Source organism: Pinus tabuliformis, chromosome X, assembly GCF_031772625.1.
Source record: "Pinus tabuliformis cultivar Carrire ecotype Pingquan chromosome X, CPIR1, whole genome shotgun sequence".
Lineage (NCBI taxonomy): Eukaryota > Viridiplantae > Streptophyta > Pinopsida > Pinales > Pinaceae > Pinus > Pinus tabuliformis.
Window position 1 is genome coordinate 287,050,686 of NC_142308.1, and position 72,089 is coordinate 287,122,774.

Genomic DNA, 72,089 nt, shown 5'->3' on the forward strand with positions numbered 1-72,089 from the left:
GAGTTTTTGAGATGGTGGAATTCGAATTTGCAGCAGTGTTTTCTTGGTGTCAAAGTTGAAATGTCTTTCAACGGATTGCGATTGGAGTATGCTCTTGAAGGCAACTCGAACTATATTGCATGGAAAGACAGGATGGAGGCAGTGTTAGATGACAATGGGTTGAAGGAGTTCATAGATGCTAAGGTCCCAAAGCCTACTAATGCTGCTCACGTTGAGGTTTGGCAAAAGAAGACAACAAAGTGTCGAAGGATTTTGTTGGAGGGTGTGAAGGATCACATTGTATCCAACCTGCATGGAAAGGCTTCTCCATACTTGATGTGGAAAGCATTGACAGATTTATTCCAAAGCAAGAGCGACCAGAGGAAGTTGGCGCTCAAGGATAAACTCAGAAACATTAAGTGTGAGAATGGAGACAGTATGCCCAAGTATCTCACGAGGTTCACCCAATGCAGGGATGAGCTGGGAAGTGTGGGGGTGACTGTCGATGATGAGGACTTGGTGAGATTGGCTCTCCTTGGTCTTTTGAAGAGTTGGAATTCCTATCAGGACTCTGTCAGTGGTCGAGAGAAATTGCCAGGATGGAAGAGACTTTGGTCGGATCTTGTGCAAGAGGAGATCAGGCGGAATACTAGGGACGGATCTTCATCAAAGGCATCTGATGAAGAAAATTGCGCTTTGGCTGCCAAAGCAAAGAAGGGGAAGGAGAAGGGTTCTCTTTCCGAATCTAGTTCTTCCAATGATGGGAAGAAGGTTGACAAATCGAAAGTGCGATGCTTTCGTTGTCATGAGGTGGGCCATTATGCTGTAAATTGTCCACGGAGGAAATCCAAGAAGGGATTCGGGGAAGGATCTAAAGGTGAGGCACTTGCTTCACAGTTTGAGTTGGATTTCACACTCTTCGCATGCATGGTTTCATCCATGGTGGGAAGTGGTTGGTTTCTTGACAGTGGAGCTTCTTTCCACATGACCGGTGACAAGAGTTTGTTCAGTACTTTGGAGGAGAAAGATCTCCAGATACTCATAGCAATGGGTAATGATGAGAAGTATAGTGTCTCAGGTGTAGGCACGGTTATTTTTCAGAGGGAGCATGGAGCTCACCTTACCTTGACCGATGTCAAGTATGTACCAGGACAGAAGAGAAACTTGGTGTCGATTGCGATGCTGGAAGACAGAGGCTGTGATGTAGTCTTCAGTAAGGGAAAGGTTTTCCTTAGACACATCATCACTAGACAGGTGAAGCAGATTGGTTCATGGGTCAAGAACCTGTATGCTCTTGAGGTTCAAGATGCATGCAAAGCCTTGAGCAGCAAGGCAATTGATGGAGACTTGGTGGTTGAGAGGGAGAATATATTACCTCTCAACATGCAGAGCCAGAAGAAGTCTCAGATGATTGTGGAGGAGCCACGATTGGTGCAGCAGCTTCAGGAGGTTGTGGAGCAGTCACAACAAGGGAAGCTGAGAGGAGATCGAGTAGAGACATCTACTCATGCAGAGACCTCCAGTAGGGGGAAACTTCGAGCCAGGTGGGCTGAGGGATCGCATGCAGCCATACCTCCAGGTAGGAGGTGGGGTGATGTGGATTGATCGTCCCAAGGAGGAGGGGCAGGATCCTTGAGGTACCCAACCTCTTGGATGAGACCTTGCTACGGGAGCCCCGATGTGGAGTAGCAGGAACTGATTGATTGGGTAGAGACAGATGCGGATGGAGCAGCAGAGAGAGCGATAGTGTAGGGAATCCCAGGACAGCGCATAGCTAGCAGGCTGCAGCAATGCGAGAGGCACAAGTGTTTTGCACAATGCTAGGTGGCACAGAGAAGTGTGCAATGGTGCGAGATGCATGGAGATGTTGCAGTAGCGCAGATGTCAGAGAGGGAGCACTTGTCAGCAGTAGGTAGAGCTTCAACATCAGAGTATGTTCCTAGCCCAACAGAGTGGTCAGTTGAGAGTGTTTTTTGTTCCAAGTGTTGTTGGAGCAAGTGGACCGAGCAAATGTGTTGCATGCAGAACATTCCAGAGTTGCAGGATAAGGGTTGCAGATAATCCATATCTTGTTGAGAGGGAGTGTTGAAAATGCAACAAGATGATGGAGCTTAGTGGAAAGGAGTCGCCTTCACTAAGTGGGCCCGTAGGCTATTTTTGGCGCAAAGTCTATTTTTAGACTATGTCTATTTTTAGACATATGGATCATGGTCTATGAGTTGCAGGATGCTATTTGTGGATGATTGGTCATGTTGGTAAAAATAGATGGACTTATATTTTTAGACATATGGGTGGAGCCTATTTTTAGACTGCCAGGCTAAAAATAGAACAGTCGAATATTATTAGCTCTTAATAATATTTGGACTATAAACATTATCTTATCCTCTTGGAGCACTTTAGTTCGAGCTACGGATGTGGCACATGCAATTGTCAATAGGAAATATGCTTTTCTTATGGGTCAGTTGAGCTATTGCATGATGGACTTCAGTTAGAACTCAAGTGATTGAGTTTGGTGGAGTTGATTGAGGAGTTGATGGAGTTGTGTTCAGTTTGACTTGGTTGAACTAGTTGTATTTAGTCTAACTGCAGAATACACTAGTGATGAGTGATGTGAATTAATTATTAATTAATTCACTAATTATTAACTCATAAAGCAACTAAATAATACATCAGTTAACTCAGTGCATGGACAGTTCAGTGGAGACAGGTGTTAGAGGTTGAGATTGCTATCAGTTGTGACTATAGTTGTGCATGAGATTTGCACAATCAATGGATTGAGTATTGCCAATGAGGATTGCGTGGTTCAGCCAAGGAAATACGAGTTTGCTTCAACCATTCTCATCTATTCTCATGCAGGATTGCGCAGTGGAGGCAGGCAAGCAGCAGAGGAGATTTGAACCTGTGATTGATTCAGATCTGAGCTAGTTTGTATGTAACAGGTGGAGATAGTACTGAGTACTTGTGAGGAGTATTGTACTATGTATTGTTACATGTTCTCAATCAATATAATATACAGATAGTTAGGGGTTTTCAGCTGTATGCTTTCCTCGGTTACATATTGTGTTAATGTGCGCATGCGATTGATGTTTCATTGTTTTTAATTCCGCAAAAATTGATGATCAACATAGAGGAGGTTATGTATTATGCATGCATTCCGCAATAGTGTATAATCAGGATAATCTCTTTGAATAAGTTTCATATTATTCAAAATTTCTACAGAATCATTTCAAAAGTAATATGGAAAATTACAGTGTGACAGGTCTATTAAGAGGTAACAGGGAATTGGTATAGAAGAACAAGAACATGGAACTAAGGTCTACTGATCAGAATAAAGAAGGTAAAGGAAGATGTTGATGTAAAGTAGCTTAAGAAGTATACGCAGGTCCACTTAGTCAAAACAATGTATACACGCTGGTCCACAAAACAAAAAGTGCGTATACGTATACACGCAGTTTCACAGAAGGAAAAACGTGTATGGGATGGAAAATCAAGGGTTTGGTCCAAGGTATTGGTTTGAGGTATATGGCCTAAGGTGTTTGGTCCGAGGTATTTGGTCCAAGGGATTGGTCCTAAGTGGTTTTGGTCCAAGGTATTGAAAGAGGCCTAAAACTATATAAGGAGGAGAAGATCATTAGGCCAAACGTGCAAGTAATGAATATCTTATGAAGAGTGAGATCAAAAGAAAATATGCATGTTATGGGTTTATGGTGTTTTGCTTGATCTGAACTAAGGATGAACCTTAGCGGTTGATGGGGATGAGATCTAATGATGGATTAGGATCATGAGACCTAAAATGAATTATTATTATATGGTTTGATCATGGATAGTCTAGATCTGAATGCTAACCAATGATTTACACTGTAAATGTTTTGATCCAGGGGTATGTCCAAAGTCCGAAGGTGCAACGGAGTTATGAATTAAGTATTTGCAGATCTGTACGCTGGTTCGCTCTGGTGAAGGTGCGTATACACATTGGTTCAGCTCTTCCAAGTAGTGTATGCAAAAGAAAAGCTTGATGTTCAAGGATGATTGATCTATCAGATCAGTGCTGCTGTTTTACTGCTATCTGTCAATGAAGTCTTCTTAGATCTGAATGTAAAACTGAATGAATAAGGAGTTTGATATTTGATAGATTGATTGTATAAGTGAGAAGAAGTGATCTCTGTTGTTTCCTGTGTAAATATCTGTAATTTGACAGTAGATGTTCAGTATATTGCTGGTTGGTACAGACTTGATTCAAAAATTTATGTTTGCAGTAGATTTGGAGGTATACGCAGGTTTGATTAATGGAAGTAGTGTATACACACAGTTTGGGTTCAGCCAAGTAGTGTATTCAGTCTGATGCATGGTTTTTGAGGTTAAAACTGGGTTATGAATGATGATGCAGGTTTATGGGTTCAGCGCAATGTTCTAGTGACAATGATCTGATTGTTTCAGATTAACTACATGTCAGTTGATGAAGTTTGAGTTTCTAAATTTCTGATGGGTTATTGATGAGTCAAGGTCTTCATATGTCTTGATATGTGCCAGGAGCATCCATTCTAAAAATTCATGAAACGTGGTCCCTGGAGGAAGGGTGGATTTTTCTGTATGCTGGCACCTACGTACTAGTAAACATATTGGCTAGTACAAGAGCTACGGGGTTGTAGCTCCCTTCCAGTAGAAGCTGGAGAACGAGAAGGTTGTAACCTTCTACAGGTAGAAGCCTGCGTACTGGTATGAGTCGGCACCAGTACAAGAATGTAAATATATTTTCTTATTATTAAAAGAAGACAGAGACGACAACAATAGGTGGTTTTCACCCACATTGGGTTTCCACCTTAAATCTTGGTGTTCATGTGTGCTGCTTATGTGTGATGTTTTATTCTGCTTTTAATGCACTTTCTAATAAGTTACTGATGTACTGGTTTAAGATCAACACATGATAAATTGTCTAAATCACAAGTTCTCTGGATATACGCTGGTTTCTCTAATCACAGTTGCATGTACACGCTAGTTCACTTCACTGGAGTAGCGTATATAAATTTGTTTGAGAAATAAAATTATTGATATGATAATACTGATTCACCCTCCTTTTAGTATTATTTCCAACAATTGGTATCAGAGCAGGTCCTTCAGAAGAAGCTTGATCGCTTGAAGGAAGATCCATCAAGATGAATAATCATGAAAGCATAGGATCCATCAGACGACCAATCTTCGATGGGAGAAACTTTGTCTATTGGAAAATAAAAACCACAGCCTATTTACAATCTCTTGGAACAGATGTCTGGGAAATTGTGGAAGGAGGATATAAATTTCCAACAAAAATTCCTACAGACATGGCAGGTAAAAAGCAATATGAAACCGATGCCAAAGCTATCAATACTTTATTTGGAAGTTTGTCACAATCAGATTTTGTCAAAGTCATGTAGCTCAAATCAGCCAAAAGGATATGGGACAAAATCGTTCAGAGCTACGAAGGAGACTCTCAGGTAAAACGTGCTAAGCTTCAAACTCTCAGAATTCAGTATGAAACTCTTAAGATGCATAGTGATGAGAATATAGCTAGTTAGTTCTTACATATAGATGAGGTTGTTAATTGTATGAAGAATCTGGGTGAAGAAATAAAGGAAGTTACCTTAGTTGAGAAAATTTTGAAATCCTTGTCCGCTAAATTTGAATCAAAAGTGTCTGCCAAAGAAGAAAAACGGGATCTACAGAATATCACTATGAAACAGCTTCATGGAATATCAACTACTTTTGAGATTAGAAAAGGAGGTCCATCAGATATGAGAGAACTCGCATTTAAAGCTTCAGCAAAAGGAAAAGAAAAGGAAGAACACAATGAATCAGGACACATTTCAGATGAAGAAGATGAGGTAAATTTTGTCAAGAAGCTTCAATGGGGTTCTGGAAGGTTCAGAGGTAAGCTACCTTTCAAATGCTTTGCTTGTGGTAGAGTCGATCATTATGCTGCCAGATGTCCTCATAAAGATAAATATGAAAAAGGAAAGGAATATGCAAAAGGGAATAGGAAACAAGTTGTGAATAGGAGGAGTTACTATACTCATGAAGATAGCGATGGTTTATCTAATAGTGATGAAGATGAAACTGGTCAAGATTACAGACTTCTCATGGCTTATGATAGCGATGATTTTTGGGATAGTTTAGAATATGATAGTGACAGTTTATCTAATAGTGATGATTATAGACTTCTCATGGCTTATGGCAATGATGATTTTTGGGATGCTTTAGAAGAGGAAAACTTTCATGAAGAAATCTCTAAACTCAAAATCTGTTTAGAAGAAGAGAATATGATCATAGATACCTTGAGATACCAACTTGCTGAAAAAGATAAACACAATGAAAAACTAGAATGTGAAATTGTGGGTCTAAGAAAAGATCTTGAGAAAATAAAATCTCTCAATCTTAGATTTTCTAAAGGATCAGAAACTTTATATGAAATTATCAAAGTTCAGCATTCTCCTCTGATAAAGACAGGTCTTGGATATATTGAAGAAGCATCTCAATCACAGAAGCCGTCAACCTCCACCAAAAGCTATCTTGATGCAACAAAGATTAGTAAACAATATGACAATCATCAGCAAAGGCATAAAGCTGATCACCAGGTAAATCATACTCAATTTGCTCCAAGGATGAATATCACTAGAAGCCACAATCAACCTCAAGCAAATCATACTCAATTTTCTCCAAAGATGAATATCAATAGAAACTACAATCAACAGGTAAATAGATTCGATAGTCGCAAAAAATTCTTTAATGGGCAATGTTTTTCATGTCATAATTTTGGGCACAAAACTGCTCAATGCATTTCTTACAAAACCATCATGACTAGAGAAGCACGAAATCAAAGGAATATAACAGGGATCAAGAGAAGTTCCTATAATAACTTTTATCCTCTTGAAAATGAAATAGAATGCTCAATTTGTAACAACTTTGGTCATGAAGAATCTAAATGCAGGAGCAAATTTCGGCAAACACCTCAAAAGAAGAAAACGCCATTAAATCCCAAGATATGGAGAAGGAAAGAATCTCAAACAAAAAGGTGTGGTATAGCCTTGTATGTAGAAGGACAAGAAAATAAGTGGGACATCAACAATGGATGCTCCAAACATATGAAATGTGACAAAGAGAAACTTCACTCATATAATGCCTTAGAAAAAGAAAAGAATTTCTCATTTGGAAATGACACTCTAGCTGTCATAAAAGGTAAAGGTTCTATTTTCTTGAAAGAAAAGGTTAAAGCTGGAAATGTTATGTATGTAGATGGTTTAAAGCATAACCTGTTGAGTGTCAGTCAAATGTGTGATCAAGGAAATGAAGTGGTGTTTCGATCAAACGGATGTGTTGTTCACGAGCTTGATACAAGAGAGACCGTGATCAACTGTACAAGAACTCCAAACAACTTATACAAACTCAAAGGAGGACAACAACAGTGCTATCTAAGCAAAAATGATGAAAACTGGCTGTGGCATAGAAGATTGGGACATCTAAGCTTTTCTCAAATAAGAAAAGCATGCAGACTCAAGGTTGTTCGTGATCTTCCAGATATCAGCATCCCAGAAAATACAATATGCAAACCATGTCAAATTGGTAAGAAAAGTAGAGTTCACTTCATGGAAAGAGAAGGGTCAGCTAGTAAGCCTCTTGAACTTATCCATACTGATTTATGTGGACCAACAAGGAAAAAGTCACCTCGTGGAAAATAATACTTTATTTTGTTCATTGATGATTTTTCCAGAATGTGTTGGATAGGTCTTCTAAAGCATAAAGATGAAGCATTTGAAAAGTTCCAAGCCTTCAAAGCTTTGTTTGAAAATGAATCAAATCAAAAAATTAAATGCCTCAGACCTAATCGAGGAGGGGAATTTATATCAGAATGAATTCTTTGACTTTTGTGAGCAACGTGGAATAAAAAGGCAATTCTCCACCGCAATAACTCCTCAGAAAAATGGTGTGGTAGAAAGGATGAACAAAACAGTTCAACAAATGGCTCGAGCTATGCTAGATGAATCTGGAACTCCTGTAACCTTCTGGGGTGAAGCTGCATTTGTTTCCATGACTATTCTCAATAAAGCAAATGTTCGGGTAAATAGCACTCAAACTCCACATGAACTTTGGTATGGTAAGACTCCTACTGTAAAATATTTTAAAGTTTTTGGAAGTAAATGTTTTATCAAAAGGACTGATGAAAATCTTGGTAAGTTTGAACCCAGAGCAGATGAAGGGGTTCTTCTTGGTTATTCTTCCATAAGTAAAGGATATAAATGTTATAATAAAAGACTTGGGAAAATTGTTGAAAGCATTGATGTTGCAATTGATGAAGCATGCAGAAATCCAAAACAGATAAAATCAACAGAAGATTATGACAATGAGGAAGATGGGGATTACTTTCCCACATCAAATCAAAATTATATTGAAGAAGAAACCAATGAAGCACCAGAAGAAGATATAATGGTAGAAGAAAAGACTCCATCCAGGTATGTTCAGAAAAATCATCCAGAAACTCAAATTTTAGGAGAAAAGGAGGCTAGTGTACAGACAAGAAGAACTATTACAGGGACCTCAAGCTATCTAGCATTACTATCCTCCACCGAACCTCAAAATTTAAATGAAGCATGCAAATATGAATGTTGGGTCAAGGCCATGGATGAAGAACTTGAGCAAATTGAAAAAAATGACACTTGGGAATTAGTTCCTAGACCTCATGATAAAAATATTATAGGAACTAAATGGATATTCAAGAACAAGATGAATGAAAATGGAGAAGTCATTAGAAACAAGGCTAGACTTGTTTGTAAAGGGTATGCTCAACAAGAAGTTATAGATTTTGAAGAAGCTTTTGCACCTGTTGCCAGTCTTGAAGCCATAAGAATGTTTCTTGCTTTTTCCGGTTTTTGGAAATTCAAGTATACCAAATGGATGTAAAATCAGCCTTCCTTAATGGAGATTTAGAAGAAGAAGTTTATATTGAAAAACCAGAAGGATTCATTCTTGGAAATGATGCCAAACTTGTATGCAGACTCAAAAAGGCTCTCTATGGTCTGAAACGGGCTCCAAGGGCTTGGTATTACCGCCTTGACAAATATCTACACCAACAAGGTTTTACAAAAGGTTTTGAAAATAGCAATTTATATACAAAGATTGAAAATGATAAATTGCTAATTATTATTGTTTATGTTGATGATATCATTTTTGGTAGTAATGAAGAATCCATGAGTCAGAATTTTGCTTCAGTAATGCAGCAAGAATTTGAAATGTCCTTGCTTGGTGAACTTACCTATTTTCTTGGTCTACAAGTTCAGCAAATTAAATATGGCATTTTTCTTTCACAAACCAAATATCTCAAGTAGATCTTGAAAAAGTACAGAATGGAAGATTCTAAACCTGTATGTACTCCAATGGTAACAGGATGCAGTCTTAGTGAAAATGATGAATCAACAATAGTACATCAACCAACTTACAAATCCATGATTGGCAATCTGCTTTATCTAACAGGTACCCGACCTGACATCATGCATGCAGTAGGAATAGTTGGAAGATTCCAAGCAAATCCAAAGGAATCACACCTTCAGGCAGTTAAAAGAATTTTCAAATATCTTCAAGGAACTCAGGACTTTGGACTATGTTATCCTGGAGATGCAGATTTTACTCTTCATGCATATACAGATGCAGATTGGGCAGGAAGTGTTGATGATAGAAAAAGCAATAGTGGTGGTGCATTCTATATGGGTTCTAGGTTAGTGTCTTGGTCCATCAAGAAACAAAGTTCAATTGCTTTATCTACAGCTGAAGCAGAATATGTGGCTGTTGCATCTTGCTGCACATAACTACTTTGGATGATGCAAACTTTGCAAGACATTCAGTTCACATGTACTCCACCCATCTTCATTCTATGTGATAATACAAGTGCCATTAGTATTTCAAAGAATCCAATCATGCACTCCAGGAACAAGCACATACCCATCAAGTACCATTTTCTACGAGAACAAGTGTTTGAACAAAATGTCAAATTGGAGTATGTCCCCTCCAAAGAACAGGTTGTTGATATATTCACTAAACCACTGCCCAGAGAAACATTTGAATATCTCAGACAAAAGCTGGGAGTAATTGCTGCATCATTCTGCTGTTAAATCCAATTTTTTAGAGGAAGGTTATTATACGCGGGTTTCATGAAGTATAGTCGCATATACACACGGGTTTCTGTGGCTGAAGTGGCGTATATGTTTTTCTGACAGGAAAAATAGTGGGTCAGACTCTGATATGGGTGTTATGTCTGATGTTGATGATTACAGTCTAACGATATGTTTTGTTCATTAATTTTTATCAGACTGACAAAGATGCCTTCATTAATGACTTGTTAAAAATGCACAGGTAGCATAGGTTCAGGGGGAGCATTAGCCTTCACACGCATTTTGCATTGTTGACATTATGGTTGCTGATTCCAACTATGGCTTCAGATATTTATACCATTTGTTGCTTAAGTCATGTAAAAGTATAGGGTGTGATATGACCTCTCATACATTTGAATGAGTCCTATTAGACAAATGATGTAATTTGTATCTCCACTTTGCAAGGGATGAATGATGTAATATTTATTTTATTTCTGTCATGTATAAACAATTGGTATAGGTGGATGAGTCAAATTTGGTATATCCCCACTTGGTTGGGAGATTGATGTATGTATGAGTCATTGGTGATAGGAAGGTCAAACTCACATAGGTGAGTTATAGAGTCATGTTATTCTTTTGGAAAATATTTTTGCAGACTCTGCATGTGCTTAGGGGGAGCATGGACGGTTTAGTGAATCACAGCATCGGTGAATTCAGCATGTGCCTAGGGGGAGCATGATCAATGTTTATATTCAGTTGTTTAGATATGAAATATCTTGGTCTGCCCTTTGCCCTTGATGTCAAAGGGGAAGAGTATTTTGGTGTTGGTTGTTATCTCTAACAGTTTCTACAACATGCAGTAATCAACACCAACATGGTTGCCATCAAGTCCAAAGGGGGAGATTGTTGGCATTATGATGTATGTGTTGTACTTGATGGCAACCCACTTGTAGCAGAACATCTCACTTGTATATGGTAACGAGATGAATCTACGTAATTAGATGAATCTCTAGGAGAGATATAAGACGTAACAAAATGCATGGCAGTTGTGTTTACAGATATGACAAAATGCAAGGTAGTTCAAATGAATCATTTCAGAAGTAATATGGAAAATTACAGTGTAACAAGTCTATTCATAGGTAATAGGGCACTAGTACAGAAGAACAAGAACATGGAACTAAGGTCTACTAATCAGAATAAAGAAGGTAAAGGAAAAGGTTGATGTAAAGCAATTTAAGAAGTATATGTAGGTCCACTTAGTCAAAACAATGTATACATGCTGGTCCATAGAACAAAAAGTGCGTATACGTATACACGCACTTTCACAGAAGGAAAAGCGCGTATGGGATGGAAAATCAAGGTTTTGGTCCAAGGTATTGGTCCGAGGTATATGGCCCAAGGTATTTGGTCCGAGGTATTTGGTCCAAGGTATTGGTCCTAAGTGGTTTTGGTCCAAGGTATTGAGAAAGGCCTAAAACTATATAAGGAGGAGAAGATCATTAGGCCAAGTGTGCAAGTAATGAATATCTTATGAAGAGTGAGATCAAAAGCAAATATGCATGTTATGGGTTTATGGTGCTTTGCTTGATCTGAACTAAGGATGAACCTTAGCGGTTGATGGGGATGAGATCTAATGATGGATCAGGATCATGAGACCTAAAATGAATTATTATTATATGGTTTGATCATGGATAGTCTAGATCTGAATGCTAACGCATGATTTACACTGTAAATGTTCTGATTTGGGTATGTCTGAAGTCCGGAGGTGCAACGAAGTTATGAAGTAAGTATTTGCAGATCTGTACGCTGGTTCGCTTTGGTGAAGGTGCGTATACACGTTGGTTCGGATCTTCCAAGTAGCGTATGCAAAAGAAACGCTTGATGTTCAAGGATGACTAATCTATCAGATCAGTGTTGTTGTTTCACTGTTGTTTGTCAATGAAGTCTTCTTATATTTTAATGTAAAACTGAATGAATAAGGAGTTTGATATTTGATAGATTGATTGTATAAGTGAGAAGAAGTGATCTCCGTTGTTTCCTGTGTAAATCTCTGTAAGTTGACAGTAGATGTTCAGTATATTGTTGGTTGGTACAAACTTGATTCAAAAATTTATGTTTGCAATAGCTTTGGAGGTATACTTAGGTTTGATTAACGGAAGTAGCGTATACACACAGTTTGGGTTCAGCCAAGTAACGTATACAATCTGAGGCATGGTTTCTGAGGTTACAACTGGTTCTGAATGATGATGCAGGTTTTTGGGTTCAGCACAGTGTTTTGGTGACAGTGATCTGGTTGTTTCAGATTAACTACATGTTGGTTGATGAAGTTTGAGTTTCTAAATTTTTGATGGGTTATTGATGAGTCAAGGTTTTCATATGTCTTGATATGTGGGAGGAGCATCTAGTCTGAAAATTCATGAAACATGGTCCCTGGTGGAAGAGTGGAGTTTTCTGTAGGCTGGCACCTATGTACTAGTAAACATATTGGCTAGTACAAGAGCTAGGGGGTTGTAGCTCCCTTCTAGTAGAAGCTGGAGAACGAGAGAAGGTTGTAACCTTCTGCAGGTAGAAACCTGCGTACTAGTATGAGTCTGCACCAGTACAAAATTGTAAACAGATTTTCTTATTATTAAAAGAAGACAGAGACGACAACAGCAGGTGGTTTTCACCCACATTGGGTTTCCACCTTAAATCTTGGTGTTCATGTGTGTTGCTTATGTGTGATGCTTTATTCTGCTTTTACTGCACTGTCTAATAAGTTACTGATGTACTGGTTTAAGATCAACACATGATAAATTGTCTAAATCACAAGTTCTTTGGATATACGCTGGTTTCTCTAATCATAGTTGCGTGTACACGCTAGTTCACTTCACTAAAGTAGCGTATATAAATTTGTTTGAGAAATAAAATTATTGATATGATAATACTAATTCACCCCCCTCTTAGTATTATTTCCAACACATGTGTGGGCCAGTAGTGTCACTACATTAAACAATGTATAATTATTTTCAACATTGTCGATAGTAAAAGATAATTCACTCAAACCATGTGTGGGCCAGGAGTGTTACTACATTAAATTTTGACATTGTCGAAGTTTCGACAAAAGATAATTTATAATTTCTTTAGAGAAATTTTAGAGTGAAATCATATTCAAAGAACGCATTAAAATATATGTGGTCAACCGTTGTGTTGATCATATTTTTTTAATCTAATTTCATTAGAATTTTTATTTGAAACAATATGAATTACAGAATTTTCAATTTAGAGAGCGTATAATTGTTTATGAAATCTTTTTTCATCAAAATTCTATGTATATCTAATGAGTCATGTTAAAGTTGAAGCTTTTGGTGTTTTTGTTTATTTTTTTTTGTTTTATAATTATGTGGCATGAAGATTCAAGGTTCTTAACCATGAAGATTCATCTTCACTTTATCATGGAAATTCTTATTCTATAAATAGGCTTTGTTATAATATCATGGGCCAATACTATGGCTTATTAATACCACACCCAAAAAACCAATATCACATTTGTTCATATGACATTTTTAATTTAATTAAAAGGAAAAAAAAGTGCATAAGTACTTTGGAAATAAATTTCAACCTTTTATTTGTGAATACTACTAAAAATGTTCTAGAATATTCCGTAGAGGTTAAATCTCTACAATCCACCTAATAATTATTGATAATTAAATTAAAATTATGGAAACCCTAGTCCAAAGACGAACCTATCAACATAATGATAGATATGATAAAGAGTTGAAAACATAATATATTAAATAATGGGTTTCTAGGGTATGTGATGGCGAGCAGGATTACATCATCGGGGTCCTGGAGGAATTTTTATTGGATCTGATGACATTCGCTTGGCATATTCCACCATTCACATAGATTGCTTTTCGTTCTGTTGCATTCCAACAACTTTTAAAAAATAACATTATTATGGGGCCTAACTTAATTAAAAATGCTCAAGGTGGAATTTCGGGAAGATTGTTTGATGAAACACTTCAGTGTAATAGCTTGTTGGAATTGATGCAAAAAAATAATATAGGATGAGATGCTGAGAAGTGACTTCAAGGGGCTGGAGAGAGTATGGTGGACGATTTACCATTTTCCTTAATTAAAAATATTTTAATTAGTCATTTAATTAAGGAAAAATAATTAACTGGAGGAAAATGCCCAAAAGTGACTTCACTGAAATAAAATAAAATTAAAAAGTCACTTAAAATAAAGTAAATGAAGGAGCTTCTAGAATAATAAAAGAATAATAAAATAAGATGCTTCTAGAGGCTTCGAGATCTATCCATCATATATATAAAAGAGGACGAGGTCGTCATTTGGAGACACCTTGGATTTGTGTATTGTCTTTGTGGTGAGGTTTTGAGAACCGGATTCTCTACTTCAATAGTAGCCCCTAGACGTAAATCCTCGGGTGATTCAGTGAGAGTGGACGAGCATCCATCTTTTCCCTTGGTGAATCTATTCAAAATTCAATCTCTTCCCTTGGTGAATCTATTCAAAATTCATAGGTTGCAGTTTATTGATTTTCAGTTTGTTTTGAAGGCCAGTTGCCGCATTATTGTAGATCTATTTGGGACCATTCTTGCTCTTGTACCAGCTTATTTACATATTAATAAAATAACGCTGAGATCTTTAGCATGTTTATATGTACCAGCTTATTTACATATTAATAAAATAGCTTATTTACATATTAATAAAATAACGTTGAGATCTTTAGCATGTTTATATTGTCTATTATTCAGTTGCAGATTCTATTTCTCATTTTTGCTATAAATTTTGTGATTTAGTTTGTACAAATTGTTTATAATGCCCAGGGCTTACATTTCTAAAACTATTTTCTCCAAATTTTATTATATTTAAAACATTACATATTCTAAATAAATAAATTTAAATTACACAATTAATTAAAATAATTACATTCAAACTTAATATAATTTCTAAATAAATTTAAATTAATAAGAGGAGAATTAATAATTTTACATTATTTTTCTATCTAATTTAAATGGATTTTAATCAAAATATTCGTTTAATAATTCATTTTATTCTACACAAACTTGATAAGTGTACTCTCCTAATAAATCTATCAACCTTGAAAAATATACCAATACCTAAGGAGCCACATATTTGGAAAAAAAAAAGTTTGCAAAAATGGTTAAACATACTTTATAGCTATTAAAATGCAGAAATTGATATGTTTGCTCTCACATATAAAAATACAAATACAAACATTGAAAATATACCAATACTTTTTCTTTTTTTTTAAATCTAAAATAATCAGTAATTGGTGACCAACCACATATGTCATGATATGCTTCCTCTCGCATATAAATCTATATGCCTTTAAAATATGCCAATACCTTACCAGCCACATATTTCTCCAGGAGAAGTTAAAATACGTTGGAGCCATTACGATGCAGAAGCAAAGCAGGTGAATATCACCTCAGCATAATGTGGCCATTCAAATTCTCCAACGAGTTTCTAGTCACTAGCAGTATGGATTGATTGAGAAACTCTGCCATTTAGTGTAATTGTAATGATGATTACATTAGTCATTTCTGCTGGAGCGGTTTGGCGCCTATACCAGTTATTACTTCATATATAGACTATGAAAAATGCAGTTGTAATGTATTTCGTTATTTCATTTAGATAGTGATGGTTTAAGGATCTGAGATGACTGTCAAACAAAGTCTGTTTGGCTTTTAAGTAAAGGCTTAATTTCAAAAGCCTCAAAAAGATTTGATTTTGTGAATTTTTGAGACGAAGTATTTAGCAACAGGAACTTAACTAATTAAATTATTTCTTAGCTAATTAAATTATTTTTTAGTAACAGAAATTTAGTTAACTAAATTATTTCTTAAAATTGTGAGTTTGTTATCATTTATATAAAACTGATTTCTATTTTTTATATCATTTTTTTGTTTGGGTGAATTAGTTATTTTTCATATAACAATGGTTTGTTTGCTGTTTTTTTTGGTTTGTTTGTTGGTGAATTGGTTATATTTCAGATAAAAATAATTCCCCAAAAACAAACATATCCATGTTGGGGAGCCTAAACCCGAATAAAAAAGCAACCAACAACTTAGAAAGATTTTGTAGCGAAAGATTATGAAACCAACGGCTGAATTCTAAGCATTCAACCTAATGAATTTATATGTCGCAAAACGCAAAAGACAGGTTTTGGTTAAAGTTCAAGAATTTTGGGAATGTCTGCTCATTGTAATGCGTTTTGTGGAACGTCTACATTTGACTCAGTCGTTGAAACGGGTTGCGTTCTGCTTGGTGGGATTTCTTCTGTTATCTCAGGCGCTGAAACGGTTGAAGAGCGAGCATTTGTGTTTTCGTCTGCGTCTAGCACATGTGCATGATTCCGGAAGGAGAAGCTTCCTGTGGGCAGCGCACTGGTTCTAAAAGGACTGGTTCCATGAGCGGAAGGGCTAGTTGTGAAACAGGGGGTAAAGCATGGACTGTTGCTCGTTCTTGAACCCTCCTTTTGGTCCACGTAGTTCAAGAACGATTTCATATCTGTGGTCAAGGACTTTAAAGACTTCCCGGCTGATTGATCACCCATTTCCCCAGGGCGCTTAACATTAGGATCTCTCTTGAAACCGTAGAGAAGCCGGAAAATGCAGATAATTAGAGCTATCAATGATGCCCCTCGTGTGATTGCGTAACGACCCCAGAAAATCTGAATGCCCAACGGATCGGAATTTGCATTTCCTCCGGAATCCGTGCAGACAGTGCTACTAAACCACTTGTCTTCAATTTCCCGTATTTCTTTATCTTCTGAGAAAGATAGAACAGCCCTGGAAACGTCAGAGACAAGGCGAGAACCCTTGGGAAATACCTGTGCAGAGGATCTGGTCAGATATTGGGCATGGAAGAAGCGAAATGCACTGTAGTTTAGAAAAATGGTTTGAAGGAACTTACAAAGCCGAAGCCTCCAGTCCTGTGGATAGGTCCAACCGTTGTATACTCGCATTGAGAAGCTAGAACAATGCGAACGTAAGGAATCTCGTCGAAAATTGCAGCCACCCCATTCTCTGGGCCCTTTGCGAGAGCCTCTCCTGCTTCCTCTAGTGTCGAATATGGTCGGAGATTTTCTTTGGCGATGCCAAACGCCGGATCCTGCAGGACGTCACCTACGAAAGACCCTTCCTGATACCCTACTGCTACTCCACTGGCACTGAGAGACGCCACATCTTGAAAAGTAGGTTCCAGTTGTGAAACTGTGAGCATAGATGTCAAACTAGCCGTATAGCTGGATTTCAAAATTAGAACTACAAATAGCCATATTATAATCACAATTTGGGACAAATGGCTCAGTAACTTCTCCCCTGCAGTACAGTGGACCAGTAAGGCTGAAAGACATTCAAATGGGTCATTCTAAATGGTGACAAGGCAATTTAGTTCGAAGGAGAATAACTTACAGTGTGTGAAATACAGCGTCGATAACGAAAACCTGGAACGGCGGGGCGAATGAAGAAGTTAAAAGATTGGGCTATTCTAAAACAAAAAGCAGAGGAACAAAATACAGACAAAAACAGAGTATGTCGCAAATGTCAATTAGAAACTAAAACTCATAACAAAGCGCGCATCAAAATATATTTGGATTTTGATTTTCAGAAGTGGAAATACATTTACGATTAAAACAGAGGCTGCTCTTCTTTTTAGCCATTGTAAAACAAATTCTACAAAGGAGTACAAACAAGATCTATAAAATTCTACTGTGTCTCTCTGTTTCACACACTGTAAATACTACGTTTTTCTCAGTGAAATATTATTTACACAAACTTGCAGCTATTTAACTGCTAAGTGTTTCACACACAGTAAATACTATGTTTTTCTCATTGAAATATTATTTATACAAATGTGTAATTATTTAACTGCTAAGTGAAGACATACATATTCTATTTGATTGCTAAGACTAAGAAGACATACATACTCTACTGTTCTGGTTTTGAACCTGTGAAGACATATATACTTTATTTGATTGCTAAGTCTACGAAGACATACATACTCTACCTGCTCTGGTTTTGAACATGTGACTTCTTAGGAGGAAACACATGCTCTTAACCATTAGGCCACTCAAGTTGTAAACCAATATAATAATAATACATTGTTAGACCAGAGCATACATAACACACAACGGATTTATACTTAGAGACTTAGACGGCAATAGCAGAGAATAATTCATAGAGACAAACAAATGGAGAAACAACAAGATTACTCAGTCAGAAATAGCGGAATAGATAAAACAATCACTGGAGAACAGAAATCACTTAGCATTACATAACAGGCTTGGGCCTTGGCTTGCCTTCCTTGGCCAGAGAAATTACAAATTTATAGAGTTGGAAGAAGGATCTAGAACCCTGCATGTGATTCATAAATTTGGCTTCACACTTAAAATTCTCCCACTTGAAGCTAAATAAGAGTCGTCAAGTCACACCGAGTCCTACCATGCCTCTACATAACTCATGTTTATTTCGTGGTAGAATCTTAGTGAGCATATCAGCAGGGTTCCTATCTGTATGGATCTTTTCCAAGGATAATTGTTCTTCCTCCAACACATATCAGATCCAATGGTACCTTAAGTCAATGTGATTGGTTTTTGAATGAAATGCTTGGGTTTTCACCAAGTGAATGGCACTTTGACTATCACAATATAACACATACTTGTCCTACTTTATTCTTATCTCTCCTAGGAATCGTTGCATCCACAACATCTCTTTACAAGCTTCTGTTGCAGCTATGTACTCTGCTTTTGTTGTAGAGAGGGCTACTATTCTTGGTAACCTTGACACCCAAGATACTGCTGCACCTGCAAATGTATACAAATAACATGTAGTGGACTTTCTGGTATCCATATCTCCAGCCATATCCGCATCTGTAAGTCCTTCAAGCACAGTCTCATCATGACCAAAAAATAAACAATAATGACTAGTACCCTTGAGATACCTCAAAATCCATTTTACTGCTTGCCAATGTTGTTTTCTTGGATTGGCAAGGAACCTACTCACTACTCCCACTGAATATGCAATGTATGATCGTGTGCATACCATGGCATACATCAAACTGCCAACTGCTGAAGCATAAGCAATCTTGCTCATCTCTTCTTTCTCCTTGTCATCACTAGGACATAATTCAATACTCAGCTTGAAGTGGGCTGCAAGGGGTGTACCAACTGGCTTGGCATCCTTCATATTAAACCTATCAAGCACCTTCTTGATATATTTTTCTTGTGACAGCCACAACCTTTTGTTTTTTCCCGTCACGCATAATCCAAATGCCCAATATCTGTTGTGCTGGTCCCAAATCCTTCATTGCAAATTTGCTACCCAAATCTTTCTTCAACCTATTGATCTTATTCTTATCATGCCCAACAATCAACATGTCATCCACATATAACAATAATATGATATACTTTCCTTGATCATACCTCTTAATATAGACACAATGGTCAGCTTCCAACCTCTGAAAACCATGTTCCAACATGAATGAATCAAATTTCTTGTACCATTGTCGAGGTGCTTGTTTCAACCCATAAAGACTCTTCTTCAACCTACAAACAAGGCCTTCTTTGCCTTTTTCTATGAAGTCTTCTGGCTACTACATATAAATTTCTTCCTCCAATTCACCATGAAGGAATGTAGTTTTTACATCTAACTGTTCACATTCTAGGTCTAAAGCAGCAACTAGACCAAGAATGACTCTAATGGATGACATTTTAACAACATGTGAGAAAATTTCAGTGAAGTCAATACCTTCTTTTTGGGCAAAACCTTTCACCACCAACCTTGCTTTATACCTCTCCTTCTTTTCGTCACCTTCATGCTTAATCCTGTACACCCATTTGTTTTGTAGAGCCTTTCTACCTTTTGGGAGGTTTACCAACTCCCAAGTTTTATTTTCCTGCAAAGAGTTCATTTCTTCTTCCATTGCTTTCTTCCATTCTTCACTGTGCTCAACTTTACAAGCTTCTTGAAAACAATTAGGTTCACCTTCATCAGTCAACAAAATATAGTTTGAAGGAGGATACCTTTGTGAAGGCTTATGAGGCCTAGAAGATCTGTGAACCAACTGTGGTGGTGCATTATCAGGTTGAATCTCCTGTAAAGGTTCCTGCAAGATTCCTTCTTCTTGTTGTTCATCATTTTCCACTTGTTGTTCTTCATGCTCCTGAATTTGCTGTTCATTTTCTTGTATTGGTGGTCTATTTTCCTGCTGCTCTTCAAACCTATCAATAACCTTCTTGACCTCCAACTCACCTACAGTCCTCTTGAATATTTCTGACTCATTAAATATAACATCCCTGCTTCTAATAATTTTATGTTTAAGTGGATCCCATAGACGATAACCAAAATCTTCATCTGCATATCCTAAAAAAATGCATCTCATAGATTTATCATCTAGCTTAGTTCTATTTTCTTTGAGAATATGTATGAATGCTTCACATCCAAAGATTTTCAAGTGAGAATAATTCAAAGTCTTACCAGTCCAAAATTCTTCAGGGATATCGCCATCCAAGGCTGTAGTTGGAGATCTATTTATGACGTAGCAAGCGGTCCTGACTTCTTCAGCCCAAAAATTCTTCTCCAAACCAGAGTTGGACAACATACTTCGCACCTTTTCCATAATGGTGCGATTCATCCTTTCTGCGACACCATTTTGTTGAGAAGTACCAGGCATAGTCTTCTCATGCTTTATGCCAAACCTGTTACAATATTCCTTAAATGCATTTGAGCAATATTCTCCAGCATTATCTGTTCTTAAACACTTCAACAATTTGTTAGTCTCTCTTTCAACAACAACATGGAATTTTTGAAATATTCCAAACACCTCACTTTTATTTTTCATAGGATATTCTCAAACCTTCCTCGATGCATCATCTATAAATGTTACAAAATATGATGCTCTTCCTAATGATTTGATGTTAACAGGCCCAAACACATCTGAGTGTACCAATTCTAACACATTTTTCTTTCTGTCATGGCCACCTCTAAGGAATGAAATCCTTCCTTGTCTACCATATATACAATGCTCACAAAGATCAAGATTGTAGGATTTCAAACTTGGAAATAAATTTTTACCTACAAGGATTTTTAAGCCCTTCTCGCTCATGTGACCTAAACGCTTATGCCACAGATCTGCTAAATTTCCTTCTTTTGTGACAACAGCCAAATCTGATTTTCCTATCAGTGTCTTCAATGTGTATAATGTTCCTGTCTTGGGTCCTTTGGCCACGATCAATGCACTTTTGCTAATTTTCTAGCCTCCTTTTCCAAAGCTTATCGAATAGCCTTCATCATCCAGTCGTCCCATAGAGATTAAACTCATGCGCACTTCTAATACATGCCTACCCTATTTCAACAATATATCTTGTCCATCTTTCATCTTGATCTTGTAGGAATTTACAGGGTAAGTTCCTCAGAAAGAACACCAAAAGGACACCGCTCACAACCAGATCACAGATCAATACACCAGTATTTTTGACATGGTTAAAACCCTCAAAGAGGGAAACAGTCCACAGCCTGAGCCAACGCGGCCACTTCAGGCAATTTATTAATCAAAGAATGAAAATTTACATAAGCTTCTCTCATGCACGGATTACCCTACAAATGACCCTCCATGCGCTTAAAATAGAATTCATGGACCAATCGGGTGTCAAGCCACGGATCAAGTGTCGGTAATACCGAGGAGAGAATGAACCGTCGGATCACTACATATCGTGACCGTCGGATTGTAAGTTACAAAATGTACAACGGTAAAGAAACACACTTTACCTAAATCTATACCTAACTCTATACTAGACCAAGTTGTACTTAACTATTTCCTATGTGTCGGAATATCCTAACATCCCCCCTTAAGAACAACTTGAGATAGGATTGAAGGATTTACAAATATGACACAATAGGAGAAGGAAGGAGGCATTAGAGCCTATTTTAAAAACATAAATAAAATATAAAAATTATAATTATTAATTAAAACATTTTGATTAGATCAAATTACATAAAAATAAAAATAAAATTAAAATTAAAATAATTATTAATTATCAATTATTAATAATTAAACTAACATAGATTCATCTTAACTCCGGATCCACCAAAAGCAAAGATAGATTAAAACACCCATCAACCTTAAATCTTTTTTAAATCTAAATTTTGGTTTTATTGTAAAAGAATAAAATAAAAAGTAGTTTCAATAAGTTTTTTTTTGTAGGTAAGCACCCACGGGGGATTTAAACCAGTGACCTATCGCAAGGAGTGCCTTAACAGTGACCTATTACAACATCTCTACCACACTGGGTTGGAGGGAGTCTCTCTGCATAATCAATAATTATTAGTTGGATGGTAAGGTTTTAATCTCCACTAAATATTCTAGAATATTTTCTATAGTATACACAAATGAAAAGTTTATATTTATATTCAAAGTACTTATGTTTTTTTAATCAAATTGGTTAATTAAAAATAATGTCATACGAGCAAGTGCCATATAAAATAAGGTATGTTTTTTTAGAATGTAATATTGATAGCCCATGATATTGTAACAAAAGCTTATTTAGAGATTAAAAATCTCCATGGTAAAATAGAAGTAAATATCCATTATTAATAATTTTGTTAATGTTTTTTTTAAATATATATGTATATGTTTAACTTATATATGAATTCTTTTATAATAATTATTAATAATAATAATCAAAAGAAATATATATATGTGATTAATCCGAAAGTTCACCTTGAAAATCACTATCGATCACTAAAGTCTGAAATCAAAAATAATAATAATTTAAAACAAAATTATAATTAATTAATATTAATAATTTTTTTAATTTTAATAATATATTATAAATTTAAGTAAATGTCATAGATATCTATTAATATTTCTTAATCATTTAATTCATATAACAGTGTTAAATTAATAAAAATAAAATCTTTATCATAATTTTATATTACTATAGTATTAAATTGATAAAAAACATAAAAAAATATTTATATCGTTACCAGATAATAATAGTAAATTAATAAATAAATAAAAAATTCTTATAGTGTATATAACTACTTTATAATAATATTAAATTAATAAAATATATTACCAAATTTATTACTATTTTATTATTACCTTTCCATCACCATTAGCAAATTCTCTAATAAGGCTTCGTATAAGAAAAATATTAAAACTTCCAATCATTGGTACAACAAACACTGTAAGATTGCCAGGAAAGCAATCAGAGAGGCCTCTAATGAAAGCATTAAGCTCCATAATATATGTATTTACAACGCTCTCATTAAGATGAATAAGAGGTCATATATTAATAAGAGACGAGCATATTCTCCACCTTTCTAAAGTTGAACCCAGAAAATTTTGACAGAATGTGTTTGTTTGTAAAACTAAAGATAATCATTCTATCGCCCTAGAAAATTGGGATAACTATCTTAAGAAGTTATATGACTCTCTGGAGACCATGGGCACCATATTAAACACTCCTATTAAGGATGATATTTTTTCTCTCGAAGATGTTGAGACTGGGATTAATAAGATCGATAATGGGAAAGCCAAAGATATTGAAGGTTGCCAAGTTGAGATCTTTAAAATGGGAAAATCTATCCTCATTCCTCATCTTTACAAGCTTCTCAATTTGGTTGTAAAGCATGGCTTCCCTAAGCTTTGGACACAAAGCGTTATTGTGCCTATCTTCAAAAATGAGGACAAAAGTGTTCCCTCTAATTACATGACCATTATGATTAGCCACATCCTAGCCAAGCTTTATCGGTTCATTCGAGAAAAAAAGCTTAGCCTTTGGCTTGAGAGCCAGGGTAAAAGAGCTAAAGGGCAAGCTAGTTTTAAGAGACATCACTCGACCATCGACCACCTTGTCACTCTTAGGATCATCGCAGAGGAATGTCACAATAGCAAAACCAATCTCTTTTGTTGTTTTGTGGACTTCAGAAAATATTTTGACACTGTCCCCAGAGATAGGCTCTAGGAGAGGCTTGAAGAGATCATGGTTCTTCCTGAACTAAGAATTGTTGTAATCCGTCTCTACGAGACTGTCATTGCCAAGCTTAAGACCAACGAAGGGTGGTCTAAAGATATTAAATGCAATATCGGGGTTAAGCAAGGTTGTCCCCTTTCCCCTACCCTTTTTGGTATTTACATCGATAAACTAGAGGAGTGTCTGGAAACTGCATGCTGCAAAGGCACCGAGCTTGCTGGTATTATCATTACTCTTCTCCTTTATGCTGATGATATCGTTCTTCTTGCAAGGAGCCACGATGACCTTAACAAGCAACTTAAGACTCTTCATGTCTACTGCTCCAAGATGGGTATGATGGTTAATACTAACAAGACTAAAGTCATTATCATTAAATCCAAAAAGATCACCCATGGTAGTTTTGTCTATGATAACCATTGTCTTGAGCAGGTTTCTTCTTATAAATATTTGGGTATTAACTTTCCTCATCAGCTCAACTGGAATTATAGCATCGAGAAAAGAATTATTGGAGGTTGGAAAGCTTATTATGAGCTTGAAAACAATTGTAAGTCGGTCAATCTTTACATTTGGAGTAAAAAAAAGTTCCTCTTTGAGACTCTCGTCCCCCCTGTTATCTTATATGGATGTGAAGTTTGGGGTTGCAGTATATCAAGGAGTCGTGGAGAAAGATTGAGATGATCCAAAAGCAATTCATAACCCATGTCCCCCATTGAAAGTGCGGCTATGTTTAGATATCTTATGTATAAGAAGAAGCTTCACAATACGGAATCCAAGAGGCTCCCAAAAATTACTTCTAAACTTTAGTCAAAAATCCCACCTGCGCCTCAAGCGCAGTTGGCATTAACCTTTGGGGAATTAAGGAAAAGATCATCATGGGAAATAAGGACAATATCAAAGATACTATTACCTCGAGTTTTAAGAACAAGATGTAAGATGCTAAAGAGTTGGAGGGTAAAAGGAAGCTAAGGTACTATAAAGAGGTGATCAACCTCACCCTTGATAGCCAAAATTATCTCTCTGTGTTGACTAGCACTAAGAAGAAAATAAACATCGCTAGGATTAGAACTAACTCTCATGAGCTTCGGAGTGAGACCGGGCGGTAGTCTACTCTCAAGACTCCCTGGGACGAGGACAATAGAATCTGTCAGATTTGTGATACTAAGAAGGTGGAAAATGAAAAGAACTTCCTTTTAGACTCTTCGGCTCTTGCCCACATCTGCTATCAATTCCCTATCATCAGCCACACCTCCAATCTCCTTGACTTATTAAGTCAACCCAACTATAGCGATCTTGGAACACTTCTTTCCCTACTCCTTGATCACAAAAACAAGATTTTGAAGAATGACAATTAGACTCTCTTTTCTTGAGGTCTCATAGTGGACATCATCCTCATCATCATCATCATCAATATAAAGTTTAAAAAAAAAATCATATCCTAGCTCCAACATATTCTTATAAAACTATTTTCATTTCCTCACTGCAATCTATTATTTGAGCCAAGAAACTCATTTTACAGCCTAGTATGATGTGTAATTTTGTCTATCCATTATCAAAATTGAAATTTTACTTTTATCCATCCGAAAAAATAATAAAAATAGATGATAGAAAATATTTAACTAATATCAATTCAGGAAAAAAAATACACCTTAAAAAAATTAAATCCCTCCAAACCTATATTAAATCCATATTTAATATTTAACTTTTGTGTTATACAACCATCTGTGATTGTCGTACAACCCTCGGCGTTCACTGGCGTGCTAGTGGAATATTCATCATATTTGAATTAAAGCATAGCCAGAGAAACCGATTGAACTCATTTAATGACTTTTTAAACCAGACTTTGAACAGTATAGTGTCGTCTGTCAAAGTCTAAACCTAATTCCATTGTGTATTCTATTGACTGTCGCAAAGAACGTGAAGAACCCCTTATTTTTTTAATATCTGTCGACGGTGAGGTTTCCCATGTTCTCATAAGAATAAACCCGGTGACGTGATGGAACCTCCAGGTTCTCATAAGAATAAACCCGGTGACGTGATGGAACCTTCTGAACTTATATCTATGGCAGATTCTAGAAATTCCTATTTCTTAGACTATAGAATTCTAGACTATAGAAAAGTAAATGCTGGTTGATATGTTAAGTGTTTACTTTTCGCTCTCTCTCACAGCACGCTAATTGAGATAGCAACCTGGAGAAAGAAAGCTAAAGGTAAATGCCTGGCAACCAGCATTTACTTTTCTATAATCTACGAGATAGGAACTGCTGGCAGATTCCGGCTATATTGAGAATTTCCTCATAGTTAGTAATTGATTATTTTCTTTATGGTAGATTTTTAAATATTTTAGGTATCTACAATCTACAGTAAACAAAAAAATAATTAGTAATTCACCATTTTCTTAATTTTATATTTCTAAAGATTCTTACAATCTACCATCCACCCAGACAACTGGGTTCCCAGCAGCAGCCTATATAATATATATATTATGTAACATCCGTTTGCAAGCCTATATAATATATAGAACATCCGTGTGCAAGACGGGAAAAACAGGCAGCGAATCTGTGCAAATTCAGATGGAGGGCCAAACTCTGGGAAAGTTTATGATTTTCTGCGTTTTAATATGCAATATTGGGAGCTTTCATTGTAATGCAACCCAGAACGATAGAGTGGTAAATATAGGCGTTGTCTTGAACAACAATTCATGGGTGGGAAAAGTGGCCAAAACCGCCATTGAAATATCAGCGGAAGACGTTAACAGAGACACCCCGTTGCTCAACGGCTCTCGCTTGGTTCTTCACTTTCGTGACTCGGGAGGTGATGCGGTTGTGGGCGCCTCAGCCGGTAAGTTACATCTTTTCTGTTTTTATTCCCTGCCATAGATGAAAACCCATTACAAATTCGCAGAAGAAATCAATCTGCGGTATCTTTATTTTTTTTCTTTTTTCAATATCAGTTTCTCCATCTTGGTTACGAGTTTGATGCTTAGTTTTTGTGGGCAAATTCAGCGCTTGATCTCTTGGAAAGAGAAGTGGTGGCAATAATTGGACCACAGAAATCTGTCGTTGCAGAATTCGTATCAAATCTCGGCGATGCAGCCCAAGTACCAGTTGTTTCCTTCTCTGCTACGGATCCCTTGTTCTCCAACCACCGATATCCGTATTTTGTTCGCATGGCACGTAGCGATGCCATACAGATGAAGGCGATTGCGGCTCTGGTTCAGGCTTATGGCTGGAGAAGAGTTACTGCTGTTTACGAGGATCATGAATATGGTTCGGGTGCAATCGCCTCATTGAGTGAAGCGCTCAGGGATGTTGGGTCGGAATTAGAATATAGATCAGCAATATCGTCAACTGCGGACGGGGACGCCATAAGAATGGAGCTATACAAATTAATGTCGATGCAATCAAGAGTTTTTGTTGCCCATGTCGGCCCTTCTCTCGGTTCGAGAATTTTCATGGCGGCCCATGAAATAGGAATGATGGATGCTGGTTATGTTTGGATAACTACAGAGGAATATACCAGTCTTTGGGATGTTATGTTGAATGATTCTACAACTGACTCTATGCAAGGTCTCCTAGGAGTCAAAACTTATATTCAGAATTCCAGCAATCTTGAAGATTTCACTAGAAGGTGGAAAAGCAAATTTAGAGTTGAAAACCCAGATGAAGAAAAGGCTGAGCTCAATATCTACGGTTTGTTCGCATACGACGCCGTGTGGACGATAGCTCGAGCAATTGGGAATTTGGGAACTGCTGGTTTTAATTCCTGGAACCCCATAAAACCTCCACCATTCGCTGTTGGAAATACAACAGGTTCGACAGAACTTGGGGTGTTTCAGGAAGGACCACAGTTATTGAGCGAGCTCCTCAAGACAAATTTTAGAGGTTTAAGTGGGGTCGTTCAGATGCACGATGGGGAAATTGTGGGTTCTACTTATGAGATTATGAATATGGTGGGTAACGGCTTTCAGGTCGTTGGGTATTGGAATAATAATACTATTCCCAATCTTGGACCAGTGATTTGGCCTGGAGAATCCACATCAGTGCCTCAAGGGTGGGTACAGCCAACTAGTGGTAAGAGGATGAGAATTGGGGTTCCCATAAAAGATGGGTTCACTGAATTCGTCAGAGTAAAATTCGATAGAAGTCGCAACGAAAGCCAGGTCACTGGTTTCTGTATAGATGTGTTTGATGCTGTTTTGAGTCGGCTTGACTATGCACTGCCATATGATCTCATTCCTTATGCAGAAGAGGGCCAAAACCGAACACATTCCTATAACGATCTTGTCCATCAAGTCTACATTAAGGTCCGTTCTTTGATTCTTAGTTGAATTGCAATTTCAATTTTTTTTAAAATGTGGTTCACTTTAACAATTTGGTTTTTAGGTTCGTCCTTCCTATAACAATCTTGTCCATCAAGTCTATCTTAATGTTTGTTCTTTGACTCTGGGTTGAATTGCAATTTCAACTTTTGCTTTTTTCCAATGTGGTTCACTGTATTAATGTGATCTTGTCTATCAAGTCTACGTTAAATGTCATTCTATAACCATCTTGTCCATCAAGTCTACCTTCAGGTCTGTTTCTTGATTCTTGGTTGAATTGTAATTTCAATTCTTATTTTTCCAACATCTTGTCCATCAAGTCGAGCTTCATGTCTGTTTCTTGATTCTATCATCAAGTCTACTTTCAGGTCTGCTTCTTGATTCTGGATTGAATTGAATTTCAATTTTTGTTTTGTTTTTTAATGTGGTTTACGGTATCAATTTGGTTTTTCCGATTTTATCTATTAAATTTATTAGCTTCTGGATCTTTTCCGCTAGGACCAGATATTTATTTACTTCATGCATTGTATCTTTTATAGGAGACCCTTTGATTCTCCAGCTTTGTATAGACATCAGTGTACTTAATAGTCCCTTTGACCTACTTTATAGTTATTAGTTGGACATAAATATAATTATCTTATCTTAACTTATCTTAAATATCACAGCACAAATTTTAATCATGTAAATTTAAATATCACAATACAACCCCATTATATAAACAAACATGTCACCCCACATTTAAATTCCCATGAAAAAAAAAAAACATACCCACCACATTACCTCGACAGATTTAAGATTCAATTCTTTGTTATTTCACTCTTGTCGTTGCTGATTTCGAATTTTCTGGACAGGAATTTGATGCAGTAGTGGGGGACACCACAATCTTAGCAAATAGGAGTAGGTTTGTTGATTTCACGCAACCGTATACAGATTCGGGTTTTGTGATGGTTGTACAAACCAAAACAAAGGCAGCGAGTCACACGTGGGCATTTATGCTGCCTTTCAGTCGAGGCCTGTGGTGCACAACAGGCGTATTCTTTGTATGCACAGGAATTGTGATATGGCTGCTTGAGCATAGAATAAATTCCGAGTTTAGAGGAAAGCCCAAAGACCAAGTGGTGACTCTGCTCTGGTATTTTACTCTGTATTCTTATATCTGTAAACTGTTTTATTTCTATGGTGTAGTTGAGGGGTGTGCATTCACAGTTTGTTTGTCATAATAATGCTTGAACTCTTTGGAGATTGAACTAGTTTTTTAAAAAGTTTACCGGTGGACATTTTATACATATTATATTTTCTCATTTTATATATATTATATTTCTTTTAGTAATGTTTGAATTATGAAATATGTTGGAAATAATCTCAATTACTACATTTAATGTTAATAAACACTTTATTTTTAGAGTACAAACAAATTTCTAGAGTACAAACAAATCTAGTGGTAAATTTTATTTTTAAGCTGAAGCAACCTGAAAGCAAATGAAATTTTTTTACCATGCTCTGTTTTTCTTCCATTGATATTTGTAAGATGCAGTCACATCTGTAAATCAAAACCATAGAAATATCAATGCCCAATAAAAATGGTTGAACTGCCCACTGTGAGTTATAAATACAATGTTGAACTGCCCACTGTGAGTTATAAATACAATGTTGAACTGCCCAACGTGAGTTATAAATACAAAGTTGAACTGTCTAATGTGACTTTGCATTGCCCTTAAATAATATGCATTATTATTATATTAATTTACAGCTTGAGTGGGCTTAATGGTTAAGAACATGTGTTTCCTTCTAAGAAGTCACAGGTTCAAAATCAGAGCTGGTAGAGTATGTATGTCTTTGTAAACTTAGTAGTCAAATAGAGTATGTATATGTATGTCTTCGTAGAATTAGCAGTCAAATAGTTGCACTGTATATGTATTTCTTCATACTTGGCAGTCAAATAGAGTATGTATGTCTTCATAAACTTAGCAATCAAATAGCTGCATGGAGGTGGATCTCTGGTCCCACAAAGAAAGGGCCTGATGCACCAATTTAGTGTCTGGCTATCTTAACCATATATAAAAAATCAAAATTTATGTAAATAATATTTCACTGATTGAAAAAAATATTTACTGTGTGAAACAGAGAGTCGCAGTAGAATTTTGTAAATCTTGTCTGTACTCCACTGTAGATTTTGTTTTACTGTGGCTACAAAGAATAGCAGCCTCTGTTTTTCTCGTAAATGTATTTCCACTTCTGAAAATCAAAATCCAAATATATTTTGATGCGCGCTTTGTTATGAGTTTTAGTTTCTAATTGACATTTGCGCAATACTCTGTTTTTGTCTGTATTTTGTTCCTCTGCCTTTTGTTTTAGAATAGCCCAATCTTTTAACGTCTTCATTCGCCCCGCCGTTCCAGGTTTTCGTTCTCGACGCTGTATTTCACACACGGTAAGTTATTCTCCTTCGAACTAAAATGCCTTGTCACCATTTAGAATGATCCATTTGAATGTTTTTCGGCCTTACTGGTCTACTGTACTGCAGGGGAGAAGTTACTGAACCATTTGTCCCGAATTGTGATTATAATCTGGCTATTTGTAGTTCTAATTCTGAAATCCAGCTATACGGCCAGTTTGACATCTATGCTCACAGTTTCACAACTGGAACCTACTTTTCAAGATGTGGCGTCTCTCAGTGCCAGTGGAGTAGCAGTAGGGTATCAGGAAGGGTCTTTCATAGGTGACCTCCTGCAGGATCCGGCGTTTGGCATCGCCAAAGAAAATCTCCGACCATATTCGACACTAGAGGAAGCAGGAGAGGCTCTCGCAAAGGGCCCAAAGAATGGGGTGGCTGCAATTTTCGACGAGATTCCTTACCTTCGCATTTTTCTAGCTTCTCAATGCGGGTATACAACGGTTGGACCTATCCACAGGACTGGAGGCTTCGGCTTTGTAAGTTCCTTCAAACCATTTTCTAAACTACAGTGCATTTCGCTTCTTCCATAGCCAATATCTGAACAGATCCTCTGCACAGGTATTTCCCAAGGGTTCTCCCCTTGCCTCTGACGTTTCCAGGGCTGTTCTATCTTTCTCAGAGGATAAAGAAATACGGGAAATTGAAGACAAGTGGTTTAGTAACACTGTCTGCACGGATTCCGGAGGAAATCCAAATTCCGATCCGTTGGGCATTCAGATTTTCTGGGGTCTTTACGCAATCACAGGAGGGGCATCATTGATAGCTCTAATTATCTGCATTTTCCGGCTTCTCTACAGTTTCAAGAGAGATCCTAATGTTAAGCGCCCTGGTGAAATGGGTGATCAATCAGCCGGGAAGTCTTTAAAGTCCTTGACCATAGAAATGAAATCGTTCTTGAACTACGTGGACCAAAAGGAGGGTTCAAGAACGAGCAACAGTCCATGCTCTACACCCTGTTTCACAAGTAGCCCTTCCGCTCATGGAACCAGTCCTTTTAGAACCAGTGCGCTGCCCACAGGAAGCTTCTCCTTCCGGAATCATGCACATGTGCCAGACGCAGATGAAAACACAAATGCTCGCCCTTCAACTGCTTCAGCACCTGAGATAACGGAAGAAATCCCACCAAGCAGAACGCAACCCGTTTCAGCGACTGAGTCAAATGTAGATGTTCCACAAAACGCATTACAATGAGCAGACTTTACCAAAATTCTTGAACTTCAACCAAAAGCTGTCTTTTGCGTTTTGTGACATATAAATTCATTAGGTTGAATCCCTAGAATTCAGCTGTTGGTTTCATAATCTTTCGCTACAAAATCTTTCTAAGTTGTTGGGTGCTTTTTTATTCGGGTTTAGGCTCACCAAGATGTACATGTTTGTTCTTTGGAAATCATTTTTATCCTAACCAATTCATCTAAAAATTTATTTGAAAAATGGAAATCAGTTTTACATAATAAAAAAAAAATTGATTTAAAATTCCAAAAAAGAACTTACTTAGTTGAGTTTCTGTTGTTAAATATCTCACTTATCAAAAAAAATTGAGAATCAACGAGTTTCTGTTGTTAAATATCTCACTTATCAAAAAAAATTTGAGAATCAAATCTTTTTGATGCCTTCGAAATTAGTTCTTGCTAATTTGAAAAACAAAAATTACTTAAAACCTTGAAGACAAAGTTTGACAAACAAACTTTGTGTTATCCTTAAACCATCACTTTCTCAATGAAACAAGGGAGACAAACAAACTTTGTGTTATCCTTAAACCATCACTTTCTCAATGAAACAAGGGAGCCACTGCCGTGGCGGTAGTCCCTGCCGGGGTCTGCTACAACAACATAATACAAAGGCTCTGTGCAAAGGTGGAGAATGGAAAGCAAAGTACAGGGAAAAAAAGAGAAACTACTCTAAACAGTACAACGGGTAGAGGAAAAAGATTTCTTAAAAAGAATATTACTCACCATTCAAAGATACTAAACAGAAATACATTATCTGTATCTATGATGATATAATTACAGGATACGAAGGACGTAGCATGTATTTAATTTTGAAATAGAACGATCCAGACATTTTTGACTTTATTTAGGTAATTCAGACTTTTACTAAATAGCTATGTGAGTTATATATATGTTATCTTTATGTTTAAATTACTATTATTATTATACTCTATTCCAATTTGTTATTATACTAAATATGTTATTATACTAAATAGCTATGTGAGTTATATATATGTTATCTTTATGTTTAAATTACTATTATTATTATACTCTATTCCAATTTGTTATTATATTTGTAATGTTCAGTTTTGTTGTTAATATTATGATTAAATGGTATCACAAGTCCAAACAGAGTAATATGCACGGTTATTGCCAATCGCCAATGCTCTAAGACTAATTTAATGTGTCTGATACTCATTTCGCCACATTATTCTTCATTAGCAATTCCACAAAATGCTATTTTTAATTAGCAGATGTTGCAGATGTTGGTGAATGAGGAAATATTAAATTTGAAGTTTGGAGGAGATATTTAGAGATCATATGTACAAAACGGTGAGACAAAAAAAAATTACACTTCATCTTACAGTCAATAATTCCCTGGCCGACTGATATCGTACGGAGGTTGAATGACAAATAAGGGTGAAAACAATTGCGTTCGTTTATTTAAAAAAAAAAAACCTGAAATTGTTTCAACTTTCGCAAAATTATACACTGGAAGAAGCTTCACAACTTGTTTGGCTCTATTGACTTCACATGTTGCTAATTATAAATTATATTACTATACAATTTATATTATACACTGGAAGAAGCTTCACAACTTGTTTGGCTCTATTGACTTCACATGTTGCTAATTATAAATTATATTACTATACAATTTATTGATAAATACGTATCAGAATTAATAAAAATTAGAAACGTGGTGGACATAACTTTTGGAAAAATGGTTCGCGCTTCTGGCGTTAAGGTGATCTGTCAACCACTCGTTCACAGTGAAATACATCAACATGCATGTTTACCAGATGTCGCCAACACAGTTCAACATTTGTTCATCTTACCTCATGGCGCGGACACTTGCAGTGGCATGGTCGCGGTGGAGTTGAAGGCTTGATACCAATTGTCTTCTGTGCAAAAATCTTGTGACTGGTATTCTTCCGACCTCCTTTGAAGATTGAGTAGAAGTGATTAAAGGAAAACTTCATAACATTGCGGCCTTATTGTCTAATCTCTGCAGTCATGAATATTCATCCTGGGAGGCCTTCTATCTGAAACATTTGGCATTGCATTCTCCAGTATTGCAAATTCACGAAGTCTTGAAATTGATCACTGAAATTTCAGCCAAGGGCAACTTCTGATCTCGGTCCTGAGGTACAGCAGTGAGGGTTTTGCTTGTTAAGACATTGTGATCACCTTAAAGCAGCAGTTTTTCTTGAAGTCCAAAATTCTGAGCATAAGGACCTAATTACATTAACCTCTGTGGCAGTCTTTAGGGCATATATATATTTCTTCCTGTACATGCATCTATTTTTGTGTAGAGTTGACCTCTGGGCATCAACGGAGCAATAAACTTGTTGCCTGTGGTTTGAAGCTTGAATCAGCAGTGCCTACTTGAAGATCAGCGTCACTGTTGACAAGGATCCTGGTATCATTTGGGATTGCACACCTCTATCATTTGGGATTGCACACCTCAGATAGGAGTAACTTAACACATGTATGTTTTAATGATCTGAATCATGCTTCTTATGCCTTAGATATTAATGCTTGGAGCTATGGGATATACATTCCTCCTTGCCATAATTACTCCTGCATTAATGCAGTTTTATTACAGATTGATTGCTTTTACTGCATATTTGAAGTTCAAAAATCTTGGTGTTATGGGACAAACTTGGAATAAACTTCAAACCAACTAAATCTGAGAAGTATAACATGAGGGACAGCGACTTCTTTTTCTTTATATCTGCTTCTTCCTGTGGTCTGGTTTTGCCACTTGTTTTATTGCAAGAATCCTGGATGCTGTTTGATTTGTGTCCTCAATCTGTGGTTCGGACCTTGATTTCGATGCTTCTGGGATGCGTACGAATCACGAAGATGAAACCCTAGTCTGATTGAATTTTCGGATTTTATTACTATTTTGTTGATTTTTAGTTGTTCTTAATGAACAGTTCTGTGAAATGCAGGTGGGAACAGCCTGCTAAAGGGAAACAGTTCGCTGCTGCTGCTTCTGCCTTACTTTTGTAGCACTGGAATGTGTAAGTGGCATTTTGAGTTTCTTGCATTCCATAGAGGATTTAAAAGAAAGAAAAATTTCCCAAACCCCAAAATAATTCTACAGAAACATGCAATTTACCGAGCAACAAGAGTTTGATACTCCAACATGGCTGTCTGACAGAAACCAAAGAATGGAATGCGCAGCGCCATTTTTTGAATCTTGCATTACACAGAGGATTTAAAAGAAATAAACCAGGCGCCATTTTTGGTTTCTTGCATTACACAGAGGATTTAAAAGAAATAAACCCTACCTCCATTATAGTTCTAAAGAATCATGCAATTTACATAATAGAATGTGCAGGCGCCATTTTTTATTTCTTGCATTACACAGAGGATTTAAAAGAAATAAACCTACCTTCATTATAGTTCTAAAGAATCATGCAATTTAGAGAAAACATCATGCAATTTACTAAAAAGAATTGGCAATGCTATCTATATTTAATTTAGATCATATACACAAGACGGGCTACATACCTCTGTTCTGGCCTCATCTGATGACTTGTGTATTTTAGCACGACGGGCTGCCTTCCCCAATTTTCTGAGCCAGGATCGCCCATCCATCCTTTTCTGCATCTCCTGAATCATCTTGATAACAAATCAGTTGTCAATATCCGTTTGCAAAATGGAGCTGCTCCTCAAGAGTATGTTGGGTTGGACTCTCTGCAAAAACATTTAAATTAGTTTCAGTGCCGTGAAGAGAGTGTACTCCTTCCCTTGTTAGTTTCAACTAGACAAATGTGGACGCCTCTGCATAGACTTCAAACATCTGGCAAAAACTGAATCATCTTGATAACAAATCAGTTGTCAATATCCGTTTGCAAAATGGAGCTGCTCCTCAGGAGTATGTTGGGTTGGACTCTCTGCAAAAACATTTAAATTAGTTTCAGTGCCGTGAAGAGAGTGTACTCCTTCCATTGTTAGTTTCAACTAGACAAACGTGGACGCCTCTGCATAGACTTCAAACATCTGGCAAAAACATTTAAATTAGTTTCAGTGCCGTGAAGAGAGTGTACTCCTTCCATTGTTAGTTTCAACTAGACAAACGTGGACGCCTCTGCATAGACTGACAAACGTGGACGCCTCTGCATAGACTTCAAACATCTGGCAAAAACATTTAAATTAGTTTCAGTGCCGCCTCTGCACAGACTTCAAACATCTGGCAAAAACATTTAAATTAGTTTCAGTGCCGTGAAGAGAGTGTACTCCTTCCATTGTTAGTTTCAACTAGACAAACGTGGACGCCTCTGCATAGACTTCAAACATCTGGCAAAAACATTTAAATTAGTTTCAGTGCCGTGAAGAGAGTGTACTCCTTCCATTGTTAGTTTCAACTAGACAAACGTGGACGCCTCTGCATAGACTTCAAACATCTGGCAAAAACATTTAAATTAGTTTCAGTGCCGCCTCTGCATAGACTTCAAACATCTGGCAAAAACATTTAAATTAGTTTCAGTGCCGTGAAGAGAGTGTACTCCTTCCATTGTTAGTTTCAACTAGACAAACGTGGACGCCTCTGCATAGACTTCAAACCTCTGGCACATAGACTTCAAACCTCTGGCACTTGCAGCATGCAGGACACTCCATGCACGGCACGGAGAACAGGCCTAGAAAGAATTTAGGATAAATTGAGTTGTGCGATAACAGGGCACGGCACGGAGAACAGGCCAGAAAGAATTTAGGATAAATTAAGTTGTGCTATAACAGGGCCAGAAAGAATTTAGGATAAATTAAGTTGTGCGCACAGCCGGCCAAGTGAATTAGGATAAATTAAGTTGTGCCCACAGCCGGCCAAGTGAATTAAGTTGTGCGCACATGTTGTACGCACAGCCGGCCAAGTGAATAAATTAAGTTGTGCGCACATCGGGCCAAGTGAATTAAGTTGTGCGCACATCGGGCCAAGTGAGGCGGGCAATAATAAGAGGGTGAACTGAAAATTTTGGTGATAATTTTGGTTAAAGTTTTCTAGCGGACAAAGTACCCAGCATAAGCTCAGCTGTACCCAGCATAAGTACAGTGTAAAGTTTGCTTAATCACTACATAAGCCCAGCGTACCCAACATAAGTACAGCGTAAAGTTTGGTTAAACAGTGATTACCCCGCAAAAATGAACGGTCAACGCGCAATTTAATAGCAAGTCAATGCCCTATCGAACGCCATAGTCCCTGCTATGCCGGAGGCAGGGACTAATAACGAAATACATTACAAATGCGTTATTCATAGTCTATATATGAAGTAATAAGGCGCCCAACCCCTCCAGCAGAAATGACTAATGTATTCATTATAACAATTAATGGCAGAGTTTCTCAATCGATCCATACTGCAGACATTCATAACGAGTGAATACCAACCAAAATACGTCTTCCTTGAAGGGCAAGCTCTGAGTGACTAGAAACTCGTTGGAGAATTTGAATGGCCACATTATGCTTTCCTTCTGCATCGTAATGGCGCCAACGTATCTTTAACTTCTGAAGAAATATGTGGCTGGTAAGCTATTGGTATATTTTCAAGGCTTGTAGATTTATGTGCGAGACTAAACATGTCAGGACATATGTGGCTGGTAAGGTGTTGGTATATTTTCAAGGTTCGTAGATTTATGTGTAAGAGTAAACATATCAATTTCTGCATTTTAATGGCTATAACTTAGGTTTAACTTCTTTTCCAGAAATATGTGGCTGTATAGGTATTGGTATATTTTTCAAGGTTTGTATATTTATGTGTAAGAGTAAAGATATCAATTTCTGCATTTTAATGGCTATAACTTAGGTTTAAGTTCTTTTTCAGAAATATGTGGCTCCATAGGTATTGGTATATTTTTCAAGGTTTGTATATTTATTTGTGAAAGTACACTTATCAAGTTTGTTTCCGATAAAATGGATTATTAAACAAATATTTTGATTAAAATTAATTTAAATTAGATTGAAAAATAATATAAGGTTATTAATTTTTATTATATTAATTTAAATTTATTTAGAAATTATATTATGTTGAATATAATTATTTTAATTAATTGTATAATTTAAATTTATTTATTTAGAAATTGTAATGTTCTAAATATAAAATTGGCAGAAAATAGTTAGAAATTTAAGTTTTCAACGCAATAAACAATTTGTATAAAAAAAAATTACACCAAAACCAAGAAATAGAATCTACAACTGAATAATAGACAATATAAACATGCAAAAGATCTCAATCTTATTTTATTAATATGTAAATAAGCTCGTACAAGAGGAGGAATATGGTTGAGATGATGGCCTCAAATAGATCTATAATAACGTCACAACTAGTCTCCAAAACAAACTGAAAATCAATAAACTGCAACCTATGAATAATAGACAATATAAACATGCAAAAGATTTCAATCTTATTTTATTAATGTGTAAATAAGCTCGTACAAGAGCACAAATATGGTTGAGATGATGGCCTCAAATAGATCTACAATAATGCAGTCACTGGCCTCCATAACAAATTGAAAATCAATAAATTGCAACCTTTGAATCCTTAATGGATCCACCAAGGGAAGAAATGGGTGCTCGTCCACTCTCACTGTTTATGTTCGGCGCTACTGTTCAAGTAGAGAACGGGGTTCTCAAAACCTCACCACAAAGGCAATACACAAATCCAAAATGTCTCCAAATGCCCTCCTCCTCCTCTTTTATATATTTGATCGGTAGATCTCCAAGCCTCAAGAAGCACCTTAATTTATTTTTTTATTATTCTAGAAGTATTTATTTCACTTAAGTCACATTTAGGCCTTTTCCTCCAATTAATTATTTTTCCTTAATTAAATAACTAATTAAAGTCATTTTTAATTAAGAAAAATGGTAAATCACCCACCATACTCTCTCCAGCCCCACTGGAAGTCACTTCTGAGCATCCTATCATGTAGATATTCTCGTTTTGGTTCCAACGATCTATTACACTAAGGTGTTCCATCAAATAATCTTCCCGGAATGCCACCTCGAGCATAATTAATTAAGTTAGGCCCCATAATAATGCTAATTTTTTAAATTTGTCGAAATGCAATGGAACGAAAGGCAAGTTGTGCGAATGATGGGATATGTTAAGCGAATGCCATCAGATCCCATAGAAACTCCTCAAAACTCTTTCGAGACCCCAATGATGTAATCTTCTCATGCGGCCTCGCCATCACATACCTTAGAAACTCATCCTGGTTGTATTATAGAGGAAAATAACAATGGGGACATGACATAAATTATATTATGTTTGAAGGTTATTATTTTCATTAATTAATTATATACATATATATATATATTGTAAGCTTGGTGGTACCTTTCCATTAGTTTTCTAACATAAAGCAGTTTACATCTATATGTCTGAAGGTTAGGTGGCCTCAACCTGCCTTGAGGGAAATCAGGGTTGTTGGCCACCTAACTGTAAAATATGTCATCTGGAAACAAAAAAAATAATAAGTCTAACCAGCCACGTTATATATGTTTGAGAGTCTTTGTTCTTCCTATTTGCTAGATACCTATCAACATAACTACAAATATGCCTAAAAATTTGAAACTACTTCATACAAAACTATAACCAGGGATGTACTGCCACTACTCATCATTAGTTGAATCCATCGGAGCAGGGTCCTTCACAGTGGAACCTGGAAGCTCTGTGTGGGGAATACTAAGGATGTGTTGCTCTATGAAGCTGAGCCGACCATTCTGTTGCTACAATTGAAACTCTTTAGTATAATCAGAATGTCTATGGGAGGACAAATGCATATCAGGTGGAAACAGCTCCAAGGCTTTGGCCAGAATGCTCTTCATCATCCAAAACAGGTGGATTGTTTGTTTATATTGAGAGGATTTGCCACGAGTGTGTCTAGGTCTAGGAATCAAAGTTTGCCAATCTTCTAAATCAATTTTGAATCCCTCATCAGTTTGTTGTATCTATTCTTCTCAAACTGCGATAAGTTGCTTGACCGGATTTGAACTGCTTGATTGGTAAGCCTGAACGGCTTCCTGAATAATATGGGAGGTCAATTTGCGCTCACGCACAGTCCCCCAGATGAACTGGGTTGATTGCTCTGAGAAGGGGAGGCTTCCCTCTGTTTCCCACGGTCATTTCTTCCTTTACCAAAGGCCCAGACCATCTTTCAGCTCCTACCAAGCAAATGTTGTCCTATGTCGATATCTGGAGGTCAACCCAAACAAAGTCGAAGCTTAGAAGCATGACGTTGCCAAGGGTCACTCCAGCTCTGCAGACTTGCCAAAGAAATTACAAAAGAAACCAACCAAATAAGAAACCATCTCTAAAGTGTGTTGTCAACTGGCAGCCAACACAGCGTTACGAACCTGCTTCTACCATTGTTCCACTAGAGCAACACATACAGAGGATGTGTTGCTCTATGCAGCTGAGCCGACCATTCTGCTGCTGCAATTGAAACTCTTTAGTATAATCTGAATGTCTATGGGAGTACAAATGCATATCAGGTGGAAACAGCTCCAAGGCTTTGGTCAGAATTCTCTTCATCATCCAAAATGGGTGGACTGTTTGTTTATATTGAGAGGATCTGCCACGTGTGTGTCTAGGGCCAGGAATCAAAGTTTGCCAATCTTCTAAATCAATTTTGAATCCCTCATCAGTTTGTTGTATCTCTTCTTCTCAAACTGCGATAAGTTGCTTGACCAGATTTGAATTGCTTGATTGGTAAGCCTGAGCGGCTTCCTGAATAATATGGGAGGTTGATTTGCGCTCACGCACAGTCCCCCCGAATGAACTGGGTTGATTGGTCTGAGAAGGGGAGGCTTTCCTCTGTTTCCCACCATCATTCCTTCCTTTACCAGAGGCACGGACTGTCTTTCAGCTCCTACCAAGCAAATGTTGTCCTGTGTCGAGATCTGGAGGTCAACCCAAACAAAGTCGAAGCTTAGAAGCATGACGTTGTCAAGGGTCGCTCCAGCTCTAAAGACCTGTCAAAGAAATTACAAAAGAAACCAACCAAATAAGGAACCAGCTCTAAAGCGTGTTGTCACTTGGCAGCCAGCACAGTGTTATGGACCTACTTCTACCATTGTTCCACCAGTGCCCACTAATGGGCCTAAATTGATTAACACCACCATCCACAAGCAAAACCCCATAATTGTTCGAGCGAGTCTCATGTTTTATCGATTCAACCAACATAACATTGTAATGAAGAAAGAAATAGCATTTGAGCCGAGATTTACCCCTTGACCGCAACCCACATACAACCTTGCGCCGAAACCAAATGCAATATGCGTTACAAAAAAGGCACTGAATTGCCCATAATCAGGCCTATACTAATAGGATTTGAGCCAAGAATTGGCCCTTGACCAGGACCCACCCACAACCAGATGACAGAACCAAATACAGCATACCCTATGCACTAAGGTTGGACTGACACTAAAAATTTCCAACAGAGCTCCCCAAACCACAACCCTATACCAACTAAGGTCGGGCCAGTGTTTACAGACAACCTTGGCTCTGTTCCAAACCCATACAAATTCAAAATACCCAAGAAACAAACAGAATTTGCCAGAAACCAAAACCCTTACAATTCCGCAATAATCCAAGTAGGGAGTGCCTCGACACACAGAGCAGCCCATAGGCCAACCCTGCATGAGCCCATACATGATAACCAAATCTCATAGACCACAGACACTTAGACATGAAAGACCAATGACTCAGCATGTAACAAAAACCACACTATGCCATGCTCCAGGAACTTGCGACTCCAATCTCGCCAAACTACCACAGTACCATGCATGCCATAGACCGAAGGGTAGATACACAGATCCATATATGCATAGGGAGAAAAATTAAGAGTGGGTACATACTAGTGGTCACGTCCAAGACCAGAAGGAGACTGAGACTATGATTTCCCCAGAACGAGCAGCTCGAACCAGAACCATAGCGAATGGAGGATGTAGACCAAATTACCTAGCGCAATGAAGGGAGAACTCACCTTAACACCTGTCGTAATGGCTCTACCACCTTTAAGGTTGGAAATAAAACTTCACATGCAGACAACCACCTCTCCAAGTGTTGCATGAATGCAGAGGGTGGTCGTAGATATCTTGGAGATATGCATTATATTGTGGGCCAAGGCATGCCCATTGGGCCCAGCTCACACCCCGATCATGGAATTTAGAAATTATATATTGTTTAAATGTTATTACTTTAATTAATTGAATGAAATTTTAGAAGAGTTTCATGAATTGGATTTTTCATATTTAAAATTTATTAGAAGAATTAACTTTTTTACATTGTCTAATATTGGTAAATTTAAATCTTTCTTGAAATTTTATTTAAAATAGACTATGTTTTTGTCCTAGGGGGCAGCTCAATTGGTGATTGAAGTAATGTGAAATCTATGAAAATTGAGATATCCAAGGTTCAAATCCCCCCAGTTGTGACCCGATTTATGGAGAGGAGGATAGGTCGTAAACCCCCAGAGGTTTATTGGTAGTTATGTGTCAAGTAGGTTGTTAGGTTCCTCTGAGATACAAAAAAAATGTTTATTTGGATCTCTTTTTATAAACAATGAAAATATCGAAGGTTAGGGGTTGAGTGATTAATTTGTGTTTGTTTATGATTTTATATAGTTGTAGCTATAGGTAATTCATTCCTCTATCAAAACGGTATATGATGAGGATAGAGGGAAAACATTGATTGATTCGAGTGTTGGATGGTTGGCATTGTCTTGATGGTCAGTGGCAATGCAACAAAAGTCCAGAGCAATGAAGCTCGCGCACCCAACATCACATCAAGCTAAACTTTTATGGGGTATCCAAATGGAATCTAGTGGGTCACACATCAGTGGTATTATTTATCTATATGATTGATTAGTATATTAGTAGCAGGCAGTAGCAAGTGTTTTGGCATTGATGTCAACCAGGCTAGTATTGATGTTGGTGGCAGCAGATATGTTAGCATTGATGTCCACTAGGTTTGTTGTGATGGTAATTAGGGCTAGCATTGGTGTGCATGGTGTGTCAAGCATAGGAGGAGCTCAAGGGGATTCCCATGGTTGTTGCAGTCTCTTGTAGAGAATCATCATAGTAACAGGCTTAGTGGAGAAGTCATAATATGATGACTATGGTGGTTGGGAGTCCCAAGCTTTGAAGGAATTTCTAACTTAGGAGTTTAGATTAGATGGCACAGTTGGATAGTTCTCAGGAAGAGATTTCCAATAGTATATTGAAGTCCACAAATGGCCTCCTAGATCACAACATAGTGCCAGTCAAAGTTTAGGCTACCTAAAGTCAAAGGTGTAATGTTAAAAGGGTTGGAGGACTACTTGGAGTGCGTCATTTTGGCAGCTAGACAGAGTTGGTGGAGTATTTTTAGCAAAGCGGCTAAGTAATGGACGGGGAAAATGTGGCAAACAAAACAATGGCGGCAAGTGTTTTCATTGGCCACCGTTGGAGGCCCCATTACAACACATCCAAATGGATGTAGCCCAATGGTAACACCCCGGAGAAATCTTAAGGTGCACAAGGAATTATAAGTGGGTAGAAGTGAGAGCACATAGAGTGGTAGAAAACTTTCCTATTGGTTCAAGCGGAGCCCACACCACAACCTGGATCGATGGTGGAAGCCTGGAAAGAGTACCTTGGAAAAAACTTAAGGAAAGCCTAAAGATTGATTCGGCAGACATGGAGCAGCAAGGTAGTGAGGAGCATTGTGATTGGCCACTGATAGAGCCCACGTAACATACAATCTTGCAGTAGTGACCCCACGAGTGCATCTCGGTGAAATTACAAAGGGAACCCAAGCGTTTAAGCAGGGTGACATTTGACGGGTGGGCGTGTCCCTAACACAGTGCAATGGAGGAAGAGTATTGGCTTAATGATAAGTGGTAGGCCCCCACAGTGACAGAAAATCCCACAAAGGCTTTCCCAAATGGATATGAAATCAAATTGCAATGGAGAGTAGGCAATATTAAATAAATGCTTGGGACCCCTTTGAAAAATTAACAAAGGTCTTCGCTCCAAAACGCTAGGCCTAAGACCCTTTTCTCTCTCCTAAAAGCAGGCATGTGGTAGCATTAGATTGGCCAAGATGACATCGGTATAAAGGGGCATGTGGTAGGAAGATTCATCATTTTTGGGTGCCCTATTGGGCCAAATTCGAGTGACATGTGTCACCACTCTGGAGGCACCATGTCACACTGATGACATCAGCCTGACATCATCCCGTTGGCCAGTGCTTGGAAGAAACAAGCGCAACACTTAAAGAAAGAGGTGCATTGACTAGTTGCAAGATAATGTGGGCAATGTCAGAAACAACTCATCCTGACTGTGCGACTATTGGCTCTTGGTTGCAGCAGCGAACCCCACGATACAACTTAGCCCGCAGGATAGAGCCCAAAAGAACTTAACGGTCCAAAAATAAATAAAAGACGTAGGGACAGGAAGGCATTGTGGTGATGTTACATGTCAACTCATTAGGCATTTGATTGGCCAGTGCACACAACGAGCAAACCCCACACTACACGTAATCCCAGATGGAAGGCTGAAGGCTAAGGTTAAGCCTAAGACTTGGTTCTGTGTAGTTGTATGACCGAGGGCGCAAAAGGTTTACTGCATGGTATTTAAGCCCTCGAGACTATAGTGAAAAAAAGTGCCTGTGAGCCGGTTTTTTATGGACTTCACGTGGTTTGTGGCTAAGGGCATGTTGTGGCAAACATTATCATCCACGAGAACCATATCCCTTTTGGGCTTATTATGCAATGTTGTGGGTCTAAGCATGTCAGGCCACAAATAATTAAGAGAGGGCTTGTTTCAAAAGGGACTGCATACATATGATGCATGGATGAGTCGACAACTATCTGGCAGAATGCACTATAACTGGGAGTTATGCCATATCCGGAGGCTTACCAAAGTTGGATTGCTGAGAAGCTCTAGATGGATACAGAGAGGACCATGGTTTGCATAATGAATTAATGAAGTTTGACTCAAACAAAAGAAAATCATCTATGATCTTCCTTGCACAATATGAAGAATTCAATGAATGTTAAGTTCAAAAGCTCTGACCACAGACCAAGAGAGCCATGCTTGCAATACAATCTAAGATTTCTGGGCAATTAAGAAGCATGGAGGACCTTGTTGGAGTACACAGATGAACTAAGAATTGATTTGCATTGTGGAGGAATGCTCAGGTGCCCATTCTCAAAATTAATGGCATTTCAATGAGAAAGTGACCAGAAGTAACAACAACATGGATATCCATGCAGAAGTATGCTTTCAGGAAGTATGGAAAACAACAGAGATAACATCATTCCTTATGCAGCATAGGAACAAAAAATAGTATTGCAATTGAGCAAGGTGGGGGGAATGTAACATAGTTGAGTTACCTAAGTGGAGAGCTCCAAGTGTTTGTAAGCTGCTGAGAAAGGCCAAGAGTGATTGTGTTATTGAGAAGAGGCCAACTGTGCCTGGGCTACAGAGAGAGGTCGAGAGTGTGCGAGGAAGAGGGTCGAGAACTGTGAGTTGTTGCATATTGGATAGAGGGTGAAAAGAGGGATGAGTATGAGTGAAGGTTGCTGATAAGAACATAGGGTCGAATGCAAAAGAGAGCAGAGGGCCAAGTGGATGAAATAAGAGCTGAAAACAGGCAGAGAGGCTACCATTTACAGTGAGTATTAGTTCCTTATTGAGTGTGGGTTGGAGCCTACAAACTAGGGAGTTGGTGCTTCCATCTAGTAGATATCTTAGAAGAGATTGGAGGTAGGTGCTTCCTGCAAGTGGGTGCTTGCATAAATCCATGAAGTTGGTGCTTCATGGTAGGCTAATTAGGTGTCTATAGAAAAAGGGAGATAGTGCTTCCTATTAGTGGGTGCTAGCAAACAATAAAAGGGAGTTGGTGCTTTTTGTGAGTGGTGTCTCACAAATAAACATTGATGTAATAGATTAGGAGCTCTTATTTACATCATAATAACAAACAAGCTTTGGTGATTTTTTTCCCAGAAGGGTTTCCACATTAAACCTTGGTGTTCATATGTATGTTGCTCGTGATATGTGTATTCATGTGTTGATTTATTCATATTGTTGCAAATGATATGTTGTTGATGATCACATGAATGGTTTCCAAGTTTAAATGTGAAAAATATAAGTTGGCATAATAGATTAAAGTTAGCCTTAATATTGATTCACCCCCCTCTTAGTATTAACATTGTTTCTAACATCAAGTAAATTAGAGTCAAATGATTGGAGCCCATTTGTTCTATAAATGGGAAACCAAGGTTTGTTTTATGATGCTAATTGTTTGCCTTAGTTCTACCGGATTTGAGAAGCTCATTTTCTTTCCTGTGCAAATGGAGTTAGTAAAAGGGTTTAGAAATAGGAGCCACAATACACCTAATTCAAAGGGATATGGATTTAGAGTCAATGAGGCTATTCCCATGGATATTAAGACTAGGATATGATCAACACTCGTCTTATCTCTACTTAAATCCCTAGGGGCATGGTTGATGCCCTTCTTTCATTGATTGGTGTTATGGCTTCTTTTCAGTGGCATCCGCACCCTCTGATATGTTTTCTTCACGGTTCCTTGTGAGATTTAATTCATATGTTCCATTACACAGATATATGATTAGAGAAAAGAAGAGTTGCATATCTTTGTTAAAATTTGGGTTGTAGTGAATATTTTTCAAAAGGAAGGAACATTTTTTCTTTTATAAATATTTGTTGACCAATTGTAAAATTGAAGAGAGTAGAGGATAAATTTGTGAAATTGTGAGCATGAATTATGACTTTATTTTCAATGCATGTCATAGATATTTGCATGTAATTATTAAACTCAAAACTCTTATTTAGTTTTTAGGTTTCTTCTCAAACTTTATTTCTTTAGGTTTGCTTTTAAAGGTTTTGTTTCAAAAAATAATATGGCTTCAAGAAGCAACCTTATATAGCCATATATCTCAATTCTCATAGGAAGTGTTTTCACCAAAATAGGACCCTGATAGGCTGCTGATCAGACTATCTCAGTGTAACTATTTCAAACCAATCTTTTAGCTAAGGCTTAGCCTCCTTAGCCTGAGAGGGCTCTCTCAAAGGGTTAATGATATTGATTAAAGATATGGATAGATGGCTAACTCTATGGTTTGTGATTTTATATGTTTGTAGATTGGAAGATGGAGACTTGCTACCATTGGGCTATGGAGTCAGTGACAGAGATAAGGATAACAAATGGCTCTTCTTATAAATCTGAGGCTTGTATATACTTCAATGAAAGAGTGACACATTCAAGAAAGTCTCAATAACTTGAAGTTCATAGGAGTCAGAGCATGTGGGCATGAATTCTGAGTAATGATACATCAAGGTATTCAAAAGGAAAGAATTTAAAGTGATAGATCAGAGTTTAATACCTACATGGAAGTCAGGGCATTCAGCATTTAAACATTCAGAACATAAACTCATATGGGACCACACAGTTTATGAATGTATACAGGAAGTCAGCGCACATTCAGTGAATTCTGAGTGATTATACATCCATACCACTGTAAGAATTAAGGAAAGGACAACATCACATATTCTGAACATAAAAAATCCTTCATGAATCCTGAGAAGTAAGCATTAAGACTATGGAAGTAAAGCATTTCAAAGATAAAAGATGAAGCTCACTGAAGTACACTAAGAATCTCAGCTTCAGAAAAGTCCAACTGCTTCTGTATATATCAATCCCTGCATATCATTTACAAAAGTAGTCTTTTTCTCTAACATTTTCCAACCCTTTGTACATCATATCTTCTTCTATATATAGAGATCTTTACATAACTGAGATTCCTCCTCCAGCATGAGGGGAATTCGAATTCATCCTACTATGACACCTATTGATACATAAAACTGATTATTAAATGCAAATGACACCTAACTAGCAGTCCTAGAGACCTAATGCAACTAGGAGTGTAACTCCTTATCATGATTCAACAACCTTATCTAAGAATTTAAAGCATTATTTGGCAACTTGCAACCTCAAGAAGTCGAATTTGATGAAGCCTCCCACGTGGTCACCCAACTGCTGATGACAAACCCTAGAAATTAGGGAACATGTTTCCCTGTTTTTAGGTTTAGATCCTTGAAAATTGGCACGTGGGACAGAGCCTTTATCTCTTCATCCATGACACATTTTACGAAACTGAAGGAGGTTTTTGTAGCCCATGTTTTCCAGAACAAAAACCTCTCCTGGTTTTTTAAAAAATTTCTCCAGCTGTCCATAAACTATCCTTGAAAAACACGTGGAAAACAGGAAAAATCCGTTTTCTGAAAGTAGGGTCTCAATGAAAGCTTAGTATCTCCCAACTGAAAACACTTATGAATAAAGTGAGATAGGTTATTGTATCTGGAGAGTTTATGAAGAGAAACCTCCCTCAGAATTCCAAAATACATCTTCTTGTAACCAGAAACGGATCTTGAAAAAGACTGCTAAAACGAGAAGACAAAGCTTGACTTTCAACAGTTTCGTAGCGCAAGTTTAACCATAAATTTATCCCACCTCAGAATGGAATTAAAGAAAATGAAAGAGGTTTATGTAGTGCAGCATGTTAGGAAGAAAAGCCTCTTTCAGTTTGCAAAATTAAGTTCTCGGCTGCTCAGGAAAGCTTTTGGAAGTTAACTAGTAAAAACAGTTTTTCTGCTAAAACAGGCTGCTACAGGGGTTTCGTAGCGCGCTACGAAAACTCCTAGTTCAGTGATTTCGTAGCTACTTTCAAAATTTCTCCAAAATGATGTGAGATATGACTTATAAACACCTGGTAAGACTTCTAAAACATGGAATGAGGCTGTCAAACATTATTTGGAAAAGAGATATGATCTTAAAAGACTTCTAACCTTATGACCTAACTCTTAAAGCATGAAATGACCTAGAGACCCTTTAACACCATGACTAGAAGAAGGGTTTGTAAATGAGAATGACACTAATTTTGATGAGATGACTCAAAAATTATAAGACTATGACTAGAAACAAGGCAACTTACCAAAGCTTAGAGACAAAGATTTTAGGGCGATAATAGTGGCTCCACTAGGGATAGTGTGCCCTTGTGGTATACTAAGAACTTGTAGCTCCAGTGTCGCTATCCATCCTCTAGAAGAAAAATCTGAACCTCTACCCAATTTTCTCCTCAAGCCTTTTATTTTTTCTGAACGAAGAATTCAAACTGCACCTACTGAAATAGATGCTCAGTCAACCTACCCTGAGCTTATTTGCACATCCCTACCTACCCTATCAGCTGCATTCTCCAATTGTAGCTCAAGGAACATGAAACTTCCAATGAAGCCAATCATCAATCTGATCTGAAACTTGGATCTCCTTACTGTGCTTGAAGCATAAATAAACCAGATACTGAAATAACCAAGGGAGCATGAGGTGTAACTGTTCTTCAAGATGAACATATAATTGGAAGCCTGAACAGTAAATCTTTTCCATGTAGTCAGCTATAGGGTCAAAAAACACATGGTTAGTTTGATGATTCTCATAACATTCTATATCTTCAAACAACTGATCCTCAGCCACACCAAATTTATTTGATATGCTATCCAACTGCCTTTCTAAATGATGCCCACAAACAATGTAATTTTCTTCATTATAAAGATCATTCTTTGATGCAAGCTGCTGCAAGGAATCACAAAAATGAACAACCTTTTCCTCCGCCTGAGGGTCATAGAAAATTTCCTCCAGTATTTCTTCTTGCTGTGTGTAATCATTTTCATCTTCATTATGATTCGAAGACTGAGAAGTCTGCTGCATCTCTACATCAATCTCAGAGGATGTAATATGATTTTCATAAGTAAACCCCTGCTGATCTTCATGCTGCATTTCATGAGATGTTATACTTTCTTCTTGGTGCTGAAATGCATTGTTATGAAGAGCCTCTAAAATTTCTTCATCCATAAATTCATCATCATCATAACAATCCTCCAAGTACTGAATAAGACTTAAAGAATGTCTACAGCAATCTTTGAGCAACAATAAGGAAGGATGACATTCTTTATACATGTCATAGAACACATCATGGAAATCAACAAGAGAATATAATGAACCATTTTCCAAACTTTTATACCAAGACCATGCTTTTCCTTCTAAAGTGGTCATAAACATCCTCATGAGACAATCCTCAGGAAAGTGAACCTTAAGACTGTGTACATGCATATGAAACCTAACCAAATGAAGAGCAGCATTGTCTTTCTTTTCATCATTGAACATCGGAAGATCCTCTAACCAATCAACCTTTGGCATAGGATTTGGAAAACCAGGGATATGAGACCGATTTATAGGAGCATACCTGGCATTCGTTCTTGCAGTGGAACTCATCTTGTAACTTCATCAATCTACTGATCTTCTAGCAGTGGAGTCACCTTCCAATTTCTTATTCGATGTGTGGAGTCGCCAAGGTAGTTTTGCAGCCTCAAAATGATGTCTGAGCTCCTGCTACCTTCAGAAGTTCAGCCATTGATTTCGGGAATGAATAATCTTCAGGCTCCCGACAGACGCACCAAAATGTTTTCACCAAAATAGGACCCTGATAGGCTGCTGATCAGACTATCTCAGTGTAACTATTTCAAACCAATATTTTAGCTAAGGCTTAGCCTCCTTAGCCTCAGAGGGCTCTCTCAAAGGGTTAATGATATTGATTAAAGATATGGATAGATGGCTAACTCTATGGTTTGTGATTTTATATGTTTGTAGATTGGAAGATGGAGACTTGCTACCATTGGGCTATGGAGTCAATGACAGAGATAAGGATAACAAATGGCTCTTCTTATAAATCTGAGGCTTGTATATACTTCAATGAAAGAGTGACACATTCAAGAAAGTCTCAATAACTTGAAGTTCATAGGAGTCAGAGCATGTGGGCATGAATTCTGAGTAATGATACATCAAGGTATTCAAAAGGAAAGAATTTAAAGTGATAGATTAGAGTTTAATACCTACATGGAAGACAGGGCATTCAGCATTTAAACATTCAGAACATAAACTCATATGGGACCACACAGTTTATGAATGTATACAGGAAGTCAGAGCACATTCAGTGAATTCTGAGTGATTATACATCCATACCACTGTAAGAATTAAGGAAAGGACAACATCACATATTCTGAACATAAAAAATCCTTCATGAATCCTGAGAAGTAAGCATTAAGACTATGGAAGTAAAGAATTTCAAAGATAAAAGATGAAGCTCACTGAAGTACACTAAGAATCTCAGCTTCAAAAAAGTCCAACTGCTTCTGTATATATCAATCCCTGCATATCATTTACAAAAGTAGTCTTTTTCTCTAACATTTTCCAACCCTTTGTACATCAGATCTTCTTCTATATATAGAGCTCTTTACATAACTGAGATTCCTCCTCTAGCATGAGGGGAATTCGAATTCGTCCTACTATGACACCTATTGATACATAAAACTGATTATTAAATGCAAATGACACCTAACTAGCAGTCCTAGAGACCTAATGCAACTTGGAGTGTAACTCCTTATCATGATTCAACAACCTTATCTAAGCATTTAAAGCATTACTTGACAACTTACAACCTCAAGAAGTCGAATTTGATGAAGCCTCCCACGTGGTCACCCAACTGCTGATGACAAACCCTAGAAATTAGGGAACATGTTTCCCTGTTTTTAGGTTTAGATCCTTGAAAATTGGCACGTGGGACAGAGCCTTTATCTCTTCATCCATGACACATTTTATGAAACTGAAGGAGGTTTTTGTAGCCCATGTTGTCCAGAACAAAAACCTCTCCTGGTTTTTTAAAACATTTCTCCAGCTGTCCAGAAACTGTCCTTGAAAAACACGTGGCAAACAGGAAAAATCCGTTTTCTGAAAGTAGGGTCTCAATGAAAGCTTAGTATCTCCCAACTGAAAACACTTATGAATAAAGTGAGATAGGTTATTGTATCTGGAGAGTTTATGAAGAGAAACCTCCCTCAGAATTCCAAAATACATCTTCTTGTAACCAGAAACGGATCTTGAAAAAGACTGCTAAAACGAGAAGACAAAGCTTGACTTTCAGCAATTTCGTAGCGCAAGTTTAACCATAAATTTCTCCCACCTCAGAATGTAATTAAAGAAAATGAAAGAGGTTTATGTAGTGCAGCATGTTAGGAAGAAAAGCCTCTTTTAGTTTGCAAAATTAAGTTCTCGGCTGCTCAGGAAAGCTTTTGGAAGTTAACTAGTAAAAACAGTTTTTCTGCTAAAACAGGCTACTACAGGGGTTTCGTAGCGCGCTACGAAAACTCCTAGTTTAGTGATTTCGTAGCTACTTTCAAAATTTCTCCAAAATGATGTGAGATATGACTTATAAACACCTGGTAAGACTTCTAAAACATGGAATGAGGCTGTCAAACATTATTTGGAAAAGAGATATGATCTTAAAAGACTTCTAACCTTATGACCTAACTCTTAAAGCATGAAATGACCTAGAGACCCTTTAACACCATGACTAGAAGAAGGGTTTGTAAATGAGAATGACACTAATTGTGATGAGATGACTCAAAAATTATAAGACTATGACTAGAAACAAGGCAACTTACCAAAGCTTAGAGACAAAGATTTTAGGGTGATAACAGGAAGGAATTATGAAGTTTGGGAAATCAAAATGAGAACATTATTAGATTCTCAATATATTTAGGATCTTGTAGTTCATGGCTATACAGAACTAGTTGATTGAGCAATTGAGCAATTGAGCAAGCCTTGACAAATGGGTAAAAGGATCATATCAAAGATAACAAGAAGAGGGGTGAAAAATAACTCTATTTCATCCAAAATGACTTCCATATGAAAACATATTTCCCAATATCTCAATACTGAAATTATCAAATATAGCTTGGGACATCATAGAGACCAACTTGCATGGAATTACCAAGGTAAAAACAATCAAGTTTAAGACATTAACAATGAATTTTGAGAATTTAAAGATGGAGTTAATGTAAGTAGACCATTTCATGACCCAAGCCATGAATGTTGTAAACCAATTATAAATGAATAGCACAAAAATTCCAAATCAGAAAATGGTAGGGAAAGTTCTTAGAAAATTGTTGACGATGCTGGAAATTCATCAACCAAGGGGGTCTCCCAAGTATGAAGTCCTAACTAGACCTCACATCATTTGGAATAGAAGCCCCAACCAAAAATATGTTTGGTTTCCAATATGCTTAGGAATTTGCCTTGGCTGCAATTATCAACATAAGAGATTATGCAATACATCTTTGAAATAGGAAAGTAAGTTGACATTGTGAGGCATACAATTGTAATGCATATATGGAATTTTCATGGAAGGGAAAAGAGAGAGTAAGCCTATAGCTGAAAAGTAATAATACTATCCTAAAAGAGACACACAAGAGCAAGAAAGAATCTTTGATTAACCTGCAAATTATTTCACAAGATAACAACAATAATAAAATTAAGTAACAACGCACATTCAATGAGATACATACCAAAACCAACGAAATAGTTCGCTCTCATTAGTATGTGTTAATATAAACATACACCGCAAACAATGAAAGAATAGCCTTCCAATCATTCACAACATATGCATGAAAGTGCGTTGGCTCAAAGAACTTCATATATTAAGTGAAAGTAGCAATATATACAAGTAAAATGTTGTCACACTAGTCCTAATAGTGGAACATTAAGTCACCACTTTCTCCTTCAAAGAAAGATCTTCTCTCCTATGTCAAACTAGAAAAGTCAAGGTGAAAAGTCTAAATTACTCTTATCTTGAGCTATTAGGGTGTATTTATAACAAATGAGGTGACTCTTCACTTCCGATGTGACTCTTAACATCCCTCATGACTCTTGAGCTTCTACTATGACTTTTCAAATTCCTATATGACCTTTTAACTTCTAATAACTCTAGAGGTTTCTAGTGACTTTTCAAATTCCATGTGGGACCCTTGGTCTTCCACACATTTTACATTTTCTCATTTTTAATAATTACATTCCATAAATGATGTGGCAAGATACATTGGCACATATGACTTTACGATGACACTTGGTGTTGTAGGGAAAAGTATCCGACACGGAATGACCCTATCCCACTCTAAGGGTGATAGTACCTCAGCAACAACTGAAAGTAAAGCTATCTAAGATTTCTTCTTTATGAAAGTAAATAGGGGAGAAAGAGATCCACCAACCGATGTCTTTCGCTAGTGTTTGATCCAGTCTTCTCTCCTTGCCGCTTGCTCCCAGCTCCTTGCTCTTTCACTGGCCCAGCTACACAAAGATCCTGCAAAAGCACAAGAAAGGGAAACTACAAGAAGCATACATCCATAATTGATTCAAGGATTAGAATAAATCAAATATACAAGCATCAATACACCATTAAGATACATGCATATAGAAGAACCTCAAATGCTTTATTAATGGAAGAAGTAAAGTTCTGAGAGAGTTACAACCATAAGAGGCCCAATCCAGCAACACCTCCCAGCAGAAAGAAATCTCCTCTTCACCTCCTTCAAAGCAATCACCCAATAATTCTATACTCAAACCAACAGCACTTCCTTACATTCACAAAATTCCAGCCTCCATAGACCTCATGAGAGAGCTCTATATATAGGATATTTGGAGAAAGGGATGAGTCAGCTTGAGACTGACATGAAGCTGACTTGTGTCCTCTCTCTCTTCAGTTATACTCCAGTTCTTGAGTCCACTTGGAGATCCTAGCTTCCACTTGGAGTTTAAGGACCTCTTACTCATCATAGGGCGAATTTGCTGATCCAAGTGTCATTTTAGAAGCTTCCTAGGCACCTGACACCTTGCAGAATGACTGTGCCACTTGGCCAATCTCGCCCAGCGCAGGTAGCCTTCATTAGATTTGACATTCAACGCAGGTACAGAGTGGAGCAGTTGACATTCAGCGCAGATGCTCAGTGGAGCAGCTGACATGATCCTGAAATTGCTTGTTTTTGAGTGTTTTCAGGTGGAGAACTGATCTGAAGTGCTGTGGTTTGCTGACCTTGTTCCTCTAGGGGTAGGAACAACATGTTTAGGGACTTTGGGTCCCTTAGATTATTGACATTTCATGCTTCATGCTGTTAGGCACAAAAATGTCTATAACACTTGGACCCAATCCATGACTTGGCATTGATGACATGGGACTTCATTGTGATGTGTCTGAGCCAAGCCTTGCTCCTAGCCGCCATCTTTGAATTTTATTCATGATGGATCTTTGCTCGTTCTTTATCTTCACCCTCCAAAGGGTTTAGATGAGTGTCAGAACCTTCCAAGTTAACATGAGTTGCCATGTTCTTCATGATGGTCCCTTTGGTGCTTTTTCTTTACAAGTGTTCTCTTGTAGCCTCTCCTTGCCTTCCTCCTTGAGCATCTTTCTATCATGTCAAGATAACAGTACATACAAATGAAATTCACTCATGACAATGTTCTTTTTCCATGATACTGGTGTTTAGGATATAATCTTAAATCACTTATGTTACCAAACCAAGTATCACAACATATTATAGCAGAATGTAAACAACATTAAATCACACATGCACAAATATAGACAACTTTTTACACAATTTAATACAACCCAACTTTTTTATATTAATCCAACTAAATAATACAAGAGTTTAGGGCTCTTGTACCAGAGATAATGGCCCTCATACATCCACTAATACAAATATACAAAACTGGGGCTTGGTGTCAGTTCATCGACAATCAATCTACCCTCAATAAGATACTCTTACCATCTAGCTGATGTAGCATGCAATCATAGCTCCTCTCAATTGTACCTTGTACCTGCTTGATCCTTCAACTCCTGATTTGCAGCACTACCTCTATCAATGATCCAAGTTCATTAGGCCACTGAACCTCGGTTATCTAATTTTCTCAATAGTTGTGCCTTAGTCCATCAAGGGCACAACACATCAAGACTCTTGTCGATTTGTTCACAACTCCATTTATGTACAACTCACAACTGCCCACTGTTTCTCCTCAATTACTCATAAACTTTAGCCTAATAAATTCTTCTTGCGTTGCTCCAAAGAAGACTAACATAGGGCACAAAGGGCTACCACCTATCACTGCAACATTCCCATCTCTCATACTGAACACATGCTAGGAGGACTGCCCATCTTCTATTGTAGATGTCCTTCTCTACGTGGAAAGTCTATGGCTACTCAAAATGTCCATGGCTAATCAAACCCTTGAGCTCTTCTTCTACCACTCTAGCAACTACTTTTTTCCATCAAAGTGTTGCATACCAGGCTCCAACTTGGGCACTATCACTTTATCCTCCGACAGACCATAAATTCCCAATCCACTGTCCACACTTGGTCCACTCCCACACTGCCCTCCAACAAACCACAAGTGACCAATCCTTGATGTAGCATACGCACTCTAGTTAGGGCATCTGACAAGCCGCATCAACCCTACCTCTTGGCTGTTAACATGCATCTATAAGTTGTCAAACCTAGACCCACATCCATCTAGCATTAACCATCAATCAAGATGACATCTGCAACTCATTGTTGCTACCTCTTGCCTTGGGATCTATGCAATTTGAACTCTGGTTGGGGCACACTAGCAACCCTAAACAACTTTTCCATACTTGTGTGACCTTCTCCAACAAACCAACTCCCTTTGTTGCCCACTCTAGGCTTCTTGAGCATTGTTTTGGGCCTTGTAAAATCTACACAAGACAACCTACAGTTGATTTTCCACAACAACAATACAAACTACCCACAAAGGAAGGAAGACACCACTATTTGATTGTGTTATTCCTAGGAGTATTTGTGGTTGGGGTAGAGAGCCTTTACTAGGCCTCTCAGCCCTCCAAAATGTGCCTCCAGTATGCCGTTGTCGTAACAATTTTCTGTGGCCCAAACAATGACAAACTATACCACAAATATGCACAAAATTCACCCAATTACATACCTCTGATTTCTGGCCTAATATGGCAAGACAATTTTCTCCACAATCTTTTCCAAGCCACCTCCTATGCTCATCTAGAAGGTTTCCTCAAACTTGTGGCCCAAACAGTGACAAACTATACCACAAATATGCACAAAATTCACCCAATTACATACCTCTGATTTGTGGCCTGATATGGCAAGATAATTTTCTCCACAAAATTTTCCAAGACACCTCCTATGCTCATCTAGAAGGTTTCCTCAAACCTGTGGCCCAGCTGCCAAGAAACTCACACCCAATCACAGAGAAAACCTTCTCAAACTCGTGCTCCTAGCCTTTTTTTCATCCTGCCTCAGATGCGCTGACTTTTTCAGAGTTATCTTGGTGGATTGGTGCACTTAGGATATGATCTAATACATCTCACTTGACCTCTATTTATATTCATAAAGTGGCTCCAACGAATTTGTCTTTGGGCACAACTTTAACCTCAAGTCGACCTACCTAACTAGACAAATTAACCCACTTGTTGTAGCGGCTACAACCACCCTCCAAAATTTTGGCCTGCACCAATTTCGAAGCCTCCCTTGAGAGTTTCACTTGATGACTGCACACAGTTGGGTTCACTCTGTGAGCTCGTGTGAGTCCTTGCATCCACCTTGCTTGTTCATTTCATTCAAGTTTCTACATGCTGGTGTCTAAGTCATGCTTGCGACCATGTTCTGGTTATGCTCAAAGTCTTTGCTTCGTATGTGCTTGTTGTGTTTGCTATGAAAGCATTTGTCACACTCACACACACAGTCACAGTTACTGTCGCACAAGAGTCGTCTCGATCAATAAACGGTAAATCACGAGTGTCGTGCTTGTCACTTGCACTATCAGTCAGTCATGTTGAACATGTGTGTCTGGATGGTTTGAGTCGTTTTGTCGTCGAGTCATGTGAGTGTGTGTTTGCATGATCACCTATGCATCTTTCGATCGTTAACACACTTAGTCATTTTTGCTAAATTTCTGATGACCAGAATCCCCTCTAACAGTGGGACCATCACCCTACCATCGACTCGATCACCAGTAACCAGAACAACGCAGAAGCACCAAGCTAGTTTTTTCAAGTTGTGTTGCCCGCAAGCAATTCAATCAACTCTCATGTTGGCCACCCAGACAGTCAGACCTAGCAGTCACCCCGGGGCTGACTCCCCTAAAAAATTGGGCAAAGGCCACTGACCTTACTCGCTTATCTGACTGATGAAATTGTGCAGAAAAGCCGGATAGACACCAAGTGCCCGCACCTATCTCCCTCAGAAAATTGCGCAATTTTCCTAGTGAGTCATCCCGATAGTCGAGCAACTGCTCATCTCAGAAATTGCGCAGTTTTCATGAGCAGGCATTCTGCTGCCCAGAAGTCTGCTCAGCTCAGAAATTGCACAAAGATGATCAGTAGGTTGGCCTTCCGGCCTCAGTGTAGTTTCCCCTGCCAGCAGCCCCTAGCAGCAGACTGTCAGTTCCCTCCAGGAATTACATAGTTTTGGCTGCAAATGACACCAATAGCCAACTTCCAGTTCCCTCTAGGAATTGTGTGGTTTTGGCTGCCAGTGACCCCATTAGCCAACTGCCAGTTCGCTCTGGGAATTGTACAGTTTTGGCTGCCAGGCTCCTGGGCAGTTCCTCCCAAAAACTACGCAATCTCTGCCTGCTCACCCCACTTGCAACCCGGCCTGTTCCTCCATAAAATTATGCAAATTTTGCCTTCCAGCCCCTACTGCCCGCTCGTTCTAGAAATTGCGCAAATCCTACCTACCTTGCCTTCCTGCAGTGAGGACTGTCCCTCCCATAATTTGCACAATTTTTCCTTCCAGACGTGCCAGACCTCGTAGACAGTCACTGTTGACTTGGATTTCTCATCTCCATCACTTAGTGACTCTTGCACAGTTTTCATCAGCAGTGTCTGGAGCCATCATCCCGCTTCACAACCTTGCTGCCTCTCCCAATCACCTGCATCCGAAATGATCTTGTGTCATGGTAGACTAGGAGGTTTTGGATTTGATGTTGTCTCGTCATGAGTGACTGCAGGTACAAGTACACCAATAAACATGGCAAGATGACAAATGGGATGAACGAAGGGAGCACATGCAGAAGGACAGGTTCACCAACAGACGAACGAACGATGCATGCGAAGAGATGTGCTCACTAATGGACAAACAAACGAACATGCACCTTCGCGAACAAATGAGCATATCAAGCCTTCCAACATGCAAGCAAGGAGCAGCATGCCAAAGCTTCATCAAGCGAACCAAAGACCATCAAAGACTCCGCACACTTTGCCATGCGGAGGTGAAGCTATGATACACCATGAAGACATCCATCACCCAACAACATTGTAGCTTGACATGCATTCCAGCAGCAGCACGAATGTACCAGCACTATCATGTCGAGTCATGTCATGAGTCATGTCGCCCACATCTCTACTATGGGCTATGTTGTCAATCAATGTGATGTAACGTGGAAGTCCAAGAGACCCACTTGTTGAACAAAGAGTCATGTAAGTCGAAAGGTCATGGAAGTCAAATAGTCATGAGGGTATTTGAACAGCCACAAGGGTCAGTTTCACCCTTGGCTATAAATACACCCTCATTTGTACATGCAAAGGACTTTTCACCTCAACTCCTTCCACATAGCCAAGAGAGTCTGTAATCTTTTCTTTAAGGAGTAATTAGTGGCTCCAACGCCCCGCACTCGGGGTTAGTGATGTATGGTGTAACGATGTGTCTTGGAACTTTTGCTTAATTCAGAAGCCTACTAACAGGCTAGCAAGTTTTCACACATGTATTGTATATGTTGTAAGACTAATCTTTAACACTTGTAATGCAAGTTTCTTTAACCTGTGTTCTACATCTGAACTATTTCACTTGTTGTAATACATAATCTATTAATGGAAATGTGTTGTATATGTTGTTAACGTTGTCTCGCTCGTGTAGACTACTCTCTTAGACATCAGACAGACCTTTCACATGAAGTTTGTTGTAACAACCGTTGCACTCGTTTAGACTCATTCGTTGAGTGTTGTACGTGTTATCTTATCTTGTATGTTATGACTGTCGCATCCGTGTGGACTACTCCTCTGGAAGTTGTGCATGTCCTGTTGTGTTGTGTGTTCCTAGCTGAGTTGGGATTGCATCCCAACCAACTTGGGACTCACTTTCACCCTCTCCCTTTACAGTGAAAGAACCATTGACACGAGTACACTAGCACTCACCAAGCACACGAACCTCACTTCTCGAAGGCAAAGCAAACCACTCTCTTGTGCTGACAAGCAAGAGTTGAGGCAAATCCTTAAGACAATGGCAACTGGGCCATCATATCAGATGGGACTCCCACACCAAACAATGTGAGGTCTAGTTGGGACTTCATACCAAGGTGATCCCCTGAATGTTGGCGGGTCCAACACTGTTAACACCACCATAACTTCAAAAATTCATTTCATTTATACAACTCGGATTTGAGTGATTTTCATTGCGTCTGGTTACTCTCAGAGTCCTTTGTCAACTAAAATAATCACATGTAGAAATATCCTCATGGATTCACACCCATATGCTTGGGTGCAAATCCCACAGGATTGGGTTTCATGCCCATAAGTGCTTTTGTGGGACTCCAACCTCCAATCCTCGAACCCTAGGGCTTGGATTACCTCCTAAGATACAAACCTCAACACTCCCTCTTATCAAGGGAGGTACTTCCAAAACTAGGAAGTCTCCATCAATACCGACAACACTAGCCCATCTAGCATCCATCATTGCAGCATACTCTATAGAATGAACCCTGCAATCTCGATAGTGCACCTGCCTCATCATATGTGAACTTGGAGATCCCAAACCTCCATAGGGTTGCTCGCTTTGAATCTAGACTCCCTCTAATCCTACATGATCTCCATTGGCTCAGTCTTGCAAGCATTCATCCTCCTGGCTCAAATACCACTCGTACAAATCCCTCCAATCTTGAATATGCAACATCATGATCCGATGAAGAAGCTAGCCTACTAATCTACATTCCATCTCATGAAGAAATATAGATTAAACTAATCTCGTCCATGCCAAGGAAATCCTCAAGTTTTCCCAAAAAGCCATGACAAGTCAAAGGAATTTCATGATCAACAACCTTCCCTACAACAAACTATTGTCCACTAGGCTCACCACTAATCCACTAGAACTCCCATCTAATCTCGTAGCCAAGCTAGTGAAGACCACATCTCCATGGCTTTAGCTAAACCCTCTACTCCATGGTCTAGATAATCCCATCTCCCTCTGAGTTTCTTCGTTGTGCACATTTTGATTCACTGGCCTTTCAAAGTAGCTCAGACACACTCTGACACCATGTTGTTTTTCCACTATACTAGTGTCTAGGATAGAATCTTAAATCATTGATGCTACCAAACCAAGTATCGCAATGTATTACATCGGAATATAAACAAAAATAAATCACGTGTGCACAAATGTAGACAACTTTTTACACAATTTTATAAAACTCGCCTTTGTTAATGATATTAATCCAACTGAATAATGCAACAATTTAGGGATAATGGCCCTCATACATCCATTTATATAAAGATATGAAATTGGGGCTTGGGGTCACTCCATCAATAACCCATCTACCCGCAACAAGATACTCTGACCATCTAGCCGATGTAACATGCAATCATATCTCCTCTCGTTCATACCTTGTACCTGCCCGGTCCATCGACTCCTAATCGACAACACTACCTCTATCAATTATCCAACTCTATCTAGCCACTAAACCTTGGCTATCCAATTTGCTCACTAGTTGTACCTTATTCCATTAAGGGCACAACACATCAAGACCCCTGTCGAGTTGTTCACAACACTGTTTGTGTACAACCCTCAATTGCCCACTGCTTCTCCTTAGCTACTCATGGACTTCAACCCACTAAAGTCTTCTTATGTTGTTCCAATGAAGACTAACATAGGGCATGGAGGGTTTCCACTTATCACTACAAGATCCCATCTCTCACAATGAACACGGGCTAGGGGGACTACCCATCTTTTGTCGTAGATGTCTTTCTCTACTCGGCGAATCTAGGACTACTCAAACTGATCCTAGTTGATCGAACCCTTGAGCTCTTCTTCTACCACTATAGCAGCTACTTTTGTCCATCAAAGTGTTGCACATCGGGTCCCAACTTGGGCACTATCACGTTGTCCTCCAACAAACCAAAAATTACCAATCCACTGTCCACATTTGGTCCACCCCCCTACTTCCCTCTACAAACCATGAGTGACCAATACTTGTTGTAGCATCTACACTCTGATTAGGGCATTTGAAATCCATGTCAACCCTACCTCTTGGTTGCTAAAATAATTCTATAAGTTGTCCAACCTGAACCCACATCCACCTAGCATCAACCATCAATCAAGATGACATATGCAAATCATTGTTGATTCCTCTTTCCTTGGGATATGTGCAATCTAAACTATGTTTAGAGCACACTAGCAACCTTAAACCACTCTTCCAGACTTGTGTGACCTTCTTCGAAAAATTGGCTCCCTTTTTTGTCCACTCTAGGATTCTTGAGCATTGTTTTGGGCCTTGTAAAATCCACACGACACCCTACAGTTGACTGTGCACAACAATAATACAAACTTCCCACAAACAAAGGAAGACACCACTATTTAACTACATTGTTCCTAGGAATATTTGTGGTTGGGGTAGAGAGCCTTTACTAGATCTCTCACCCCTCCAAAATGTGTCTCCAATTTGTTTTTGTAGTAGAACTTTCCTACAGCCCAAACAATGACAAACTACACCACAAATATGAATAGAATTCATCCAATTACATACCTCTGATCTGTGGCCTGATTTGGAAAGATAATCTGCTCCACAAACTTGTCCAAGACATTTCCTCTTCTCATATAGAAGGTTTCCTTATACCTGCGGCCTAATTGCCAACAAATTCGCACCCAATCACAAAGAAAACCCTCTCAAACTCGTGCTCCTAGCCTTCTTTTCTTCCTGCCTCAAAACTGCTATCTTTCTCAGAGTTATCTTGATGGATTGGTGCACTTAGGATATGGTCTAATACATCACACTTGACCTCTATTTATATGCATTAAGTGGCTCCAGGGAATTTGTCTTTGGGAACTACTTTAACCTCAAGCTAACTTGCCCAATGAGACAAATTAACCCACCACAACTTCAAAAATTCATAACTTCATTTCTAAAGCTCGGATTCAAGTGATTTTCATTGCATCTGGTTACTTTAGGAGTCCTATATCAACTATAAGCATCACATGTAGAAACTTCCTCATGGATTCACACCCATATGCTCAGGTGAAAATCCCACATGCTTGGTTTCACACCCACAAGTTCTTTTGTGGCACTCCAACCTCCAATCCGCAAACCCTAGGGCTTGGAATACTTGCCAAGCTACAAATATCAATAGACAAGACAGCATTACTTTTGAAATCTCATAATCTATCTTGTTCATTATACAACATGATGATAAAGTTGGGACAGAGAGCAAGATTGAGAAGGAGGCTCAAGGATTATGTAGTGCACAGCTCCAAGAGGCAGTGATGAAGTTCTAGTCACTGTCACTGTGCAATTTGTAGTGGTTGAGATACTGGCAGTCAAAGATGTGTAGTTGATGGATACAATGATGTAGTGAGGTAGGCTTTCTCACTGTGATTGTGCAATGCACAGTTCAAGGAAGACTGAGCTAAGGTAGTTGCATAGGTCAAGGAGGCAGTGAGGCCTGAATGTTGACTAAGACTACACATTTTGTAGTGGAAGGCTGACTAGAAGGGAGAATTGTGCAGTTTTCAAGGACAAGAGGTAGAGACTGAGCACCGTGCTTACGTAATGTGCAATACTTAGAGGAAGTGGTTGCACAATGTGTAGTTCCAGGAGGAAAAGATGCTTCCTTATGACTTAAGAAAGCATAGTACACAATTCCAGGAGGGAGTCAACAAGCTACAAAGACAGTGAATGCTCCAAAAATTCCTAAGTGTGGGATCAATCAGACAAGAGAGAACAAGACATGCAAACAAGTATTGAAATAGTGATTTCACACTCATATAACATTAAAAAAAGCCAAAAGAATGCTCAATACCCAAAATCAACAAGTTACCTTAAAACGACAGCAAAGCAACACTTATTTCTAAATGCAATAGCTAAAACGTAACTTTGCAACACTTAGAATACAAGTTATGACAAGAGTGTCAATTGCAACCAGAAAGTGGGCTAAGATATGGGAATGTGTCTAGCATGTATTCTTATGATATATATGATAAACTAATCTAGAAGAGTGCGCTAGCACTACCTCTAATTACATTCCAAAGTGCAACACATGTAGGAGTGAAATCAATAAAAAACAACACTTGTGATAGTATGAAAATGTAGAATAGACACATGTAAAAGCTAGAAAAAGTGAAGGCAACACATGCCAAAGCAAAAAGAAAGAAAAAACAACACTTGTTAAAGTGAATGCAAGAAAAAATGATAGTCGCAAAAGTGAAAGCAACACTTGTGAAATAAAAGGTGCACAAAAGCAACAATTAAGAGAACTCACCAAGGTGATGATACAATTGCCACTAAGAGCGAGAGAGATTGTGAAATAATGTTGTGCATTGACTATCGACATGGATTGTGCAATGCATTTTTCTTATGGAATGTGCAGTCACTATCAACAGTTACTGTGTAAGAACTATAACTAAACATTTCACAAGCACTATTCCTAGGGATTGCACAAGCACTATTCTTAGGGACTGCACAAGCCTTAATCTCAAGCACTATGCGATGCCCATCTGTAAGGATATTCATTGACTACTGAAATTTCATGGAAGATGTATGCTTATGAATACATCAAAGGCTGAGCATGTGTAAGAAAGTGACTTTGACACTTTAAAATATTTAGAAGGAGACTCAACAAACATCAAGTAATCATGAATCAACTATGATGATCATGGAATGACAAATCATAGGTTCACAAGTAGGCTCCAAAATTCAAGTGTAAACAAAATTTTGGAGGGTGTTTGTCGCAGTGACAACATTGGAAGAACTCCAGCTTCTCTGCTTAGTTGTACCTTTAAGCACAAAGTCTTAGTCTTGTTAAAAATATGCAACTGCAGTCAAATTCCACTTTGGACAGCTCACTCAATGGAGATAATAATTGCGTTGAATTCCTCTTTTTGAGAGGACCAAAATCGACCTAATATCTATCAAATGAGATAAGGGAAAGTGTACTTATGAAGAAAATCCCACATGTGCATATTTGATAAGGTCGACCCTAAAGAAAAATGGACCACCTTGGAAGGCTATAAATACAAGTGACCTCTACCTCATTTAGACACAATTATAAGACACTCTTTTATATTGGTTTCTGGCTCGCATAGGTCTAAGGCTCGTCCGCGGAGGAACAAGTTCGCTGTAAGGTGAAATTGCAGGGCCCGAAGCTCACATCTTTTATTTAGGGTTTTTGGCCTCGATCACAAGGACAACACAGGATGAAGTCAACCCCAATCGCTCACACAGAATCTCATTTGTGCAACTGGAGCCTTCCAGTCACACAGATGACTCTCTATCCATGTGACTAGGGGTTTAGGTTTTCGCAGTCCAGATCTGACCCCAGCCGCTTGCATGCCAAGCTTAAGGGAGCGACTAAGAAAGCCATAGTCATTCGCATGACACCTCCTCCGTGTGACCGAGACCTAAAAGATGAAATATCATTCTTCAAAATATTTTGCTCAATGACCGCAGGGTTTGCCAGTTGACTGTAGATAGTGACAATTCATTACAGACTTCAGAATCAAATTTTTGAGTATAAGCATTGTTGGGTTCATTTCATGGATGTTGTAGTTGTTTTATTGAATAGTTGCATAGATGAAGATATGGATCATTGTACTCTCTTTTTCTGAATCATTTGATGATAATCTAAGAAGAAGAATAATTTGAAAGGGTTTTCCCCATAGTGGGTTTTTCCCTGGTCTTCGACCAATCTTGGTGTCTCTATGTGTGAATGTTTTTCTTCTATTGTTCCTTTATGTTCTATTGCATTGATGATGATGATATTTTTCTTTCTACATAATTGCATATGTTGTTTAATAATGATGTAAATCTGAATAATGTTATGATGTTATGGGGTGAACTTAATGTGTTAATGAAGAAATGAATTATCAAAGCAAAGAACAATATAGCCCTATGAAAAATTAACATGGTATCAGAGTTGGGTTGAAGAAAAGTCATGGATATCACTGTTACAGGGAAAAGTGTCTATGCAAAACTGCTAATCCCACTAAGGTTGGTAGCTACCTTAGAAACAAACAAAGTAAAACTACTTTCGTTTTCCTTTATGAAAGATAGATGAGAGAAGAATAAAGGAGACCAACCTCTGTCTTGCGCTTGGTTCCTTGCTCGATTCCTCTCTCTTCTGATAGTCCTTTGCTACTTGCTTTCTCGTATACCCAGCTTCACAGAGTACCTGTAGAATCAAAACAGCATAACACTATACAAGAACATGGATCTATTATCACAAACAATCTAGGATCAGATGTAAATTGACCATACAAATGCATGAAACATAAATTACACAAGAGTATGGAGGAAAACTTGAATAGCTTTATTGATAATCAAGAAAGAGCCAAGAGAGTTACAACCAGTTGTTCTGACCCAGCATCATCCTCTCAGCAAGTAAGCCCTTCTTCACCTCATGAAAAGCTTAGATCACCCGACACTATGATGTTGCCTCGAGAAACCAACAGCAATTCCTTACAAGATGCAAAATTCCAGCCCCTGGATCTCTAGGATGAGGGATCCATATATAGATGTCTATAAGGGAGATGAGTCAGCTTGTGATTTGATTAGTGTCTTCCCTCTGATAGTTCTTGCTTCCACTTGGAGATTGATGATCTCTTACTCATCCCTGGTCGAATTCAGAGAGGCAAGTGTCACAGGAGAAGTTTCTGGAAGATTCCATGCTTCTCCACCTCGCGGATTGACACTGCCATTTGTCCCTTCTCGCCCATTGCACCCCATAGAAGGGCTTTTTGAAATGCAACGCACCTACTGTGTGTATTTAGGTGAGATGCAACGCACTTTGCCTATGGAGCAGGTGAAATGATCCAGTTTTGACCAGTTCTGAGTAATTTTTCATGGAGAACTTCTGGGAGAAGCTGTAATCAGTTGACTTTGTTCTTTTAGGGGTTGGAACAATACTTTTAGGGACTTAGGAGCCCTTGGTTTATGGACATTTTATGCTTGGGGTTGCAGTGCCCAAAAATTTCTATAACAGTTGCCCCCTAAAGCATGAGGTCGTTAATCTTTTTGATGTCAGGTGAAATGATTTATCATGAGGATCCAAAGTTCTTTCAAGCTAGAAGGAGACCTGTAATAAGATACAATACAATATTATCTTCATAATATTTTCATGATCTAGCTGAGGCAGGCATTCCCATGCTCAACTTTATAAATTCATTTTCATGTACATAGGACAGACAATCGTCTGAGTGTAGACTGATGATTCTGGTAGAGCCATCATCCCTTAGATTGGATGATTATCTGTGCAGCAATGATGTACATTTGATGTCTTTATTTCCTGAATATATATCGCAGCCCGAATGGATGAAACTAGATCCGGGGTCTTCAATCTCGTTCGATCTTCACTCAAAGTACAAGTCGATCCATGTGAGAGATGTTCTGGAGTCGAACATGGAAAGACATCGCCTGATTACCAACCAATGATGTAAGCTATTAACAGGCGCGAGAGGAATCACTGATAATGATAATGATCCTCAAGGTACTGCAGTACAATTCACGTGGTGTGAATAAGGGACTTGGCATCGAACACCATGCAAAATCTTTCGGTCGAAGGCCATTGATGTAAACCTGTCGCCGGAAGTGAGAAACTTGCCATTGAGGCATGCAAGCTTCAAAGTACTGAAATGGGTGTTCCTAGATCGACTTCTTGGATAATGAGCTGATGTTGACAAGAAGCGATCTGTCATAGGAGGGCCTTAATGAATCCCACATCAATGACATGGAACGGAGCAAATGATTTTAATGGAGGTGAAAACGGTATGGTGATATAAGGTTCAGGGTGGCGGTCATGAAAGAATGGAGCGTAAATGTATTGCAGCGGGTGAGACACAGGTGAATTCTCTGAGTGACTTCTCTTGAACATATCGGCAACACTGACATGATGGATTGGTAGCATTAACCCCAAATGTGGATGGTGTGATGTGACCATGGTGATGTGACCGATGAATGAAACAACCCAACTCGACTTGGATGCGGAGTGAAAGTGTCATGTTCAAGAGCGACTTGCTACCAACAAAGTTTCTTCAAGTTTTCTTCCCAATTTTTCCCCAGTCATTGCTGACCAGTACCTCTTTATTTTTGTCAAGCTTGAGGAGGATAACATATGCTTGTTCTATAATTTTCCCTTCGGGAAAACCCATCGCTATGTTTTAACGAGCCTAGCGATAGTGAAACTCGTTCTTGTCTGCTATGGACAAGTTTGTCACTATCAGGTTTTAACGAGTTTAACGACAAAGATAACTCGGTCCTTTTCAATTTTATAGAGTCTAAAAAGGGACGTAAAGGAAACTCCAAAAATCCTTTTTTGTCATCTAATCCCTTAAGTCCGGAAAAGTATAAAACAATACAGAAGGGATGAATTTTCGATACTTTTAACGAGCCGAACAAAACAAGCGCTCGATCGTTTTGTGTAATAATCCTTCCGGTCCAAAAAGATTAAAATCTAAAGGAGGGATAGAACTTCCGATCACTTTAACGAGCTAGAAAGGCCAATGGCTCGGCAATCTTTTCATATTTTACGAGTCAGTTGAAAAGAACTTAAAGGAGACTCATCTTTGAGGAAGGAGTGATAAATTTGAGTAGCAGCTGATTCCAGGTAAGGTTTGGAATTTCCCAATCACGGCAGTGTTACAAGGATGGCTAACAGGATCACTCTTCGCAGCTGTTCCTCAAAAGGGGTAAACAATCAAATGGAGGTGAATGATCGGCCAATACAGAGTGGAGGTGATGATGAGAACACGACCAAGGCTTTAAAGGCTGAAGTACTACATTCACGACGATTATTTACCAGAAATTGGTTCATTTTTTATTGAGCTTAAACGCTGGGGGAAACATTTGCTCATTGCTTATGTTTATTTTTTAACGAGCATGAAGTCCACATTAAAACTGCTCAATTAATCCAGTCGTATAATAAGAATTTCTCATATATAAAAACGGCAAATTTTCAAATCTTTGCCCCACATCCTTTCTTTATGCAAGTTAGGAAACGACCAATCCTACAAGTTTAAAGGGTTAGAGGACCTACAAATTTAAAAAAATAAATGGTCACTCTTCACTTGCACGCCAAAAGGTTTGCATGCCCCCAGGTATAAAATAGAGTTTCAAGGTCACCTCTCAATCTACCGACAAAACATTTGTTTTATCGGGAAATGTTTACCTCTTTCAGGTTACCAAAGATTGTTCTATCTGCACCGCAAACAAAACACTTCTTCTGTGATGCCTACCGAAATAGACAAAGGTGAGTGGCGCAAACGCCTCTACCCACATAACTTTGACAAGGGAATCTTATTCCAGTCTAACCCCCTTTTCCAATCACGGACGGGAGTGTCAGACTAGTCATATATCTCTCGCGGAAACCTACCCTATACCTGAAGTTTTCCTGCCGAAGCAGACCAGGGTGCATGCCCCCTGGGTTTCAGTCATGTCCCCCGAATCACTCACGCTCATCAGGTGGACGGACTGGGGATTGATGAGACATTCCTTGCGTGAAAAGACCATTCAGGGATGGTATATGACTATTTGCCATGTGTGAACCGGGAAATGAAAGCTGGTCTACGAGCTTGACCACTCTTCCTTCGTGCGGAAAACACATTACTCTAAAGAGTGATGAGACAATGGCTCCCATGCAATAAATATAGTCTCGTCCAAGGAGTAGATTATAATCCAGGGGTCCTTGGACTACCATTACGTTCATTTGAACGGTTTTCCCTCTCAATGTTATGGGCACATTGGGAAGGATCCCTAATGGTCGACTGGTTCCTTTGTCAAAGCCTGTTAGATTTCTCATCTCAGATAAAAGCGATGGCGAACCAAGTGCTTTCCAAGAAGTCGAGGAAAGGATACTCACAGAAGCCCCTTCATTTATGATGGTACCGTCCATAACCATTCTATATACTTGAGCAATGATTCAGAATGGTACACTAGCCGGTAAACGGGGTCTACCTAGCTAATTCCAGTCGAAGGAAACAACTAGGTTGCTTGGAGGTGGGACCGAATAGACGGCCGGGTACAACTCTGACGAACTTCCTTCCTGCGGTAAAGGAATGGGTAAATTTCCCCCATGGTCATCGGAGTCTGTGTTTACGAAAAGAATTTGGACGGTGTCATCCTTGTTCTCTTCGATGACTGTATCATCTGAAGATGGAACCTCTAAAAGCAAGACCGGGTCAACTGCCGCCTCGACCTTTTGACTTTCGTCTGGTATGGGTTCAAATGGTTTATCTTCAATGATATACGCTTCGGCCGACCACCTGGGCAGGTCAGCCGGATTTTCAACTAGTGACGGACTCGGCAAGAGTTTCTTATATCCAGGAGGTAGTCGTAACGGTGAAACCGGACGATCATCCAAAACTCTTTTAGCCTCATCTAAGAAGGGACAACGGTGGACGGCGTGATTGCCTTCACACAGTTTACAAGGAAATTTGCTTTTTCCTTTTTGTCCAGGGGCTTCACTTTCACTAGTCAACGGTGTGTTTTCAACGTGATCATCAGAGGTTGACGACACCGGGTTGTGCAAACGAGGAGACCAGTCCCTTAAGATCCGAGGGATGCAAGGACAATCTCTATGATAGTGGTCTCCTTTACAAATTACACATGGCGATTTAGGCCTGGTCGGTGCAGTGTGTGGATTTTCACTAAACGACGCTTGGTTGCCCCTTTTCGCCTTTAGCTCCTTCTTCTTCATCTCTTTCTTCTTCTTTTCCTTCTTCTTCTCAGGTACTTGATTTTTGGCTTTACCAGCCTCATCAAGCGAAGAGGAAGGAGGAGAGGAAGAATTGGATGAAGTAGAGGGTTGGGGGATAACTCTGGAATTGTCTAGTTGCTGACTCGATTGTTCAGGAATTGCGGCATTCTGAACAACGGAGGTTGAGAAAAGCCATACGGGCAAGCCGATTGTCAATTCTGGAAGCGACAATGTGGCCATATGGGGTGCACCAACATCTCCCCAAGAGGAGAAGGGACTAGGATTTCCTCCAAGGGGAACTCCTTGGTTGGTGGACTCCATTTTCTCAACCTAAGACCAACGTAGGAAAGGTGATGATTATTCCGTTTAAAATAAATTTTAGACGCTTTGACACAACTTGTTTTTTCAATTTTAAAGAGTCGAGAAAAAACAAAAGATGACTCTAGTCGCCTTCGATTTTTAATGAGCCTGAAGTGACAAGTGCTCAGATGGACCTTTTCCGTTAAGGAGTCTGAAAAGGAACAAAAGGGACTGCTCTGGAAATCTAGGCAGAGGGATTACCAAACCAATCGCAAAACTGCAGAATACTTTTTACGGTACGGTAGTCAATCTTCCCGAATGTTGTGTTCAGTGCATTGCGATCGATAGGGCGGCAGACACGGCTTCCTATGGATAAAGGATTAAGCCTATTGTGGTCTCCCAAAATATACTCGACGGTACGTGGGAGCACAAGTCCGTACTGGCACTTATCGTCTCAAAGTGGAGGAATCACCCAACCAACAGTGAGAACAACAGTTACCAGGCTTTACGACGTCGGAATATGTCTCTAGCCTAGACTTCTAGATGTTGTGCGTTAGGTTCCAAAGCGTTGTTAGATTCATTAAATTTATTTTATAGTTGATCTTGCTTAAGAAATTTGCCTTTCAGGTTCACCGCGTGATGTAGATGTACAATTCCTAAAATGCAATCTAAGATGATAAACAGTCGTTTTATCTTCTTTGTGCAATGAAAATCCTAGCTACTAAGGAAAGAGAAATGGCGTTCTTTCAGCAAAGAGCATAGAGCACACACTATATGCACTGTCCTAAATCAAACCAATCAAACAGTCTAAATGCAAATGCACATGCACGTA

General features: G+C 38.4%; 2 protein-coding genes across 4 annotated transcripts; one reads left to right on the plus strand and one right to left on the minus strand.

Moving 5' to 3' along the window:
• Window positions 1-16,267: 16,267 nt before the first annotated feature.
• LOC149139526 (glutamate receptor 3.3-like) lies at window positions 16,268-36,491 on the minus strand. 3 transcript variants are annotated; one of them, XM_089452662.1, is made up of 4 exons: window positions 35,600-36,491; window positions 17,537-17,568; window positions 17,037-17,443; window positions 16,268-16,953 (listed from the first exon to the last, which is right to left on the minus strand). In XM_089452662.1, the coding sequence occupies exons 1-4, from the start codon at window positions 35,680-35,682 to the stop codon at window positions 16,321-16,323; spliced, it is 1,155 nt and encodes a 384-aa protein (XP_089308788.1). In that variant the 5' UTR covers window positions 35,683-36,491; the 3' UTR covers window positions 16,268-16,320. The 3 variants fall into 3 exon arrangements, with proteins under 3 accessions (XP_089308788.1, XP_089308789.1, XP_089308790.1); XM_089452663.1 differs by having other exon boundaries at window positions 17,037-17,335; window positions 35,600-36,488; XM_089452664.1 differs by having other exon boundaries at window positions 17,037-17,308; window positions 35,600-36,487.
• Window positions 24,948-32,063, plus strand: LOC149139527 (glutamate receptor 2.7-like). Its single transcript, XM_089448385.1, has 6 exons — window positions 24,948-26,937; window positions 27,102-28,402; window positions 29,269-29,549; window positions 30,817-30,848; window positions 30,942-31,348; window positions 31,431-32,063. Exons 1-6 carry the CDS (start codon window positions 26,670-26,672, stop codon window positions 32,061-32,063), a joined length of 2,922 nt encoding a protein of 973 aa, XP_089304511.1. The 5' UTR covers window positions 24,948-26,669.
• Window positions 36,492-72,089: the final 35,598 nt, after the last annotated feature.

Coding starts and splice junctions, on each gene's coding strand:
- LOC149139527 (XM_089448385.1), top strand. CDS start 26,670: ATGGAGGGCCAAACTCTGGGAAAGTTTATGATTTTCTGCGTTTTAATA. Junction 30,849..30,941: donor GACGCTGTATTTCACACACG/GTAAGTTATTCT, acceptor ACTGTACTGCAG/GGGAGAAGTTACTGAACCAT. Junction 31,349..31,430: donor GGACTGGAGGCTTCGGCTTT/GTAAGTTCCTTC, acceptor TCCTCTGCACAG/GTATTTCCCAAGGGTTCTCC.
- LOC149139526 (XM_089452662.1), bottom strand. CDS start 35,682: ATGGGCGATCCTGGCTCAGAAAATTGGGGAAGGCAGCCCGTCGTGCTA. Junction 17,569..35,599: donor CAGATGAGGCCAGAACAGAG/GTATGTAGCCCG, acceptor CCGCCGTTCCAG/GTTTTCGTTATCGACGCTGT. Junction 16,954..17,036: donor GGACTGGAGGCTTCGGCTTT/GTAAGTTCCTTC, acceptor TCCTCTGCACAG/GTATTTCCCAAGGGTTCTCG.